This window comes from Ascaphus truei, chromosome 12 (genome assembly GCF_040206685.1).
Source record: "Ascaphus truei isolate aAscTru1 chromosome 12, aAscTru1.hap1, whole genome shotgun sequence".
Taxonomy (NCBI): Eukaryota; Metazoa; Chordata; class Amphibia; order Anura; family Ascaphidae; genus Ascaphus; species Ascaphus truei.
In genome coordinates, this window is record NC_134494.1 from 14418880 (window position 1) to 14474743 (window position 55864).

A 55864-nucleotide genomic window follows, 5' to 3' on the forward strand; every position below is an offset into this window, starting at 1 on the left:
CTGAGCCTTTATTAATTTGGAAAAATGTGGAAAGCTTTTCTTTAATTAATAGCTCTGTTTCTGGGCAGTGGAGGAGCGAGTCATTTAACTTCCATCTATATGGGTTATTCTTTACGAAGGGTAGGCTGAGAGTGAGTTCAATGGGGGCGTGGTCGGACCAGGTGATTGGGCCTATGTCTGAGTGGGAGGAGGCCCGGAAGATGTTGTTGGTGCCTAGAAAGTAGTCGATCCTCGAGTAGGACTGATGAGGGGTGGAGAAGAAAGTATAATCCCTCTGACCTCGGTGCTGAGCCCTCCATATGTCTATGAGGGAGAATGCTGCCATTATGTCCCTGAATTTTTTGGCTTTCTTTTGGCCTTGGATGTTGTGGTTAGTGGGTAAACGTTCTGGGGGAGGGCCACCAGGAGTTGCTAATTTATCCGTTGTGGGAGGCACATGCGTGTGGGAGGCTACCATATTAAAGTCCCCTCCTATGATTAGCGAGGAGAGAGTTTCTCTCCTGTGTGAATTCTTTGATGTTTAATAAGATCTGACTTACGGGAATAACATTTCCCACATTCAGAGCAAACAAATGGTCTCTCTCCTGTGTGAATTCTCTGATGTTGAACAAGCTGTGAGTTCTGGTAAAAATATTTCCCACATTCAGAGCAAATAAATGGTTTCTCTCCTTTGTGAGTTCTCTGATGATTACTTAGATTTTTCTTAGAAGAAAAACATTTCTCACATTCAGAGCAAACAAATGGTTTCTCTCCTATGTGAATCATCTGATGTCTAACAAGATCTGACTTAAAGGAAAAAGATTTCCCACATTCAGAGCAAGGAAACAACTTCACTCCTGTGTGAATTAACTGATGTCTAACCAGCTTTGATTTAATTGAAAAAGATTTCCCACATTCAGAGCAAGGAAACAACTTCACTCCCTTGTGAATTGTCTGATGTTTAACAAGAGCGGAGTTACTAGTAAAGCATTGATCACATTCAGAGCACTTATACAGCCTTTCTGTAGTGTGTGTTCTTTGGTGAATTATATAATCTAATTTATTATTAAAGTTTTTACCACATTCACTGCACTTATACTTCATTACAGACATTTTTTTTTCAATTTTCGGTGCATTAGTGTTTCCTTTGTCCCTTTTCTTAATATGAGTAGATGCATATTCATGTTCTTTCAGTGTATCAATGTGGGAGACTGTGGGATTTTCTTCTTCACGTGAGCCTGATTCCTCAGCAATAATTCTCACAGCTTTTCTCTTTCTCTTTCTTGGTTTATTTGGCTTCAAGTAATTTGCTAGTTTATCACTTTTAACAACACTGTGATCTTCATTCACATGATCTGGTGAGCAAAGAGGAGTGTGTCCTCCTGCAGGTGTACTTCTGCTCATGGATTTATCTGTTGGAAATAAATGCACTGTGAGGAAAAAAAGTTAATCAATAGATTAAACATCATTTAACATTTCTGGTTCAATATTTTAATTACTATAAAACGTGTTCCAAATTGCACATGGAATGTACTGTAAGCTACTTGGGGGTTAATTTGTTTTTATACAGCTATTTTATTTATTTATTTTATTTTTAAAATATTTTACCAGGAAGTAATACATTGAGAGTTACCTCTCGTTTTCAAGTATGTCCTGGGCACAGAGTTAAGACAAATAATACATGTTTACAAATACAGTTACATAATGAGCAGGGTATACATTATATACAAGACATTGCATGCACAGTTAAAGATAATTTGTATTATGGGCGTATGAAACAATTACAGACCACATTAAAATGTGTGACAGCCTTAGATTTTAAAGAACTTAGACTGGTGGTGGATGTAAGAGTCTCCAGTAGGTTGCTCCAGTTTTGGGGTGCACGGTAAGAGAAGGAGGAGCGGCTGGATACTTTGTTGAGCCTTGGGACCATGAACAGTCTTTTGGAGTCTGACCTCAGGTGATAGGTGCTGCATGTGGTAGGGGTGAAGAGCTTGTTCAGGTAGCTGGGTAGCTTGCCCATAAAGAATTTGAAGGCAAGACAGGAAAGGTGAACTTTGCGCCTAGACTTGAGTGATGACCAATCTAGTTCTTTGAGCATTTCGCAGGGATGTGTGTTATAGTTGCATTGGAGAACAAAACGACAAATTGAGTTGTAGAGGGTGTTAAGTTTGCTAAGGTGGGTTTGAGGTGCCGAGCCATATACTATGTCTCCATAGTCAATAATTGGCATTAGCATCTGCTGTGCGATACGTTTTCTGACCAGGAGACTTAGGGAGGATTTGTTCCTGTAAAGTACCCCTATTTTGGCATAGGTCTTGGTTGTCAGGGTATTAATGTGCATCCCGAATGTTAAGTGTGAGTCAAACCATATGCCCAGGTATTTAAACCTAGTAAAAGGAGTTAGGGTGGTGTTAGTGTTGGTTGTAATCTGGAGCTCAATCGCTGGAAGCTTTAAAAATTTAGTCTTGGTCCCAAACACCATTGTTACAGACTTGTCAGTGTTTAAAAACAGTTTGTTTTGGGAAATTCAGTTTTCGAGTATGAAAAAGTCAGACTGAAGTATGTGTTGAAGGTCAGAGAGGCTATGGCTGTGTGCATATAGGATTGTGTCATCTGCATACATGTGTATTGAGGCTTCCTGACAAGCTGTGAGAAGATCATTGATGAACAATGAGAAGAGTAGGGGCCCCAGAACAGAGCCTTGCGGGAAGCCACAGGTGATAGCCAGGGTGTTGGAGTTAGAGCCAGAGATGGACACATGTTGGGATCTACCTGATAGGTAGGACTGAAACCAGTTTAAAGCATGATTCCCTATTCCAGAGCTCTGGAGTTTGTTGAGCAGGATAGCATGATCAACAGTATCAAAAGCCTTTGCAAAATCTAGGAATACTGCACCAGTGAGTTGACCCCGTTCCATTCCACACTGGATTTCATTGCAAACTTTTAGCAGGGTAGTTACGGTAGAGTGTTTGGGGCAAAAGCCAGATTGGAATTGGCTAGGGAAATTTGTCTTGTTATAGTAATCGCTTAATTGGGAGTGGACACATTTTTCCATGACTTTGGATAGGATTGGGAGAAGGGAGATTTGTCTGTAGTTTGAGACAGTGTTTTTGTCCCCACTTTTGAAGATTGGGAGAAAGTCTCTTTAGCAGTATGCATTTAGCGTAGGGACCTGCTAAAGAGACTTACCTTGACGTGGTTAGCAGGCTTGGCATTATTTGATCAAAGGATGTATACCAAAAGTCTCCTTTTTTCTTATAGGTATTTACACCATACATATATATATATATATATATTCCCCATTGATTGCTATCCCTATGGGAGAAGCGCAGGGATTCACTTTCTGTTTTGCACATTTGTATGGCCATTTCCTTCACTAGCTGCATGCTCTTTACATGGAGAAGCGCAGTGATTATATTTGTTTTACATTATTTATTGGGCTGATTTTAATCCTTTGCAGCACGCTCCTAGAGGGCAACACTACTATGGTGTAATTGAATATATTTAGCCAATCACCTGCAACTGCTTATTGAGCAGTTTGTGGCAGGCCAGCCCCTCCTCTTCTAGGTATATAATCTCCTAGCAAGGTCCCCTTAATCCACTTCACTTACATGTGAGTATCTGTACTGGTATATACCAGTTTTTAATTGCACTAGGTTATACAAGCATATGCTTTGATATTTTAACCCCTTCTGGGCTTATTTCACATAACACTAGTATGCATTTAGCGTAGGGACCTGCTAAAGAGACTTACCTTGAAGTGGTTAGCAGGCTTGGCATTATTTGATCAAAGGATGTATACCAAAAGTCTCCTTTTTTCTTATAGGTATTTACACCATACATATATATATATATATATATATATATATATATATATATATATATATATATATATTCCCCATTGATTGCTATCCCTATGGGAGAAGCGCAGGGATTCACTTTCTGTTTTGCACATTTGTATGGCCATTTCCTTCACTAGCTGCATGCTCTTTACATGGAGAAGCGCAGTGATTATATTTGTTTTACATTATTTGTTGGGCTGATTTTAATCCTTTGCAGCACGCTCCTAGAGGGCAACACTACTATGGTGTAATTGAATATATTTAGCCAATCACCTGCAACTGCTTATTGAGCAGTTTGTGGCAGGCCAGCCCCTCCTCTTCTAGGTATATAATCTCCTAGCAAGGTCCCCTTATTCCACTTCACTTACATGTGAGTATCTGTACTGGTATATACCAGTTTTTAATTGCACTAGGTTATACAAGCATATGCTTTGATATTTTAACCCCTTCTGGGCTTATTTCACATAACACTAGTATGCATTTAGCGTAGGGACCTGCTAAAGAGACTTACCTTGACGTGGTTAGCAGGCTTGGCATTATTTGATCAAAGGATGTATACCAAAAGTCTCCTTTTTTCTTATAGGTATTTACACCATACATATATATATATATATATATATATTCCCCATTGATTGCTATCCCTATGGGAGAAGCGCAGGGATTCACTTTCTGTTTTGCACATTTGTATGGCCATTTCCTTCACTAGCTGCATGCTCTTTACATGGAGAAGCGCAGTGATTATATTTGGTTTACAGTACACTATTGCATGGTCACTGAAAATGTCAGGAAGGATGCCAGAGGATTGGATTCTGCTGTGATTTGAGGAGAGAATCCAGTCAAGCAGGGAATGGTTGTGCGATTTCAGGTTTGTTCGTGTGGGTTGGGAAATGAGTTGCGATAGGTTAAGCGACTTGATTTGCGTGTGGATTTTGTTGTTTTTAGGGTCAAGCCAATTGAAGTTGAAATCCCCAAGAACTAGCAGCTCACTCTTCTCATTCTGAGAGGAAATGGAGCCAAGAAACTGGGTGATATCAGTCAGAGATTGTAGAGGGGCTTTAGGGGGGGCGGTAGATGCCAGCAATCAGGACGGCTTAGAGAAGGGGAGGCAGATTCTGCCAACTAGGATTTCAAAAGAGGTTGGTCTTGGGGGGCAGTTTACCAGTGTAAATTGTAAGGTGTCTGCAATATAAAATAACACCCCTCCTTCTCTCTTTGACCTATCTCTCCTAAAAATGGAGTATCCCTGAATGGTAATATGTGCATCAGGGGTTTTAGGGGTTAGCCATGTTTCTGTAAGAATGATGGCTTTTGGTTTATGCATAAGGCACCATGCCCTTAGTTCATCCAGTTTGGGCAGCAGTCTCCGGATATTTATATGGGCGAGAGATAGCCCTTTTTGGAATTTGAAGGGGGTATTCTCAGGGGTATGGGACAGAGTTGAAATGGGAGGGCCTGGGTTAGGTTCAATATCACCTGCTAAAGAGAGTAATAGTATGAGTAGAAATGTGAGTAGTTGTTTGCAAGTTGTAACTTTATGATTTTTGTCAATTGAGTGAGCAGTGGTTGGTGTGCTGGTTTTCAGGGTTCTCCACCAACATTCAGTAGATAGTGCAAAGCTTTTGAGTAGTCCAGGGTGTATGGTGATGTTGGGCGTGGGCCAGTAGGGGGGAGTGTGTAGTGGATAGAGAATAACATTTCAATGAGGCCACGAGAAAGAACAAAGTGGAGGTAAAAAGCAGGTTCATTATGCCAGAGGTAGGTAATTCTGCATGGAGCTGTTGTGAGCCAAATGTGTGTGTGTAGACTAAACAGCAGGGATCATAGTGTTGTCAGAATAGCTCACCGTTTGTTGCCATTTTATGCAAGTCTATTGAAATTGGTTCTGACAACTGACATTTTCTCGTACTTCCTGGAACACAATGAGTTAAGTTAGCTGAGCTAAATAAAAGGTCTCACATGGATAACTGACCCTCAGATTGGCACCATGGAGCCCACAGCAAATACCCGGGCGCAGAATAAATGCCAAACAGAATGGATGTCCCGACTCCTTGTGGTGGGACTACAGAATCCCTGACAATGCATTTGTGTGTGTTGTAAATGCCACTAGAGTTACACCTTCCAGAAACCTACTGTGATGTGAAATCATATTTATATTGTTTTGTATTTCTATATTCTGATATGAATAGGTAATTAAGAGTATTTCAATCCCCCCTTTTCATTTAATTTCCTCCATGTGAAATAGTGGTAAAAGGCACCCGTGTCTGGTATGTGAAATGACTCCAGCTGGTGACATTGAGGGACAGATTAGAAAAACCCAGCCAGTTATTGGGATTCTCTAAACCAGTGTTTCTCAGCAGGGGTTTACACACCCTGGTGGTCGTGGGAGGATCAAGAGGATAAGGATCAGGGAGAAACAGTTGTTTGGTGGCTTGGCAGTTTTCTACAATGATTGACTGCACTACCAAGCAGTAGCCAATCACGTGGTGACGTCAGGAGCATATGCACCTTCACTTTACCTCAGATTCTCTTGGACATAACACCTGAGTCGAGCCAAAGGCGGCCCCCTAAGGGGGTCTCTACAATGTGCATTCTCTGCTCCTGTCCACTAAGCCAGTACGCACATCAAGAAAATAGACAAAACTTCAAAGTCCTGGAATTTGTCGGCCTCTTCCCCCCTGCATGTCTGCTGTAGGGGTCTGTCTGCTGTGGAGCCGACTTCACTCATGCCAAAGGTGATGCCAAAGGGTAGACAGAGGGTGTCAGCCATTTGCTGCTGTTCCAGCTGCTCTGTTATTGGTCTTGAATAAAATATTTTAGATGCATATTGAAGCATTTCCATCTTCACCCATTGTATTAACATAGTAACACAATGCTCACCTTAATTAATGGAATGGAATACTAGGTGAATAGGGGAAAGCAATACCAAACAAACACTAGAATAGTGACCACAAGGGGTTACTGTAGCCCCAAAAATTGCACTCAAAGTATATGATGGGATATAACATATGTGAAACAAATGTTAAAAGATCAGAGTGTAAATCCACCTCTTTATATTTATAATATATATTCATAGTGAGGTAGTAACAGAGAGGCCACCTGGAAACATGACATAGGTATTCAAATACAATAATAAACTTTAATTTATAACACTCGACAGAAGGCGTGACAATATATACAGTGGAATTAAAATCCCCAACGAAGAGACAGAGGCACATGTGGATAAACAGAAGGTATCATAATCTTCCTACTAGGGCAGTGATTCCGTACCTTTTTTGTTTATAGGAACCCTTGAAGAATTTTCGAAAAATCTCGTGGAACCCCTATCTGGCTGACACATATTTGGCTCAACAGGGGTAAATTACAACATTTCATACCTCAAAATCCATCTCTATTTCCCACCCTCTACCCATGTATTTCTCTCCGATATGTCTCACTCATAGTTACATAGTAGATGAGGTTGAAAAAAGACGTACGTCCATCAAGTTCAACCTATGCTAAATTTAGACAACACATACTTTATCCTATATCTATACTTCCTTATTGATCCAGAGGAAGGCAAACAAAAAAACCCAGTGTCATATCATACAATGATATCTCATAAGGGGAAAAATAAATTCCTTCCCGACTCCAAGAATTGGCAATCGGATTAATCCCTGGATCAACATCCTTTCCCATGTATACTTATTTGGTAGATCCCTGTATATGCATAACAGTATTTGATCAAAGGATCAGAAAAAGTATCCCCATAGTACCCGGCACTCAATGCTGGAAAAACATTACTCTGGACAATAGTAGTCCAATAGGCACAAATACCTATTTCAACAAATGTATAGGGGGTTAGTAACCCTTGTACCAATAAGTCCAGTGAAAATAAAAAAGTTTTATTTGTCTAAATACTCATTAAAAACACATTTATACATTCATACAAAAACTATTAAAATACTCTGGTCAGAGGTGGCTAGTTAAGGTCTGTGGTAGTTCAGTAAACTATCTGACGTTGATAGGAACTACAAGGATCTAATTAAATAGCAAAACAGTGTTTCCTGTTTGGCTGCATATCATAGAGATTGTAGTAGGGTAAATTCAGGTATGTTCATATAACCCTCATGTATACGTATCTTGCACAATGAGTATCCCCATATCAGTGTATATATTCTATCAAAATCAGTAGAAAGGTAGATAGAGTATAACAGAATAGCTAAGTATACAGCTAGTGCAGAGATATCTGTCTCTATTGTGACAGAAAAATCAGCGTGTATTCCAATAGTGAGGTATACTGTATCTGGCACGCATAAGTGTATACAATAAGCAGTAAAGTCAGAGGGTTATAAGGCTGCTGCGTGATCACAAAAAGCCTCAGCACATCTCGTGCAGAGTCTATGCAGAGACTCGTGCGTGAAATACAAGCCTGTCTTCTTCGTGCGGCTAACCACTGAGTCCCGCCACCTCTGAAGCGTAGCCATACGTGAAACGGCTGTCGGGAATAGACGTCATCAGAGGTGGCGGGACTCAGTGGTTAGCCGCACGGAGAAGACAGGCTTGTAAGGTGCCTTACTTTAATTTTCTCAAGCCGCTTATGAACTTCTTCCTCAGTTACCCAATTGTTCATTAATATGGAGGTTGTTGCTTCTGTAAGGAATCCACTCCTGGGTTTGGCTGAAACCCATTCCTTACAGAGCTATGCAGTTTCTAGACAACTCCCCATTGAATCTGCAATCAGTATCACCTGTGCTTGCAATCACTGCAGCTCTGTTTCTGTGCTCAGTCATTGGAGGAATTCCCTCAGACCCCTGTCCTTTGATTGGCTCCCTGCACTTCTTATAGTGGGCTCTCCCATTTCCTCATTTCTGAGCATAAACCATGATTCACTTGGATGTAACTGTGTTTGCCACAAACACTTCTGCCTCAGCCATTTCTTGTTCCTGTAGCCTGCTGCATATCCTCCTTGCAAAGGTCTGCTTCCTGATTCCTGTGGCCTGCTGCATATGCTCCTTGCAGAGGCCTGGTTCCTGTGGCCTTCTGCATATCCTCCTTGCAGAGGTCTGCTTCCTGGTTCCTGTGCTGAAGCGCTGGATCCCCAATGCTATCCTTCAGTGTTCCTAGGCTGGTCTGCATTCTCCCCTTGCAGAGGCCTTCATCATGGGCCAAGGTGCTAAAGCACATACCTTGATTTCTCCCTCCTCGTCTGGAGTGCAGACACTGTTAAAGACCGAACAAGTCTGCACACCTGGGAGGGAGCTAATGGTGCTCTAAGCATCTTGGTAATTAACCCAAAAGATTCAGTTGGGCAATATAAGTCATTAAATTGGAGACATTGTATCAGACGCTCGTTAGCCTGCTACTTTGTCCAGTCAAGCAATATCCAGGGTGTATTGTATTCCTTTCACAGAACTCAGGACTGCGATCCCCAGGGTGACGGAACAGATCCTCTTGGATAATCATTCTTAGATTAGCAATGGGTACACATCCGCCTGATGTATATAGGTGGTTCTCACATACAGCCATGGGGTTAATATCAGGACCACATATTTGCTTGTTTATTGGACATAAGATGCTGTCATCATAGACACTCTTTCAGACACTACCAGTCTGCTATTCTGTCCAGACTCGCGGTCCTGTGTTTAATCATTTAACCCCTTATTTGTGCTGAAATTGCACTTGCAATACGGCTGAATGAGCGCAGAAAAGCCCTAGATACTAACACGGGCGTGATGTGCTTTTACTAGAAACTCGACCGGACACACTACACTCGGTGTACCTAATGTTTAATCGCTACTTTTGCAGCAGAACGTTTTGATCCTCCCTAGAGTGCCTATAACGACATTACAGCAGACGTATACAGTCTGTCATTCTGTCCTGGAATAGGGCATACGAAGTAGCTTCACTCAAGTAGGCATATTGTGACGTCACAATATAAACACTCCCCTACCGAGACTATAGAGTCATTCTGTCTGAAAAAAAGGATCTTATGTCCTCACTGTGATGTGTAGGGTTCATGTGGGGAGGGCACTAACTTTTGAGCTAGTTACTCTGTCACACTGACACCCACCAGTTCCATCTATTGGGTGTAACACTATTTCTGTGCATAGCTCTCCCTCAGATACCACATACCCATCTTCAGCCCTTTGTGGACACATACAATCTTGGACCGATACTTACCTTCAAGTTCCGTCTCCAAGTGGTATACACCATATCATTGTGTGATCACGAGTCCCCACTTTTATATACGTAGTGGGGTTTCCTACCCTGGAATTTACCCTCCTCATTTATTTTAATTCGCCAATTTGTCATAGTTATGCCTCCCTACTAGGCATACCTAATCACTGACCTTATTTTATCTGATTTCTCATTAAAAATGTATTTTATATTTATCCACCATTGCAATTAGATCTGTCAATTTAGGCCTCTCTCTCGGTGTTATTCTATCTTAGCCATTCAGAGTGCTCTCAATATAGGGGTTTCTTTTTTCTTTGTTCAATTGCATTGTCACTTAACAATAACACACTATGTGCTGAGAGAAGGCTGGATCCATTCATTGTATCCTTGGAATTTTGGGGATTTTTTTCAGCATTATTTTCTGACCTATTCACTTTTATTGTATAATTTATTGATTTGCATTATATTGTGTCACTCACTGTTTATAGATGCAAGGGCGCCCTTATTTCTGTTTTTGTATGCTTTATACTAACGTAGGGTAGTTTGTATTTTAGTTGGCAGCCCCATTATATTTTTTTCATTTATATTTTATATTTAGAGTGATATTTGTAGTATTATAATTTATATCACTTATGTTGGAATAGCGCTACACTTAAATACACTTTTTTCAATAAGGAGAGCGGGAACTGAGATGCAGCAGGTAACGCGGGAACACACCACAGGGGGCGAGTTCCCCGATTCCTTACAGTGAGTGTGTCATGTGCGTATCTGTTCCAGTGTGTGTGTATGTATATGACCTGTGGTCTATGTATGTGTGTCTGTAAGGATCCGCGCTGCGGGTATACCCGCTTCCAGCGCCTCCTTACCTTGTCCCCGTGTCGCCCGGGCTCCCCGGCGGCGTGCCTCACTCCTCGCGGCTTCCCCAACGGCTGCTCCCGCACTTCCGGGTCGCGTGCGTAACCCCTACGGGCACGCGCGGACCCAGACGGCCATTTACTGGCGCCGGGCACCGGACTCCGCCTCCCCACTGGCAGCGCGCGTCACCCGCTTCCCTGCCCCTGCTCCATCAGGTCCGCCCTCTAGGCCCTTCTCTCCTATCAGCTCCTTCCCTGGGCCGCTCCTCCGCTCCTCCCCTTGCTCTGATAGGGGAGAAATGTCTGGGAGGCTGGGACCTATCAGGTCCTCCCTCGGGCCACTCCTCCATTCCTCCCCTTCCTCTGATAGGTCCCAGCCCCCTATTTAGTCCCCCTTCACCATTACCTCCTTGCTCTGCATAGCTTCTGTACCTTGGTGCTGTCTGCTATTGCCTGGCCCCTTTTGTCTTTCAGTTTCTGTTCCTGTCCCTGGATATTCTGCTGACCTCCCTGAATATTGACCTTTGGCTTTGGACTTGGTTTACGATGCTCTCTGGTACCCCTTGGACTTGGCTTTGGACTTTCTACCTTGCAGACTTCTACATCCCTTGGACACTCTACTACGTCGCTCTCTCCACTCCACAACCCAGACTTACGGAGACTCTACTACGCTGCACTCTCCAACCCACCACCATTGGCTTACGGACTTTACCTTCCAACGCTGGAGTGGGCAAGTACGGTAACCTTTCTATTTTTGTTACCAGAACCATCTACGCTACTTCCACACTCTGGCCGTGCCCCCGTTTACTGTTAGGTGTGTGGTATTACTCCTTTCCACCTCAGTCCCGGGGTCTTGTCTGCCTTGTGGGTAGGCCGAGCATTACATTATGCAGAGCCCATCAGACCCAGACCCCCCTGAGGTGGAGGATACCCTAACCACTATCTCTAAACATTTTACCTTCTTGGACAACCAGGTCACCGCCTTTAACCAACAGGTTGCTACCTTAACCGTCCATATTCCCCAGGTTAATGTCTCCAGTTCCGTTATCTCTCCCACTGTCTCCTGTGAAGGAACAGGGTCTTCAGAATTGCGTATCCCTACGCCCAGTAAATATGCGGGGGATCCGCTTGGATGCCGTGGGTTTTTAAATCAGTGCGAGATACAATTTGAACTGTCACCTTCTCGCTTCCCCACGGATCGTACCAAGGTAGCTTATGTTTTGTCCCTTCTCTCCGGGGACGCCCTGGCTTGGGCTTCACCAATCTGGGAGCTGAGACCTGAACTCACTTACAACTTCCCTAACTTTACAAGAGAATTTCGTTTAGTCTTTGACACCCCTGGACGTAGTGATATGGCTGCTTCCTCCTTGTTCCACATTTCGCAGGGTCGGAGATCTGTGGCACGTTATGCTCTGGAGTTCCGGACTATCGCAGCTGAGACTGATTGGAATGATGGGGCTCTCTCCGCGGCCTTCTGGCAGGGACTTTCGGAATCCTAAAAGTACGAGCTGGTGGCTCGTGAGAGGCCATCCTCACTGGAGGCCCTAATCGCTTTGTGCATCAGGGTGGATCAAAGACTTCTGGAGAAGCGGGCTGAACGTCAACGTCCTCGTACTTCTGTCTCCATGACTTCTAATTCCAGGACTCCTGCTCTTGTTCTGCCAGCATTGGATGCTCCGGAACCCATGCAACTGGGCAGTCATCAACTTCCTTTTATGGAGCGACTACGTCGGAGAAACGAGGGCCTGTGCTTCTATTGTGGATCTCCTGGGCACATCCTGCCGCGATGTCCCTTGAGGCCGGGAAACGCCAACGCCCAGTGAGGTATGAGGGAATCTCACTGGGAACCAACTCTTCTTTTCCCTCTCCCGTACAGGGTCTTCCCAAACGTATCTTACTGCCTGTCCTCCTTAAGTACGCCAGCATTCAAACACCCGCTCTGTCCTTCCTCGATTCTGGATCCGGGGGGAATTTCATAAACCAGGCGTTTGCTATCCAGCACAACATCCCACTCCGGAAGAAGGCCTTTCCGGTCGGATTGGAGGCTATCGATGGTCGACCCCTTCAGACAGCTTTTATTTCCTTGGAGACACTTCCCATTGAACTTTCTATGAATGATGGACATTCAGAATTCATTTCTTTTGATGTCATCCATTCCCCGTCGGTCCAAATCATCCTGGGCTTATCATGGCTGCAGCTACACAATCCCATCATCAATTGGACTGCCGAGTTCCCCGTTCAATGGAGATCCTCCCAGGTAGAAATGCCTTCTCCGTCCGCTGCGGTATTGGTCGTCTTGGAAATCTTTCCCCCTCAAGACGCCACCCTACTGGACGTCTATTCGGAGTTCCTGGATGTCTTCAGTAAGACCAAATCCAAAGAACTTCCCCCTCATCGCCCTTTCGACTGCCCGATTGACTTAATTCCGGGTGCCCCTTTTCCCAAAGCAGGTCATATCCATTATGTTTACCTGAGGCGGAGGCCATGTCCAAGTATATCACAGAAAACCTTCAAAAGGGCTTAATCCGGACATCTTCTTCTCCCGCCGGGGCAGGATTCTTTTTTGTAAAAAAAAAAGATGGAATGCTTCGCCCGTGCATCGATTTCCGTGGCCTAAACAAGATTACCATCAAGAATCGCTACCCTTTGCCTCTCATCCCAGAGCTCTTCGATAGGCTGCAAGGCGCGACGATCTTCTCTAAACTTGATCTACAGGGGGGGAAAATATAACCTGATTCGCATCCGCAGTGGAGACGAGTGGAAAACCGTGTTCAACACGCGCAGCAGACACTATGAGTACCTGGTGATGCTGTTTGGGTTGTGCAATGCCCCTGCAGTCTTCCAAGACTTTATGAAGGAGGTTTTTCGTGATCTATTGAATTCTTTTGTGATTATCCACTTGGATGATATCCTCATTTTTTCTAAAACCCTTGAGGAACACATTCTCCATACCAAAATGGTGCTCTCTCGTTTACGGGCCAACAAGCTCTATGCCATGATGGAGAAATGTGTCTTTCACCAATCCTCAACTACCTTCCTGGGATACATTGTCTCGGATCAAGGGTTCACCATAGATCCGGAGAAGCTCAATTCCGTACTCGAATGGCCACAACCTAACTCTTTAAAGGCGATTCAGCGTTTCCTCGGTTTGGCAAATTATTACAGGAAATTTATTGCTGGGTTTTCTACCTTGGTAGCGCCCATTACGGCCCTTACCAAAAAAGGGGCCGGTCCTTCCTCTTGGCCATTGGAAGCCACTCGGGCCTTTGAATCTCTTAAAAAAGCCTTTGTCTCAGCTCCCATTCTGCGACACCCCATCCCCACCCTCCCCATTACCTTGGAAGTTGACGCCTCCGACGTGGGAGCCGATGCGGTTCTCTCTCAAAGAACTACCCCCGAAGATAAACTCCACCCCTGTGGGGTTTTTTCTAAAAAAAATTCTTCGGCAGAAAGAAATTACGACGTGGGGAATAGGGAGTTGTTGACCATCAAGATGGCATTACAAGAGTGGAGACACCTTCTGGAAGGAACCAAGGAACCCATTCTGGTCCTGACGGACCACAAAAATATTTCTTATATTGAAGGTGCTCATCGTCTTGGTCCCCGTCAAGCTCGTTGGGCGTTGTTCTTCTCAAGGTTTAACTTCACCATCTCTTATATTCCTGGGACAAAGAATATCAAAGCGGATGCATTGTCCCATCAGTTTATCACAGAGAAGTCACAGGAAGTCCCGGAGAGTATTCTGTACCCCCAATTGTTTATCTCTGCCACCTCCTTTAACATTCTGGATAAGATTTTGGAGTCTCAAACACAAGTCCCCGAAGGGCTAGAAGTCCCTGATGGTCGTCTTTACGCAGCCCCACGTTTTCATCACAAGATTCTTGAATGGGGTCACTCCTCCAGATCTGCCGGCCATCCCGGGTTTAAGAAGACTACTGCTCTGATTTGGCGAACCTTCTGCTGGCCCAATATGTTAAAGGGCATTAGAGCTTTCACCTCCTCTTGCCCAGTCTGAGCACAAAATAAATCTGTCCGTCAAAAGCCTTCCGGTCTTCTACAACCTCTCCCGATCCCGGACCGTCCCTGGAGTCACATTACTATGGACTTCATCGTGGATCTTCCCCCGTCTAATGTGTCACGGTAGCTTATGACAAGATATAATGAACACCAAATATCTGGGTTGAACTGAACGAGGCTTAGATATAATAAAATATAATTTATTCCTTAAATAAGGTGAACACAGCAATATAGTACAATTAACAGACAAGAAGGTAACACTTACTTAGGGTTGGGGAATGGAGAAGTATCCTCTAGCAATTCTCCATCAATCCAGTAACATTCCAGGTGGAATCAGAAGCACACAAATAAAAACTGTAGGGTTGACACAGTTTATATACCTGTGCAGCCCTATTCTTAACATTAAACACAGCCTATTGGTGAACAATTATCTAACGTGGAGACACAAACTAACAGACTAACCCATGCCCTCAGGTAACAGAGTTTGTTGATTGATTAATACTTAATCCCTAGACATTGGGTAACAATCAAGGCAGTTAACTTTTGATTGCCGTGCTTAGGCTAATCAGCCGTCTGCCCTTCATGACCTATTAGCCTAGCAAATGGCGTCTGCATTTTCAGAACAGATCCAAAATATAATACATATACACTTTAATATCTACACATATTAATTAATCCATTCTGGTGGGCTCAGTGGGTCGACCTTTGCCAGTTTTTAATGCCTACAGTGACTCCCCATATTGGCCAAATATGAACTCTCTGCGACCTCCAGAACTGGAGATACAGAAATGCACTTTAAAACATTAAAATACATGCTTATAATGAAACATGGGAACAGGGGAACATACATTTTCAAGGTACAACAAGGTGCAAACCTCATCCCTGGACCGCAGTCCAGTTAACCCCTTGTCTCTCTGATGAGGTCAGGGGATGGCCATATGGGGTGCAACACCTTTAATACCGGGCTACCCCCTTTCTCCCTCTACACCTCCCCTTCTTAATGGGTGACCTGTGGCCCACTGGCCCTAACGGGGAATGGGGCACTGCTGGCACCCTTAACGAACTCAGTCTCAGAGGGATAGTCCTGACGTGAAAGTCCATCAGCATTGCTGTTTTCACTACCCTACAGTAGCGACAAAGTTTATTCGAGCAAATGCCGCTCGGCAGGATGCGTGGCGGCAGCGTGGAGAAGCGTTGGGAAGCGGCTCGTTCGCGTGACGTCGGTGATGTCACAGTCAAGCGAGCGCCCGGCTTCCCCGGCTTCCCCGGCTTCCCCGGCTTCCCCGACTCCCCTGAAGGTTTGAAGTGAGGTAAGCGGGGGAGCGGGGAAGCAGAGGGGCACAGCAGGCGCAGCTAGAGGGTCGGGAAGATGTTTAAATTGCGCGCGGATTGGAGGGGGGGGGAACGGAGGGGACACGGCTGGATGCGGCTGATGTGCTGACTTTCCTCAGCACCAGCCGGAGTAAATCCAGGTGAACCGGCGGCATTTGCTGCAATAAACTTTGTCGGTGCTGTATTTGTGCTGAAGGGTAAATTCAAACTCTTGCAAGGCCAAGCTCCAACTTAGCAACTTTGCATTCTCCCCTGATGCCCTCTGCAACCAACTCAGGGGGTTCTGGTCTGTGGGGACCGTGAAAGCCCTTCCATACACATAGGGCTGGAGTTTTTTTCAGTGCCCACACAATGGCCAAGCACTCTTTCTCAATGGTGGCATAGGCCACCTCTCTGGGGAGTAGTTTTCGGCTGAGGTATACAACAGGGTGCTCTCTACCGTCGTCCCCCACTTGGCTCAACACAGCCCCAATGCCATAGTCCGAGGCATCAGTCTGTATGAGGAAATGTTTGGTATAGTCTGGGGCAGCCAGTATGGGGGCCCCAGCAAGCGCAGCTTTCAGTGCCTGGAAAGCAGTTTCACAGGCATGAGTCCAGGTGATAAGCACAGGCAAATGTGGCAAAGGAGGGGAGAAAACGGAGCACTAGATCCACAAGGCTATGCCAAAAAATGCAAGGATGCGTTCCCACAGTGCAGGCTTATTTAATGGGTCAGATACAAAAAAGATACACACCAACGCATTTCGGACTATAACAAGTCCTTTCTCAAGGTGAATAAAATACTTACCCCCCTGGAGTGTTATTTATATGAATTACCTGCACCTCTGTGCCAATCGCGGCACTTCCGCATTGATCACGTGATCGGAGCGTCAAGCGTCATCGCGTGGTGGTGCGTCATCTCACGCATGGGGTATCTCACTTGGACATACACAGGACCTAGTCAGGGAACGAGTGAAGCATGAAGGCGTGTCCACAAGTGCCCTGAACTGTGTCACATGCCTTGTTCAATGTGAGAGTCTTAACGCGTGAATGGGTGTGACGTCATCACGTCACGCCAGATGAGGGATGACTGGGAGGTGTAATTGAAAAAAAAAAAACTTAAAAAAACTTTATTAGATACACACACTCCAAAGGGGGAACATCAAGGTAAACTTAATGAAAAATTAAAAAGACATAACAAGTGTTATAAAAAGACAAACATTTAAAAAAACAATAACTGTTTAACATTAATTAAATGAACAACCTTTGATATTGGGTATTGTTATCAAAATATCGTGGTAACGATGGGTGTGCATGGGGTTGAGTGATTACACTTAGTATATGTATTTATATATGGCAAGAAAACATACAAAATATATTCACTAATTTAGATTTGCTTTTTAAACAACCCCAATGCCCCTGAGGAAACTGACATAGGACTGAATGAGTGACAAATTGTTAATGAGAATTGTACAATCCTGATCTTAATTCGAATAAGGTTATGTACATATTGTGCATTAAGTAATAAGATCTAATATAAAACTAGTTGGACATCAATACTATACAAATTGATTTTGGTCACTCTGTAAGAGGGACAATCTGTGAGATAGTATTTAAAATATGTAATAATTATCAGGGTTGTGCAATGTCTCTATTATATGGCACAAATATATTGCATAAAGGAAAATTAACATATTTATATTTTATGCACAATCACTGAAAATCAATTCCATAATGTTTCAACATTATTCTCGGACAATCATATCTGAGCAACAACACTCGAAGGAACATACATATTAAGTATTGGAACAGGTTCTATGTGTCGAACAAGAGAGACCCTATATCCCAATCGGAATTTAAACCGTGAGGGATCCGTGTCTGTAAGGTGAAAATCCAATATAGTTCTCTCTTGTTCAGAACATTCAACCTATTGCCCCCTCTCATGGGGAATGGTACATGTTCTATACCTTGGCAGGTTAGATTGTTAACATTGCCCAAGCTACAATGTGTGAAATGATTGGACACTGGGGGACTGGTATCTTTTTTTGCAATAAGGCGCAGATGTTCTAATATACGAACTTTGAGACATCTTATAGTGCGGCCGACATATTGCTTGCCACAGCCACATCTGAGCAGGTACACCACGTGTGTGGTGTCACAGTTAATGAAATGTTTCAACCGAAATTTGTTTTTAGTTTTAAATGAACTGAATTCAGTAGTTTGATTCATAAATTTACAAATTTTACATTTTGAACACCTATGGTTACCCATGGGTAAACTTTTGACAGGTACTGACTCCGAAGAGAACATGCTTGCAGAGACATAGTTAGCTATTGTTTTTGCCCTCCGAAACACGAATCTAGGACCCTCCTCATAAATAGAATGTAGTATTGGATCTGCCTCCAGCACTGCCCAATGTTTCTTGACTATGTGTTTGATAGTCATTGCTTGATTACTGTGTTGAACAATAAAGTATGGTGATTGGGAATGTTTCATTTTTCTATTTTTACTCCTGTCCAGGAGATCCTCTCTACTCATCAAATTGACTTCTTCAAATGCTTTATTAAGATCTTTCTTATTGTATCCCCTAGCTTCAAAACGCCTCATCAGGTCAAGGGATTGTATGAGAAAATCTTCATTTTTTGTACAGATTCTTTTTAATCGTATTAGTTGGCCTTTTGGAATGCCCCTAATGAGTGATTTAGGATGGCAGCTGTCAGATAAGCACAGGCAGTTGCTTCTTAGTCAAATCAGTCAGGGGTTTGGCCACGGCGCTGTACTGTGGGACAAACTTCCTATAGTAACCTGCAGTGCCCAAAAATGCCATGACCTGTTTCTTGGTTTTTGGAACAGGCCACTGAACTATGGCTTCTACCTTGGCTGGCTCTGGTTTGAGGTGCCCTCCACCCACCCTAAGTACAGGACCTCTGCCATCCCTACCATACACTTAGTGGGTTTTAAGGTAAGCCCAGCCTCCCTGATCCTATCCAGCACCGCAGCTACATGTCCTAAGTGGGAGTCCCAGGAATTACTAAAGACAGCAATGTCATCTAAGTAAGCCCTGGCATAGCTCTGCATCCCTTCCAGTATCCTATTGACCAGGCGTTGGAAGGTAGCCGGGGCATTCTTCATCCCAAATGGCATCACCAAAAACTCATAGAGGCCACTTGGAGTGATGAATGCTGACTTCTCCCTAGCCTCCAGGGTCAGTGGGACTTGCCAATAGCCTTTGCTCAAATCCATAGTGGTCAGATACTTTGCCCCCGCGAGTTCATCTAGTAACTCATCCATGCGGGGCATGGGATAGGCATCTGACACCGTCCCAACGTTGAGCAAGCGGTAGTCCAAACAAAACTGGGTGGTCTTGTCCTTCTTAGGAACTAGGACTACCGGGCTTGCCCAAGGACTCTGGGACGGAGTAATAACCCCTAGGGTCAGCATCTCCTCTATCTCCCTCCCCATACTGGTCTTGACCTCTGCTGACACTCTATAAGCGTGCTTATGCAGAGGCTGCAGGTCCCCTGTGAGCACAGGGTGTTTTGTGAGATGTGTGGTCCCTGGTATGTCAGTGAAGAGGGCCCCATACTTAGCTAGCATGTCCCTGGCTTCTCCCTTCTGCCTAGCACTCAACTGTGCCCCTATCACCACCTGCTCCACAGTGTTTCCCTGCCTGCTAGAAATCATAAGAAGTCCTACAAGATCCATCGCTACTTTCTGGAAGGGTTCCCCTATTATCGGTAGGGGTTTCAGGGGTGCCTTCACACGGTCGCCCGCCTTACCCACTCACTGGCAGGCATCGCAAGAGCGGCAGAAATTGCCCACATCTCGAGATGCCCCCGGCCAGTAGTAACGCTGTAATAACCAGGCTCGCGTTCTGTTGAGCCCCTGATGTCCCGCTAACGGAATAGAGTGAGCTACCCGTAACAGTTGCTGTCGGTACCCCTGGGGCACTACTAGCTGTCGCTTACTGGTCAATACCTCCTCTATCCTTGGGTTCCCTTCTTCTCTATACAGGAGTCCCTTATACCAAAGGCAGTGCTCAGTGCCTTCCCCTGCCTGAGATTCGGACGCCCAAAGTCTCACGCCGGCCAGGGTAGGGTCTATCTTCACTGCCTCCCTAAACTGGGCTCCTAATTCTGGCCACCCCCCAGTCATGTCATTGTCCGGAGAATGGGGAAGGGTGAGGGGAAACAGAAAGTCAGTCTGTGGTTGCAACTGATCCTGGCTTACCTCCCCGGGCTCCTCTGCGCCCTCCGCTAATGTTGGTCCCAAAGGCTGGGGGACTGGCGCTGCCGCCATTGCCGCTGTCTGGCTCCGGGTAACCGCCGCCACTGCAGCGGGTTTGGGCACTCGGTCATAGGTGCAGGTCATCGGTCCCAGATCATTGCCAAAAAGAACATCGGCATCCAAACCGGGTAAAACCCCCACCTCCCGCACACCCTGGCTCTCCCCCCAATCCAAAAAGATTCTGGCCACTTGCAGGAAACGTGGCTCTCCGTCAGCCACAGTGATCTGTATCCCAGGGCCTGGGATCAACTCCTCTGGCTGGACCATATCAGGTCGGACCAGGGTCACTGCAGCTCCTGAATCCAGCAAGGCGACTGCTTGCCGGTCACCAACTGTGACCGGGGTGAGATGTCTGCTCCGGCCGTCCGTCTGCTGCAGGTCCGCGCTGAGATGTCCTCCGCTCCTGGCTGAAGGCACTGATGAAACCGGGACAGGTGCTGCATGGGACGTCTCGCTGGGAGTTGGTTCCATGACCGGTCCGGAGTCTTTGGTGGAAGCTACCCGCACGCGGGCTACCGGCTTTGCAGCTGTGGTGCGTTGCCCCTGATGGGGTCCGCCGGAATGCAGGGGTTCCGGGCAATCTGGTCTGATGTGACCAGGGTGCTTGCAGTTGTAGCACCGGCGCTCGTGCCGGAGCTCCCCCGCCTTCGGTGGCCTGCTGCCCGCAGGCGGCATCTGAGTCCATTAGGGGGTATTGGCAGACTTACTGACCGGTGCCGCCACCATCGCCGCCTTGGCTACTGTTTTGGCGGTCATCAGGGCTCGGCTGGCCACATAGTCATCTGCAAGCCTCGCGCCTCCTGGTAAGTCTTGGACTTCTTGTCGTACACCCAAGCCCTTACCGCCGGCGGGCACTGCTCCATGAGCTGCTCCTGAAAGATGAGGTCCAGCAGGCGTTGGTAAGTCCGAGCCTCATAGCCCTCCACCCAGCGTATCCCGTACAAAGCCATGCGGGTCACGTAGGTGACATAGGACTCCTGGGGCTGCCTCTCTTCCTGCCGGAATTTACCCCGGTAGGCTTCAGGGGTAAAACCGTACTGAAACAATAACAGTTCTTTCAGGTGGTCATAGTCATCAGCATACTCATCTGGAAGCGCCATCATTGTCTGCTTAGCCAAGCCGGACAGTAAGGGGTCCAAACGTGCAACCCTATGCTGGGGAAGCACTTTGTATTGCCGGCACTGCGTTTCAAAGTTCTTTAAGAAACTGTCAATCTGGTCAGTGCCTTCCACGAACTTGGTGAGACTGTGCTGGTCCAGCTTGAGTTCATCTGTGTTGGGTTGGACAGGGGGGCAATAAGCGGGTCTGTTCACTGCCATAGTAATAAACTGCAGCCGCTCCTCCGGTGTCCCTCTGTCTCCCCATGCAGTAATTAGTGCCAACATTTCAGGGGTGAACGGACTGGTAGCCGCAGCAACCAGTACCCCTCCTGTTGCACTGCTCCCGGGAGGTGCACTCGTTCCCTCCCCGAGATTCCGCCGCCCCGGCACTGGGTTCCTTCCCTGATCTCCGGGTGGCTGTATAAGGGCAAGCTGAGCCGTATCCTGAGGCTCTGCAAGCCGGGCTTCATAGTCATTGATTGCGTCAACCATGTCTGCGACCTCCTGGTTCTCATAGGGCAGTCCATATTCACGGCACTTGTCCTTCAGCTGAGCTCGAGTCCACATGTTGGATGAGCCTGCAGCCTCGCTCATGGTTCAGTCGCAGCAGTGAGGTGATGTTACAACTTGTGTTAACTGTTGCACTACTGTGTGTTCAATATCTTTAGTCCCAGGAACTTGCAATTACCATCAAGTTCCTACTATGTTACAGTATCCCGCAGTATACTGTAACACAGGTCCAGTTCAATCCCGCCGCTTGCCACCAGTTAATTATAGAGCTTGTCATGGTAGCTTATGACAAGATATAATGAACACCAAATAACTGGGTTGAACTGAACGAGGCTTAGATATAATAAAATATAATTTATTCCTTAAATAAGGTGAACACAGCAATATAGTACAATTAACAGACAAGAAGGTAACACTTACATAGGGTTGGGGAATGTAGAAGTATCCTCTAGCAATTCTCCATCAATCCAGTGACATTCCAGGTGGAATCAGAATCACACAACTAAAAACTGTAGGGTTGACACAGTTTATATACCTGTGCAGCCCTATTCTTAACATTGAACACAGCCTATTGGTGAACAATTATCTAACGTGGAGACACAGATTAACAGACTAACCCATGCCCTCAGGTAACAGAGTTTGTTGATTGAGTAACACTTAATCCCTAGACATTAGGTAACAATCAAGGCAGTTAACTTTTGATTGCCGTGCTTAGGCTAATCAGCCGTCTGCCCTTCATGACCTATTAGCCTAGCAAATGGCGTCTGCATTTTCAGAACAGATCCAAAATATAATACATATACACTTTAATATCTACACATATTAATTAATCCATTCTGGTGGGCTCAGTGTGTCGACCTTTGCCAGTTTTTAATGCCTACAGTGACTCCACATATTGGCCAAATATGAACTCTCTGCGACCTCCAGAACTGGAGATACAGAAATGCACTTTAAAACATTAAAATACATGCTTATAATGAAACATGGGAACAGGGGAACATACATTTTCAAGGTACAACAAGGTGCAAACCTCATCCCTGGACCACCGTCCAGTTAACCCCTTGTCTCTCTGGTGAGGTCAGGGGATGGCCATATGGGGTGCAACCCCTTTAATACCGGGCCACCCCCTTTCTCCCTCTACATAATGGTATGACTACTATTCTTGTAATTGTTGACATATTCTCCAAGCAAGCTCATTTTGTTCCCCTCAAGGGTCTACCCAATTCCAGTACTTTGGCGGATATTTTTGTAAAATACATTTTTCGTATTCATGGCGTCCCGTGGTCCATTGTCTCAGATCGGGGTACTCAATTTGTTTCTAAATTCTGGCGTGCGTTTTCCCACAGGTTGGGCATTACCCTTCTTTTTTCCTCAGGCTACCACCCCCAAACGAATGGGCAGACTGAACGCATGAACCAGTCCCTCGAACAGTATTTGAGTTGCTTTTCTTCCGATTCTGAGGATAATTGGGCAGAGTTACTTCCTTAGGCAGAATTTGCGATTAACTCTCTCAAAAATGAATCCACTCAAGAATCACCGTTTTTTGTAAACTAGGGATTTCATCCTACCAGTCTTCCCATGCATTCTTCCAGGTCCGGAGTTCCTGCAGCAGATGATAGGGTATCCACCTAACAGGGGTCATGGAGAAGGATTCAAACAGTTTTACAGGAGTCCGTACTAAGAGAGAAGAGACAAGCAGATAGGCTTCGTCGGGAGGCCCATAAGTTCGTACTTGGAGAGAAGGTAATGAGGTCGTGAATCTCACTATAACAGGGTCTCTCTCTCTCGTCAGTCACTTGCTCCGAATTCATCATGCATGCGCTAGCACACTAAGAAAGACTCTGACACCAGGTTCAGCTCCAATCTCAGTACATGCGTTATCGTGGGGGTAACACAGGAACTGCTGCCTTTATTGTTCAGCTCACACAGTTTATATATCATACAATGGGGGGGGAGAGGGGGGTTGGGCTTTAGCCGTATATATCTTGTTCCGGGACACGCTGTCTTTTCTTATTGGTACACATTGTTCTCGGAGGCGCATACACTCCCTCGTGCATAGGTGCGTGACCAGCTCGTGAGATCCTCGTGCTGACACGTCAGTTGATTGCACTCATATTCCATACCAGGATGTTCTCAGGGTGTGGTCCCGGATACAGGCGCCATCTTTACTTGGTTATATATCTGAATACATACTGAGTTACATAACACTTGAAATAATGGATAAACATATATTCACATAATCTTTCTACCTTCACAAAGGTATGGCTTTCTTCTAAAAATATCAAACTGAAGGCCCCAACCCCTAAACTATCTCCCAGTTTCTGGGTCCTTTCCCTATTCTGAGACAAATTAATCCTGTGGCCTATCAACTTCGCTTGCCTTCCTCTATGAAGATTTCACCCGTCTTCCATGTTTCACTCTTGAAACCGTTTATCCAAGCCAAACGATTCGCTCATTCGTCTCTTCGGCCTCCTCCCCCCATTTTACCAGGACAACAGGACTTCGAAATCCAGTCCATCATTGACTCTCGCATCTCCAGGGGCAAGCTCCAATTTTTGGTACACTGGAAGGGATACGGACCACAGGATCGTTCTTGGGTCTCGCATGCGGATCTTCACGCCTTTCCCTACTCAAACGGTTCTACCAAAAATTTCCCCTCAGACCTTGGATGGTTCGTCCGGAGTCCGAACCTCGAGGGGGGGGGGGTAATGTAAGTTTCCGCGCTGCGGGTATACCCGCTTCCAGCACCTCCTTACCTTGTCCCCGTGCCGCCCGGGCTCCCCGGCGGCATGCCTCACTCTTCGTGGCTTCCCCCACGGCTGCTCCCGCACTTCCGGGTCACCCCTATGGGCGCGCGCGGACCCAGGCGGCCATTTCCTGGTGCCGGTCACCTGACTCCGTCTCCCCATTGGCACCTGGACCTTCTCTCCTATCAGCTCCTTCCCCGGGCCGCTCCTCCGCTCCTCCCCTTGCTCTGATAGGTCCCAGCCTCCCAGACATTTCTCCCCTATCAGAGCAAAGGGAGGAGCGGAGGAGAGGCCCGAGGGAGGACCTGATAGGTCCCAGCCTCCCAGACATTTCTCCCCTATCAGAGCAAGGGGAGGAGCGGAGGAGCGGCCCAGGGAAGGAGCTGATAGGAGAGAAGGGCCTAGAGGGCGGACCTGATGGAGCAGGGGCAGGGAAGCGGGTGACGCGCGCGCTGCCAGTGGGGAGGCGGAGTCCGGTGCCCGGTGCCAGTAAATGGCCGTCTGGGTCCACGCGTGCCCGTAGGAGTGACGCACGCGACCCGGAAGTGTGGAAGCAGCCGTGGGGGAAGCCGCGAGGAGTGAGGCACGCCGCCGGGGAGCCCGGGCGACACGGGGACAAGGTAAGGAAGCGCTGGAAGCGGGTATACCCGCAGCGCGGATCCTTACAGACACACATACATAGACCACAGGTCATATACATACACACACACTGGAACAGATACGCACATGACACATCAGGTCCTCCCTCGGGCCGCTCCTCTGTTCCTCCCCTTCCTCTGATAGGTCTCAGCCCCCTATTTAGTCTCCCTTCACCATTACCTCCTTGCTCTGCATAGCTTCTGTACCTTAGTGCTGTCTGCTGTTGCCTGGCCCCTTTTGTCTTTCAGTTCCTGATCCTGTCCCTGGATATTCTGCTGACCTCCCTGGATATTGACCTTTGGCTTTGGACTTTGTTTACTCTGCTCTCTGGTACCTCTTGGACTTGGTTTTGGACTTTCTACCTTGCAGACTTCTACATCCCTTGGTCACGGCTTACGGACACTCTACTACGTTGCTCTCTCCAACCCACCACCATTGGCTTACGGACTTTACCTTCCAACGCTGGAGTGGGCAAATACGGTAACCTTTCTATTTTTTACCAGGACCATATACGCTACTTCCACACTCCGGCCGTGCCCCCGTTTACTGTTAGGTGTGTGGTATTACTCCTTTCCACCTCAGTCCCGGGGTCTTGTCTGGCTTGTGGGCAGGCCGAGCGTTACAGTGTTGTATGTGTATCTGTTCTCCACCGTGTATATTCTCCTGTGTGTGTTTGTGTCTTGCTATCTGTCCTTCGTGTATCTGGTCTTCTGTGGTGTGTGTGTATTGGTTCTGTGTGTATGTTTTTTCCTGTGTGTTTGTTCTCCTGTGGTGTGTGCTTCTGTCTTGTGTATCTGACCTGTGATGTATGTATGTGTGTCTTATGAGTATATGTTCTTTACTGTGTGTGTATCTGTTAGTGTGTGTGTGTGTGTGTGTATCTTTTCCAGTGGTGTGTGTCTGTGTGTATATTTTCTCCTGTGTTGTGTCTATTCTCCGGTCATGTGAATAGCTAGTCTCCCATGGTGTGTGTGTCTGTCAGTCCTGTGTGGGTGCATCTATCCTGTCTGTATATTTTCTCCTGTGGTGAATGTATCTTTCTGTATCTGTTGTCATGTGCCAAGTGTGTGTGTATCTGTACTGTGTGTGTCTGTCTTTACTATGTGTATCGGTCTTCCTGTGGTGCGTCTGTCTGTATTTTTTCTGTGACTGTCTTATTTATGTGTGTGTAGCGGTTTGTGTGTGTGTGTATGTGGCGCGATCTGTCCAGCGAGTGTGTTCTGTTTGCATTATTGTAAGGGCTTTGGCAACTGAGCATTATGAATAGGGAGCGTCAAGAGAAAAAAGGTTGGGATCCTCAGCTCTAAAATCTCCCGTCCTGAGTGACAGAGATGAACCTCTATTTGCCCGGCTCTGTAACTTGTTTCTTGTTCCCGACATAAACCTCACAACAAAAACAAAGTGTAACTTGAGCTCCTGTTTGCTGGATCCAAACATGACTGACATCTCTATTAGAATAACGGAAAGCCTCCTCTTACCCAGTGAGCTGAGGTTCTGCTGATTCTCCATCATCACGTCCTTGTAACGATCCTTGTGTCCTTCTAAATACTCCCACTCCTCCCAGGAGAAATACACAGCAACATCATCACACTTTATAGGTACCTGAAACACAGAGAATCCCCCACTCAGTATCCAGATATAATAATTGGTTCTAAAACAAGAAGCAAAGAAGTCCAGAGCAACATCCAATGTGACAAAAATACACAGTGAAATACCTATACAGGCATACCCCGCATTAACATACGCAATGGGACCGGAGCATGTATGTAAAGCGAAAATGTACTTAAAGTGAAGCACTCCCTTTTTTCCACTTATCGATGCATGTACTGTACTGCAATCGTCATATACGTGCATAACTGATGTAAATAACACATTTGTAACATGCTCTATAGTCTCCCCGCTTGCGCACAGCTACGGTACAGGTAGGGAGCCGGTGTTGCTGTTCAGGACGTGCTGACAGGCGCATGCGTGAACTGCCTTTTGCCTATTGGGCGACATGTACTTACTCGTGAGTGTACTTAAAGTGAGTGTACTTAAAGCGGGATATGCCTGTATATCTCTTGAAAAAAGGGTAATTTAATTAACCCTTTGGCCAAAGCGTATAAGCCTGCGAGCCACTTTCAAGGCATGACCATAATATCGCAGGTCCTAACACTAACTGGTTAAAATCCTTATTTACCTCTATAATTAGAGGAATGATGGTCCTGGCATTGAACCTGTCGCAACCAGCTGCATGAAAAGAAAACCTGCTTACTTGGACAGGGGGGAGGGGTGAGCTTTAAACCCTGGGTGAGAGGAGCCACTAACCTCCAAAACATCTGAGACCACCTGGACAAAGTTAACAAAACACACAGATACCCAGCAAGCTCTCAAACCCGCCCCCAAATTACCACTATAGATGTATGTGTGTGTGTGTGTGTGTGTGTGTGTGTGTGTGTGTGTGTGTGTGTGTGTGTGTGTGTGTGTGTGTGTGTGTGTGTGTGTGTGTGTGTGTGTGTGTGTGTGTGTGTGTGTGTGTGTCAAAAGGAGTGCTAATGGGCGAAGGCTAATTGTATAAAACAAGAAACAAAGAAGTCCAGAGCAACATCCAATGTGACAAAAATACACAGTGAAATAATAATAACATAATAATTGGTCCTGTAAGAATCTTTTCCGTATGGAAAGCCAGGTGAGCAAGGCAGAGAGGAAAAGACAGATACATAGAACAGTTTGCTCAAGAAAAGGCTGCATGAAGACAGAAAGGTGGTAATATCTAACGCTGCCCAGCAGCCCTCACCTCTCCAGTCAGCAGGTGAATGATGATGTTGGTGTGTTCCAGGATCTTCTCAGACATCATCTTCTTGTCCATGTTTCTCTCATGTATCAGTGAGTTAGTTGGGTTCTCCATGATGGGTTTCTGGGTCCTGCAGAATCTTTCTGGCACACAGGGACTGCTGCTGTCTGTGACATGCTCACCGTGCTTCTTCACAACAATATAATCCTACATATTGAGACAGTAATAAATATCCCTGTGTAGAGCAAGAGACAACAGTTGATACAGTATGTCTCATGTTCCTGCAAATTTGTTGATTAGCAGTAAGAGGGACACGTCTCTTTTTAACAAATCTATACTCTTAGGTACGAATCTATTCGGTGCCCTCCCCACCAATTCTGTCTATTGTATCACTGACATGTCTGCACCAAACTCACTGACTCCCCTGTGCCTACAGACTCAGCAGCCGTTATTTTAAGGCATCATGAAGCCGTTTTCGTGTGCGCTGCTATACTCCACGCGGCATGAACGCGGCCAATCGCCCCAGGCACACGTGTTTATCGTGGCTGCTTTGCTTGAATTTTATGGATTGTGTGCAATTATATGCAATGAAATGAATGAATTGTAATGGGTACAGTATTGTGGTACTGTGCTAGTGTGTCAATGTCAGGTGTTTAAAAGCCAGAACACTAAAATGCCATTTTATGCACTCGTGTCTTAAGGCGGTACGATTGGAAGTAATCCCGCACCATGACACGGGTATTCCGACGTATACACCGCGTGATTTGTTAAAATAACGGCCGCTGCATCTGTATATGAGCACAAAGATCATGGATTGAACAAACATCACATTAAATGTATATGTATTCATTACAGGACTTCTGACACTGTGGATATTACAGAATAATGTACAGTAGCGCAGACACAAAACATCAATTTTATCAAATATATAATAATATATGTAGTGGGCCCCGGATCTCCCTCTGCACAAACAGGTCTCTTCCTGGATCCAAGTACATGCAATCACTGGGTCACTCCCCTCTGCCAAACTACATCCTTCTCTGACCCTATCTGACTCTGTGCTCTCCTGCTGCCCAATCATGACCTTACGTGTTCCTGAGCTCTCCATGTATATGTAGTGGGCCCCGGATCTCCCTCTGCACAAACAGGTCTCTTCCTGGATCCAAGTACATGCAATCACTGGGTCACTCCCCTCTGCCAAATTACATCCTTCTCTGACCCTATCTGACTCTGTGCTCTCCTGCTGCCCAATCATGACCTTATGTGTTCCTGAGCTCTCCATATGACCAAACACATTGCCTGCCCTTGGGTTCTTGCTTTCTCTAGTTGCATGTGTCCCTGGATACTGCTTCTCCAGTAACTCAAATATTAATGCTCTGCAGGTCCCTGTTGTAGTGAGGGAGATAAGAGTGGTGTCATTATGACTTTCTCCAGCAGCCCTCACCTCTCAAGTCAGCAGGTAGATAATCCCCAGGGTGTGATCCAAGATCCTCTCAGTCATCTGCTTATTGTCCATGTTCATCATCAGTGAGTTAGTCAGATGCACCAAGAATGGGCTCTGGTTCCTGTGGAAGTGTTTCACCGCATGGTGACCTCTGCAGCTAGTGCTATATATTGTACTTCCGTCACAGTAATATCTTCCTACACATGGGGAGAGAGAGGGGGATGTATATGCGACCCTGCAGTGCCCCAAAAAAAAGTGTGTATGAATCTGTTCTTTTGTATGTGTGTGAATCAGCTTGTGTGTGTGCGCGCGCACATCTGTTCTCGTATGCGTGTGTGCATCTGTTCTTGTGTGTGTGTGAGTGTGTGCATCTGCATATGTTCTTATGTGTGTGCACATCTGTTCTCGTGTGTTTGTGTGTGCATCTGTTTGTATTTGTTCTCGTGTGTGCATCTGTCATCATATGTGTGAGTGTGCGCACCTTTTCTCGTGTGTGCATCTTTTCTCGTGTGTGTACTGTATGTGCACCTCAGTTATCGTGTATGTGTGCATCAGTTCTTGCTTGTGTGTATGTGTGAGTATCTGTACTTGTGTGTGCGCATCTGTTCTCATGTGTGTGTGTGTGTGTGTGTGTGCGTATCTGTTCTGGTGTGTGTGCACACAGGCTAATCTGTTCTGGTGTGTGTGAATCTGCTCGTGTGTGTGCGCATGTTCTACTGTGTGTGTATCTGTCATTGCGTGTGTGTATCTGTCCTTGTGTGTGTGTGTGTGTATGTGTGCATCTGCTCTTGTGTGTGTGTGTGCATCTGCTCTTGTGTATGTGTGCGCATCTGTTCTTGTGAGTGCATCTGTTCTCGTGCGTTTGTGCATCTGATCTTGTTTGTGTTTGTGTGTGCATGTGTGTGAATCTGCTCTCGTGTGTGTGTGTGAATCTGTTCTTGTGTGTGAGTCTATGTGTTCTCGCGTGTGGGTGTGCACTCATTTGTTCTCGTGTGTTTTTGTGTGCATCAGTTCTCATGTGTGTGTGTGTGTGTGTGTGTGAGAGCATCTTTTCTTTTGTGTATTATCGGGTGTGTGTGTGCACATATATTCATGTGTGTGTGTGTGTGTGTGTGCATCTGTTCTCATATGTGTGTGTCTGTGTTCTCGTGTGTCTGTGCATCTGTTCTCCAGTGTGTGTGTGCACACCTGTATTTTCGTGTCTGTGTGCATGTGTTCTCATGTGTGGGTCTGTGCACATTTTTTCTCGTGTGTGTTTGTGTGCATCAGTACTCGTGTGTGTACATCAGTTCTCATGTGTGTGTGTGAGAGAGCATCTTTTCTTTTGTGTATTATCGTGTGGGTGCATGCGTGAATCTGTTATCGTGCGAGTGATCGCATCTGTTCGTGTGTGAGCACATATGTTCTCGTGTGTGTTTATGTGCATCTCTTCTCGCGTATACAGTGAGGTCCGGAAATAATTGGACACTGACACAATTTTCATAATTTTGGCTCTGTACGCCACCACAATGGATTTGACATGAAACAACCGAGATGCAATAGAAGTGCTGACTTTCAGCTTTAATTCAAGGGGTTGAACAAAAATATCGTATGAAACGTTTAGGAATTGCAACCATTTTCATACAATCACCTTATTTCAGGGGCTCAAATGTAATTTAAGTTTTCTCTTCAGCAAGTGAAATGCATGCTCAATCGGGTTGAGATCAGGTGATTGACTCGGCCATTGCAGAATATTCCACTTCTTTGCCTTAAAAAACTCCTGGGTTGATTTCGCAGTATGTTTTGGGTCATTGTCCATCTGTAAAGTGAAGCGCCATTCAATCAACTTCGCTGAATTTGGCTGAATCTGAGCAGACAATATATCCCTATACACTTCAGAATTCATCCGGCTGCTTCTGTCTTCTGTCACATCATCAATAAACACTAGTGACCCAGTGCTACTGTAAGCCATGCATGCCCATGCCATCACACTGCCTCCACCGTGTTTTACAGATGATGTGGTATGCTTCGAATCATGAGCCGTTCCAAGCCTTCTCCATACTTTTTTCTTCCCATCATTCTGGTATAGGTTGTTCTTAGTTTCATCTGTCCAAAAAATGGGGTTCTAGAACTGGGCTGGCTTTTTTAGATAATGTTTGGCAAAGTCTAATCTGGCCTTTCTATTCTTGAGGCTTATGAATGGTTTGCAGCTTGTGGTGAACCCTCTGTATTTGCTCTCGTGAAGTCTTCTCTTTATGGTAGACACACACACATTCCCAGTTAGCTCAAACTCCTACACTCACCACATCATGAATATATATTTATGTCAAAATGAGTGCTACGGAGCGTGGCAAATACATACAACAAAAGACAAGGGTGCCCAATGCTGTCACGTGTGTGTGCATCTGTTCTCGCATGTGTGTGCTTCTATTCTCGTGTGTGTGTGTGTGTGTGCATCTGTTCTCGCGTGTGTGTGCATCTGTTCTCATGTGTGTGTGTGTGTGTGTGTGTGCATCTGTTCGCACGTGTGTGGGTGCATCTGTTCTCGCGTGTGTGTGTGTGCGCATCTGTTCTCACGTGTGTGTGCGCATCTATTTTCGCGTGTGTGTGTGCGCATCTGTTCTCGCGTGTGTGTGTACGCATCTGTTCTCGCGCGCGTGTGTGTGTGCATCTGTTCTCGCGCGCGCGTGTTTGTGCATCTGTTCTCGCGCGCGCAAGTGTGTGCATCTGTGTGCATCTCGCGCGCGCGTGTGTGTGCATCTGTTCTCGCGTGCGCATGTGCGCATATTTGTTCTCGCGCGTGTGTGCGCATCTATTCTCCCTCGTGTGTGCATCTGTTCTCGCGCGCGCGTGTGTGTGCATCTGTTCTCGCGCACGCGTGTGTGCATCTGTTCTCGCGCACGCGAGTGTGCATCTGTTCTCGCGCGCGTGTATGTGCATTTGTTCTCGCGCGCGCGTGTGTGCGCATCTGTTCTCCCTCGTGTGTGTGTGCATCTGTTCTCGCGTGTGTGTGTGCATCTGTTCTCGCGCGCGCGTGTGTGCATCTGTTGTCGCGCGCGTGCGCATCTGTTCTCGCGCGTGTGTGTGTGCGCATATCTGTTCTCGCGCGTGTGCGCGCATCTATTCTCCCTCGTGCGTGTGCGTGCATCTGTTCTCGCGCGCGCGTGTGTGTGCATCTGTTCTCGCGCGCGCGTGTGTGCATCTGTTCTCGCGCGCGCGTGTGTGCATCTGTTCTCGCGCGCGCGTGTGCGCATCTGTTCTCGCGCATGTGTGCGCATATCTGTTCTCGCGCGTGTGTGTGCGCATCTATTCTCCCTCGTGTGTGCATCTGTTCTCGCGCGCGCGTGTGTGTGCATCTGTTCTCGCGCACGCGTGTGTGCATCTGTTCTCACGCGCGCGAGTGTGCATCTGTTCTCGCGCGCGTGTATGTGCATCTGTTCTCGCGTGCGTGTGTGCGCATCTGTTCTCGCGCGTGTGTGTGCGCATATCTGTTCTCGCGCGTGTGTGTGCGCATCTGTTCTCCCTCGTGTGTGTGTGCATCTGTTCTCGCGTGTGTGTGTGCATCTGTTCTCGCGCGCGCGAGTGTGCATCTGTTCTCGCGCGCGCGTGTGTGCATCTGTTCTCGCGCGCGCGTGTGTGCATCTGTTCTCGCGCGCGCGTGTGTGCATCTGTTCTCGCGCGCGTGCGCATCTGTTCTCGCGCGTGTGTGTGCGCATATCTGTTCTCGCGCGTGTGCGCACATCTATTCTCCCTCGTGTGTGTGCGTGCATCTGTTCTCGCGCGCGCGTGTGTGTGCATCTGTTCTCGCGCGCGCGTGTGTGTGTGCATCTGTTCTCGCGCGCGAGTGTGTGCATCTGTTCTCGCGCGCGCGTGTGTGTGCATCTGTTCTCGCGCGCGCAAGTGTGTGCATCTGTGTGCATCTCGCGCGCGCGTATGTGTGCATCTGTTCTCGCGTGCGCATGTGCGCATCTGTTCTCGCGCATGTGTGTGTGCGCATATCTGTTCTCGCGCGTGTGCGCGCATCTATTCTCCCTCGTGCGTGTGCGTGCATCTGTTCTCGCGCGCGCGTGTGTGTGCATCGGTTCTCGCGCGCGCGTGTGTGTGCATCTGTTCTCGCGCGCGCGTGTGTGCATCTGTTCTCGCGCGCGCGTGTGCGCATCTGTTCTCGCGCATGTGTGCGCATATCTGTTCTCGCGCGTGTGTGTGCGCATCTATTCTCCCTCGTGTGTGCATCTGTTCTCGCGCGCGCGTGTGTGTGCATCTGTTCTCGCGCACGCGTGTGTGCATCTGTTCTCGCGCGCGTGTATGTGCATCTGTTCTCGTGCGCGCGTGTGTGTGCATCTGTTCTCGCGTGCGTGTGTGCGCATCTGTTCTCGCGCGTGTGTGTGCGCATATCTGTTCTCGCGTGTGTGTGTGCGCATCTGTTCTCCCTCGTGTGTGTGTGCATCTGTTCTCGCGTGTGTGTGTGCATCTGTTCTCGCGCGCGCGAGTGTGCATCTGTTCTCGCGCGCGCGTGTGTGCATCTGTTCTCGCGCGCGCGTGTGTGCATCTGTTCTCGCGCGCGCGTGTGTGCATCTGTTCTCGCGCGCGTGCGCATCTGTTCTCGCGCGTGTGTGTGCGCATATCTGTTCTCGCGCGTGTGCGCACATCTATTCTCCCTCGTGTGTGTGCGTGCATCTGTTCTCGCGCGCGCGTGTGTGTGCATCTGTTCTCGCGCGCGCGTGTGTGTGTGCATCTGTTCTCGCGCGCGAGTGTGTGCATCTGTTCTCGCGCGCGCGTGTGTGTGCATCTGTTCTCGCGCGCGCAAGTGTGTGCATCTGTGTGCATCTCGCGCGCGCGTATGTGTGCATCTGTTCTCGCGTGCGCATGTGCGCATCTGTTCTCGCGCGTGTGTGTGCGCATATCTGTTCTCGCGCGCGCGTGTGTGTGCATCTGTTCTCGCGCGCGCGTGTGTGTGTGCATCTGTTCTCGCGCACGCGAGTGTGCATCTGTTCTCGCGCGCGTGTATGTGCATCTGTTCTCGCGCGCGCGTGTGTGTGCATCTGTTCTCGCGTGTGCGTGTGTGCGCATCTCTTCTCGCGCGTGTGTGTGCGCATATCTGTTCTCGCGCGTGTGTGTGCGCATCTGTTCTCCCTCGCGTGTGTGTGCATCTGTTCTCGCGTGTGTGTGTGCATCTGTTCTCGCGCGCGCGAGTGTGCATCTGTTCTCGCGCGCGCGAGTGTGCATCTGTTCTCGCGCGCGCGTGTGTGCATCTGTTCTCGCGCGCGTGCGCATCTGTTCTCGCGCGTGTGTGCGCATATCTGTTCTCGCGCGTGTGCGCGCATCTATTCTCCCTCGTGTGTGTGCGTGCATCTGTTCTCGCGCGCGTGTGTGTGTGTGCATCTGTTCTCGCGCGCGCGTGTGTGTGCATCTGTTCTCGCGCGTGTGTGTGCGCATATCTGTTCTCGCGCGTGTGTGTGCGCATCAGTTCTCCCTCGTGTGTGTGTGCATCTGTTCTCGCGTGTGTGTGTGCATCTGTTCTCGCGCGCGCGAGTGTGCATCTGTTCTCGCGCGCGCGAGTGTGCATCTGTTCTCGCGCGCGCGTGTGTGCATCTGTTCTCGCGCGCGCGTGTGTGCATCTGTTCTCGCGCGCGCGTGTGTGCATCTGTTCTCGCGCGCGTGCGCATCTGTTCTCGCGCGTGTGCGCATATCTGTTCTCGCGCGTGTGCGCGCATCTATTCTCCCTCGTGTGTGTGCGTCTGTTCTCGCGCACGCGTGTGTGCATCTGTTCTCGTGCGCGTATGTGTGTGTGCATCTGTTCTCGCGCACGCGTGTGTGCATCTGTTCTCGCGCGCGCGAGTGTGCATCTGTTCTCGCGTGCGTGTATGTGCATCTGTTCTCGCGCGCGCGTGTGTGTGCATCTGTTCTCGAGCGCGCGTGTGTGCGTCTGCTCACGCGTGCGCGTGTGTGTGAGCATCTGTTCTCGCGCATGTGTGTGCGCATATCTGTTCTCGCGCGTGTGTGCGCGCATCTATTCTCCCTCGTGTGTGTGTGTGCATCTGTTCTCGCGTGCGCGTGTGTTCATCTGTTCTCATGCGCGCGTGTGTGCATCTGTTCTCGCGCGCGCGTGTGTGCATCTGTTCTCACGCGCGCGTGTGTGTGTGTGCATCTGTTCTCACGCGCGCGTGTGTGTGTGCATCTGTTCTCGCGCGCGCGTGTGCATCTGTTCGCGAGCACGTGTGTGCATCTGTTCTCGCGCGTGTGTGCATCTGTTCTCGCGCATGTGTGTGCGCATATCTGTTCTCGCGCGTGTATGTGCGCATATCTGTTCTCGCGCGTGTGTGCGCGCATCTATTCTCCCTCGTGTGTGTGTGTGCATCTGTTCTCGCGTGCGCGTGTGTTCATCTGTTCTCAAGCGCGCGTGTGTGCATCTGTTCTCGCGCGCGCGTGTGTGCATCTGTTCTCACGCGCGCGTGTGTGTGTGTGCATCTGTTCTCACGCGCGCGTGTGTGTGTGCATCTGTTCTCGCGCGCGCGTGTGCATCTGTTCGCGAGCGCGTGTGTGCATCTGTTCTCGCGCGTGTGTGCATCTGTTCTCGCACGCGTGTGTGCATCTGTTCTCGTGCGCGTGTGTGTGCATCTGTTCTCGCGCGCGCGTGTGTGCATCTGTTCTCGCGCGCGTGTGCATCTGTTCTCGCGTGCGCGCGTGTGTGTGCATCCGTTCTCGCGCGTGCGTGTGTGCATCCGTTCTCGCGCGCGCATGTGTGTGCATCCATTCTCACACGCGCGTGTGCATCCGTTCTCGCGCGCGCGTGTGTGCATCTGTTCTCGCGCGCGTGTGTGTGTTTGCATCTGTTCTCAAGCGCACGTGTGTGTGCATCTGTTCTCGCGTGTGTGTGTGCATCTGTTCTCGCGCGCATGTGCATCTTCACGTGCGCGCGTGTGTGCATCTGTTCTCGCGCACGCGTGTGTGCATCTGTTCTCGCGCACGCGAGTGTGCATCTGTTCTCGCGCGCGTGTATGTGCATCTGTTCTCGCGCGCGCGTGTGTGTGCATCTGTTCTCGCGTGCGTGTGTGCGCATCTCTTCTCGCGCGTGTGTGTGCGCATATCTGTTCTCGCGTGTGTGTGTGCGCATATCTGTTCTCGCGCGTGTGTGTGCGCATCTGTTCTCCCTCGTGTGTGTGTGCATCTGTTCTCGCGTGTGTGTGTGCATCTGTTCTCGCCCGCGCGAGTGTGCATCTGTTCTCGCGCGCGCGAGTGTGCATCTGTTCTCGCGCGCGCGAGTGTGCATCTGTTCTCGCGCGCGCGTGTGTGCATCTGTTCTCGCGCGCGCGTGTGTGCATCTGTTCTCGCGCGCGCGTGTGTGCATCTGTTCTCGCGCGCGCGTGTGTGCATCTGTTCTCGCGTGCGTGTGTGCGCATCTGTTCTCGCGCGTGTGTGCGCATATCTGTTCTCGCGCGTGTGCGCGCATCTATTCTCCCTCGTGTGTGTGCGTGCATCTGTTCTCGCGCGCGCGTGTGTGTGCATCTGTTCTCGCGCGTGCGTGTGTGTGTATCTGTTCTCGCGCGCGCGTGTGTGTGTATCTGTTCTCGCGCGCGCGTGTGTGTGCATTTGTTCTAGCGCACGCGTGTGTGCATCTGTTCTCAAGCGCGCGTGTGTGCATCTGTTCTCGCGTGCGTGTGTGCGCATCTGTTCTCGCGCGTGTGTGCGCATATCTGTTCTCGCGCGTGTGTGTGCGCATCTGTTCTCCCTCGTGTGTGTGTGCATCTGTTCTCGCGTGTGTGTGTGCACCTGTTCTCGCGTGCGTGAGTGTGCATCTGTTCTCGCGCGCGCGAGTGTGCATCTGTTCTCGCGCGCGCGTGTGTGCATCTGTTGTCGCGCGCGCGTGTGTGCATCTGTTCTCGTGCGCGTGCGTGTGCGCATCTGTTCTCGCGCGTGTGTGTGCGCATATCTGTTCTCGCGTGTGTGCGCGCATCTATTCTCCCTCGTGTGTGCGTGCTTCTGTTCTCGCGCGCGCGTGTGTGTGTGCATCTGTTCTCGCGCGCGCGTGTGTGTGCATCTGTTCTCGCGCGTGTGTGTGCGCATATCTGTTCTCGCGCGTGTGTGTGCGCATCTGTTCTCCCTCGTGTGTGTGTGCATCTGTTCTCGCGTGTGTGTGTGCATCTGTTCTCGCGCGCGCGAGTGTGCATCTGTTCTCGCGCGCGCGTGTGCATCTGTTCTCGCGCGCGCGTGTGTGCATCTGTTCTCGCGCGCGCGTGTGTGCATCTGTTCTCGCGCGCGTGTGTGTGCATCTGTTTTCGCGCGCGTGCGCATCTGTTCTCGCGCGTGTGCGCATATCTGTTCTCGCGCGTGTGCGCGCATCTATTCTCCCTCGTGTGTGTGCGTCTGTTCTCGCGCACGCGTGTGTGCATCTGTTCTTGCGCGCGTATGTGTGTGTGCATCTGTTCTCGCGCACGCGTGTGTGCATCTGTTCTCGCGCGCGCGAGTGTGCATCTGTTCTCGCGTGTGTGTGTACATCTGTTCTCGCGCGCGCGTGTGTGTGCATCTGTTCTCGCGCGTGTGTGTGCGCATATCTGTTCTCGCGCGTGTGTGTGCGCATCTGTTCTCCCTCGTGTGTGTGTGCATCTGTTCTCGCGTGTGTGTGTGCATCTGTTCTCGCGCGCGCGAGAGTGCATCTGTTCTCGCGCGCGCGCGTGTGTGCATCTGTTCTCGCGCGCGCGTGTGTGCATCTGTTCTCGCGCGCGCGTGTGTGCATCTGTTCTCGCGCGCGTGTGTGTGCATCTGTTCTCGCGCGCGTATCTGTTCTCGCGCGTGTGCGCATATCTGTTCTCGCGCGTGTGCGCGCATCTATTCTCCCTCGTGTGTGTGCGTCTGTTCTCGCGCACGCGTGTGTGCATCTGTTCTTGCGCGCGTATGTGTGTGTGCATCTGTTCTCGCGCACGCGTGTGTGCATCTGTTCTCGCGCGCGCGAGTGTGCATCTGTTCTCGCGTGCGTGTATGTGCATCTGTTCTCGCGCGCGCGTGTGTGCATCTGTTCTCGAGCGCGCGTGTGTGCGTCTGCTCACGCGCATGTGTGTGCGCATATCTGTTCTCGCGCGTGTATGTGCGCATATCTGTTCTCGCGCGTGTGTGCGCGCATCTATTCTCCCTCGTGTGTGTGTGTGCATCTGTTCTCGCGTGCGCGTGTGTGCATCTGTTCTCAAGCGCGCGTGTGTGCATCTGTTCTCGCGCGCGCGTGTGTGCATCTGTTCTCACGCGCGCGTGTGTGTGCATCTGTTCTCACGCGCGCGTGTGTGTGTGCATCTGTTCTCGCGCGCGCGTGTGCATCTGTTCGCGAGCGCGTGTGTGCATCTGTTCTCGCGCGTGTGTGCATCTGTTCTCGCACGCGTGTGTGCATCTGTTCTCGTGCGCGTGTGTGTGCATCTGTTCTCGCGCGCGTGTGCATCTATTCTCGCGTGCGTGCGCGCGTGTGTGCATCCGTTCTCGCGTGTGCGTGTGTGCATCCGTTCTCGCGCGCGCATGTGTGTGCATCCGTTCTCACGCGCGCGCGTGTGTGCATCCGTTCTCGCGCGCGCGTGTGTGCATCTGTTCTCGCGCGCGTGTGTGTGTTTGCATCTGTTCTCAAGCGCACGTGTGTGTGCATCTGTTCTCGCGTGTGTGTGTGCATCTGTTCTCGCGCGCATGTGCATCTTCACGTGCGCGCGTGTGTGCATCTGTTCTCGCGCGCGCGTGTGTGCATCTGTTCTCGCGCGCGCGTGTGTGCATCTGTTCTCGCGCGCGCGTGTGTGCATCTGTTCTCGCGCGCGCGTGTGTGTGCATCTGTTCTCGCGTGCGTGTGTGCGCATCTGTTCTCGCGCGTGTGTGTGCGCATATCTGTTCTCGCGCGTGTGTGCGCATCTGTTCTCCCTCGTGTGTGTGTGCATCTGTTCTCGTGCGCGTGTGTGCATCTGTTCTCGTGCGCGTGTGTGTGCATCTGTTCTCGCGTGCGCGCGTGTGTGTGCATCCGTTCTCGCGCGTGCGTGTGTGCATCCGTTCTCGCGCGCGCATGTGTGTGCATCCGTTCTCACGCGCGCGTGTGCATCCGTTCTCGCGCGCGCGTGTGTGCATCCGTTCTCGCGCGCGCGCGCGCGTGTGTGCATCTGTTCTCGCGCGCGTGTGTGTGTGTGCATCTGTTCTCAAGCGCGCGTGTGTGTGTGCATCTGTTCTCGCGTGTGTGTGTGCATCTGTTCTCGCGCGCGTGTGCATCATCACGTGCGCGCGTGTGTGCATCTGTTCTCGCGCGCGCGTGTGTGCATCTGTTCTCGCGCGCGGGCGTGTGTGCATCCGTTCTCGCGCGCGCGTGTGTGCATCCGTTCTCACGCGCGCGTGTGTGCATCCGTTCTCGCGCGTGCGTGTGTGCATCTGTTCTCGCGCGCCCGTGTGTGTGTGTGCATCTGTTCTCGCGCGTGTCTGCGCATCTGTTCTCGCGCGTGTGTACGTGCGCGTGCGCGCATCTGTTCTCGCGCGTGTGTGTGTGCGCGCATCTGTTTTCCCTCGTGTGTATGTGTGTGTGTGCATCTGTTCTCGTGTGCGTGTGTGTGTGCGCATCTGTTCTCCCTCGTGTGTGTGTGCACATCTGTTCTCGCGTGTGTGTGTGCGCATCTGTTCTCGCGTGTGTGTGTGCGCATCTGTTCTCGCGTGTGTGTGCATCTGTTCTTGCATGTGTGTGTGCATCTGTTCTCGCATGAGTGTGTGTGCATCTGTTCTCGCGTGTGTGTGTGTGCATCTGTTCTTGCGTGTGTGTGCATCTGTTCTCACGTGTGTGTGTGCATCTGTTCTCGCGTGTGTGTGTGTGCATCTGTTCTCGCGCGCGCGTGTGTGCATCTGTTCTCGCACGTTAGTGTGTGTGTGCATCTGTTCACGTGTGTGTGCGCATCTGTTCTCGCGCGTGTGTGTGTGCATCTGTTCTCGCGTGTGTGTGTGCATCTGTTCTCGCGCGTTAGTGTGTGTGCATCTGTTCACGTGTGTGTGCGCATCTGTTCTCGCGCGTGTGTGTGCGTGCATCTGTTCTCGCGTGTGTGTGTGTGTGTGTGCATCTGTTCTCGCGCGTGTGTGTGTGCATCTGTTCTCTCGCGTCTGTGTGTGCATCTGTTCGCGCGTGCGTGTGTGTGTGCATCTGTTCGTGTGTGTGTGTGTGTGCGCGCGCATCTGTTCTCGCGTGTGTGCATCTGTGTAATGGATCCGCACCTTAGTTTGCTGTTTGCCTTGCCTTACAGACCTATGCAGCCCTGGAACACTGCTCCTGATCTTTGCTGCAGCTCCACCCTGTGTTCACTCATTAAAGCAGTGCTGCCACACACCCCTTCTGCTATTGGTTCACTGACCTTTAAAGACACCTTTCCCCCCCCCCCCCACAATGCTTCCCTGCCGAGCATAACCCTTCCTGGTTGTCACAAGTGGTCTGCCACAAGCCCTAAGGCTTGGCTCTGTTGTGTTCTAATCTCTCTAGCTCTATTTCCTAGTTAACGCAGAGTTCTGTTCCTGTTTCCTGTGCTGAAGCGGAGTACTCTTCATGTTAACTTCAGATCCCTGTTTCCTGAGGCTGGCTGCTAGTCGCATGCATCGGCCTGTTCCTGTCTCCTGTGCTGAAGCGGAGGTCTCTCCAGTGTTGACTTCAGCTCCCTGTTCCCTGAGGCCTGCTATCCTTCCACAGCAAAGCCTATCTACCGGTACCTGGGGCTCTCTGCTCATTCTCCATAGCAGTGGCCGTATCCTGGTTCCTGTGCTGAAGCGGAGGTCTCTCCAGTGTTGACTTCAGCTCCCGGTTTCCTGAGGCTTGCTGTCCTTTCTCTGCAGAGCCTATCTATTTGGTTCCTGGGGCCTGCTGCACATTCTACATAGCAGAGGCCGTGTCCTGGTTCCTGTGCTGAAGCGGAGTACCTCCCGTGTATCCTTCTGCTTCCTGTGGTCTGCTGTTCTACCCTTAGCAGAGGCCAATCTACGAGTCCTGAGGTCTGTAGCTCTCTCTCTCATTGCACAGGCCGCTCTGGACTCTTGCGCTGAAGCACTGGTTTACCAGTGCTGCCTGGCGGCGTGCCCACTCCGGTCTGCCTATGCTTTCCTGAGACCAGTACTATGGGCCATGGTCATCGCACGCGCAGAACCCACGCCCGCGCTCACGCTCCTAAGCGGAGGCGGGGAACTCCTGCTTGAATAACGTTTACCTTGATCTCTCCAGTCCTGACCATGGCTTGTCCACTGACGATGCTGCCTTCTCCAGTCCCGACCCTGCTACGTACGACTATGAACTGCGCAATCCGGATCAGCCTGCGTGGTCTAAGGTCGGTGCTTATACAACCCCACCTCAGCCACGCGGTCCGACCCAGGTTTGTGGCGAGCACAACCGTGACAGTATGCTCGGCCCCACAAACTCGGACCGCCCTGTGGTGAGGGTTGGCAAGTTTCTGTCTGAAATCCTGCCCGGGCCTGCAGACCAGTCCCAGTACAGTATCTATGCGAAATACTACCTCGGATGGAAGATCCGTTTATGTTAGAAGGTTTAACCCCTTTGCAACACCGATGCCGTAATGATCTTATTATGAAGGCTTTCTGCCTCCACGAATTAAAAGAGTTACTGGCCAGTTGTGTTCGCTCCCCTGGTTCCCCTTTAACCTGGGAGAATGTGAACCCTATGGAACTGGTCGACGCCCAGGAGATACTCCGTGCCTTTGCCTTATCACTGGACATTCTCGTAGTACTAGAGGACCCTCTTCATGTTGGCTCACACAGAAAACACACTCTGTGTTCTTTCCCTGACTTTGGACATTTGTATAAAGGAACAGGACCCTCTCCTCGCCAGCTACGCTGCCGTGTGGCAGTCCCCCTGTACTGCCAGTCCTGTCACTAAACCTGGGGACGTATCTCCCTCTCCAGGAAATGACCAAACTGTCCCACTATCACTGCCCCCTAACGCAGAAGCTGCCACGGTCCCTAGCCCTGATTGTACCCCCGATTACTCTGACCCCAATGATATGTCTACGTTAACCCCTGCCGATCAGCCCTGTGAGTTTCCCCTGGAGTCTGCGTATGTTTCTCTAGCCAACACTAAGGCTCTAGTATCTGAGAACAAATCCCTTTTTCCCTCTATTTCTAGCACAGAATCCCTAACTTCTGTACTTGAGCTTAGTCCTGTCTAAACCCCTGCTAGTCAGGCCTATGAGTTTCCCACTGTAAATCCCTGTATTTCCCAGGTCTGTGTGTCTCTCTCACAGTGTAAGCTCTCTTTACTCTCTCTTTCTAACTCTGAATCTCTCATTCCAGCCCTTGAGGTTTTTCCTGCTTTAACCCCTGCTAGGTAGTCCTGTGCGCTCTCCCCGTCAGAGAGAGAATCCCTTCTACTTCCACGTACTAAGCTTGAATTTCTAAGTTCTGTTCCCAGGGTCACTCCTGTATTAACCCTGTGGGGCAGCTCTCTGAGTCCCCTTTGGTAATTCCCTGTTCTCCGCCAGCCATGGTCACGTCCCTAGCTCCAGAGGAGAAATCCCTTGTCTCACCTATTACAGAGGAAAAGCTCTCTATGTTCTACTCTCAGGTACTATCTGCATTAACCCCTGTAAATTCTTGCTGCCTCCAAGTTAATGCCTTCGTACTAGCCTCAGAGAATGAGTCCCCAAGTCCGACAGCAGAGGTTGCATTGAAGGATTCCCCTAACCTTGCGGAGTCCTTAGAAATTCTTTGCTCTAAATCCCCTGCTTCAGCTCAAGTTTCCGCTGCCTTGCTTCCTGAAACTTCGGCGAAAGTTCTGGTTCCAGTTAAGTGTATTCAGGGACCAGGTTTTTCCCTAAGCTTGGTCGCAGAGTTCCACCTCCCGGGTATTTCGCTGAACCAGCCTGTCACCCAGAGAGCGGTGATCCCTGCTTCAGCGCATAGTTGTGGAATCTGCAGTCATTTCTGGTTTCCCAGACACTCCTTACCACATACCCACTTCAGAGACCAGTACAGTTATGATTACCCCCCTTGTACTGTCTGTGTTCTCCTCTTCTCAAAGCTTAGGGTTAAAAGTGTACAGTGGTCATTATGCCCCTCCTGAGGTTCATGTTGTGTTCTCAGGAATGTTTGCTGACACACTGCCTTCACTCAAAAGTGAGGCTTTTTCATATGTGCTAGCTAGAAGCCTGCACACAGTTTTCCCTCTCTCTGAAATTTGCCTTGTCGGTCCCGATACGGAGAGGTAAAAACCTCCCTTCGGATTCAGAATCTCCTCCTATAGAGGCCGTCCTTGCTTTTGGTTCCCCTGATTTCTCTGCCCATGCAAACACTCCAGGGATCAGCATATCGGTTGTTACTCCCTTAGTACAGTCTGAGACCACCCTGCTTATATTACTAGTCCTGGTGTTTAAATCGGCACTATTTAGTTTTCCTGCCCTTGCTAAACCTCGGTCCCTCAGCACTGCGTCTAAATATGCCCCAGCAACCGTTGAGTTACTCGGGGTAAAAATTAAAGCTCCTGTCTTAAAGGGTACTTTCTCACACATGTCCAGCAAACCTAGAACCTCAGTGATTGATTCTAAGTCACTTATCACTATACCCGATTTTCTCACTAGTCAAACCCAGACACCCTCACCACTGGCTAAGAGTCCTGTTATCAGAATTTTTGCACTAGTAAACACGCCTATTCATGTTTTTGTCATGACAAGCACCCCTGTTAGGGCCCTTGCAGTTTTGGATAAGACTCCTTTTGCTCCTAAGGTTTCTGCTATTAAGAGTTTCCATGGTTCCAACTTGCCGCTTGTTGTCTCTTTAACTCCCATCATTACTCCCCCATTATCCGTCACTGACTCTCAAGCACCAGCTCCTGACGCTAGTTCTCCTATCAGTACCCCTGCTTTGCTACATGTTTCTGTTATGGATTCAGAGCCTCCAGCTCCAGAGTCGATTCCTCTACTCGCTGCTGCTTTTGTAGTCTCTCAGGTCCCTGTCACTGAAGTACAGACTTTAGCTTCTGATGTTAGCTCCCCTCCTGCCGCTACCCTTGCTCTGCCTGATTCTCAAGTTCCTGATATTAAAGCCCCAAAGCCTATTCCTACTCCCCAGACAATACTATCTCCCACTGAGGGTTCCCCAGTATTTGGGAGCTCCACTGCTGATTGCTTCTCTGCCTCTGCTAAACCATGGTTTATCCCCTTGGAACCTTCTGTTGCCCCTGTTATTTCCTCTGTGTTGGAAATACTCTGTACGTATCCCAAGATTTCGGTCTCTACGCCTGGTTTACTGCTTGCCTTGTCACCTTCCATACCAATACCTGGAAATGGTCCCACCCACCCTATACCCTCGCTGACCACTACCTGGGAGACTTCTGGAGGAGAAGACCATTTCAAATTTCTACATGCAGAGGTCAGCCTAGACTTTGTCTGTCCCGAAGGTCGCCCTGGTATTTTCGATCAACCATCGATGCTGCTTATAATGAACTCTGGTCCCATTACTAATGACTGGGCTCCCAGTGGGGGTTCTTCTGCCATTTCTGCTCTGGAAACCCCTGGTTCTTCACAGCCCTGGATTTCCAAGCCATTTCGCGTGGCGAGCCATGTACCAATGTTGTCTCTACCACCACTCTCATATCCCAGAACAGTACTCACCAAGGAACTGCTCGTTTACGGATCCCCTTTCCGACTAAAAAACTTTAGGAACTCAATGTCCCCGAGGCCCATGGATGGCCCTGTCTGGCCGCATTTCTCACTGGGGGGTGGGGATACGCAAAGGAGTGCCCACGAGTCTCTGGACCATGACTCTACTCCCAATCCCAGACAGTTCAGGAACAATTCCAGGTCCCCCAACTCTATGAGTGGTCTTACTCGCCCGGAGGTCTCACGTGAAGGGGGGGAGGGGGGGGTTCTGTAACGGATCCGCACCTTAGTTTGCTGTTTGCTTTGCCTTACAGACCTATGCAGCCCTGGAACACTGCTCCTGATCTTTGCTGCAGCTCCACCCTGTGTTCATTCATTAAAGCAGTGCTGCCACACACCCCTTCTGCTATTGGTTCACTGACCTTTAAAGACACCTTTCCCACAATGCTTTCCTGCCGAGCATAACCCTTCCTGGTTGTCACAAGTGTTCTGCCACAAGCCCTAAGGCTTGGCTCTGTTGTGTTCTAATCTCTCTAGCTCTATTTCCTTGTTCACGCAGAGGTCTGTTCCTGTTTCCTGTGCTGAAGCGGAGTATTCTTCATGTTAACTTCAGATCCCTGTTTCCTGAGGTCGGCTGCTAGTCGCACGCAGCGGCCTGTTCCTGTCTCCTGTGCTGAAGCGGAGGTCTCTCCAGTGTTGACTTCAGCTCCCTGTTCCCTGAGGCCTGCTATCCTTCCACAGCAAGAGCCTATCTACCGGTACATGGGGCTTGCTGCTCATTCTCCATAGCAGTGGCCGTGTCCTTGTTCCTGTGCTGAAGCGGAGGTCTCTCCAGTGTTGACTTCAGCTCCAGGTTTCCTGAGGCTTGCTGTCCTTTCTCTGCAGAGCCTATCTATTTGGTTCCTGGGGCCTGCTGCACATTCTACATAGCAGAGGCCGTGTCCTGGTTCCTGTGCTGAAGCGGAGTACCTCCCATGTATCCTTCTGCTTCCTGTTCCTGTGGTCTGCTGTCCTACCCTTAGCATAGGCCAATCTACGAGCCCTGAGGTCTGTAGCTCTCTCTCTCCTTGCACAGGCCGCTCTGGACTCTTGCGCTGATGCACTGGTTTATCAGTGCTGCTTGGCGGTGTGCCCACTCCAGTCTGCCTATCCTTTCCTGAGACCAGTACCATGGGCCATGGGCGCCGCACGCGCAGAACCCACATCCGCGCTCCTAAGCTGAGGCAGGGAACTTCTGATTACCTGTTGCCGAACTCCTGCTTGAATAACGTTTACCCTGATCTCTCCAGTCCTGACCATGGCTTGTCCACTGATGATGCTGCCTTCTCCAGTCCCGACCCTGCTACGTACGACTACGAACTGCGCAATCCGGATCAGCCTGCGCGGTCTAAGGTCGGTGCTTATACAACCCCACCTCAGCCACGCGGTCCGACCCAGGTTTGTGGCAAGCACAACCGTGACAATCTGTTCTCGTTTGTGTGCATCTGTTCTCGTGTGTGTGTGTATGTATGTGCCCATCTGTTCTCCTGTGTGTGCACATCTGTACTCATTTGTGTGTGCGTGTGCGTATGACGGTAGGGGGTAGCCGGCCTTCATTAATAAAGGTGGAGCCTGGCTGGCTGCCCCCGAAACTGTATGGCAAGGGCTGAGAGGGTGAGCTCTTGGGTCTAATATTGTACCTTAGCGTGTTGCCCTGTAATTCTGTTCCCCTTATACTGTCCCCCATAGGGTTATAAGCTAGGAACTGTGTGTGTGGGGTTAACTATGTAAGCCCAGTGTGCCAGTTAAGGCATTCTATGTTGTATTCCCTTTGACTCATGGGCCTGTAGCTGCCTGTGCAAGCTTATAAGTGGGTTGTCTTATATGGGTGGCCCCTTATGAGAAATAGCTGCAGGGCAGACTTCTGGAACATGAAGAAAAAGGGGGATATTTGGGGGCAGACTGGGTTAACCTGTATTGCCTGCCAGCTAGGTATTAGGGATGGGTCTAGAAGGCTTGTACGCTAATGCAGGTTCTAGAATCCCAGCACGCAAATCCCAGTTTTAGAGTGTCTGCTCTAGGGATCAGATGTTACTGTTACTGTATTGGGTGTAGGGGGCTTTGTCCTAGAACTGGTTTTAGAGCCAAGTTCAAAGACCCCACATTTTAGGTCCAAATAGTAGAGTGCAAGCTCTAGGGATCAAATTTTAGTTTTGCTGTTTTAAAACTACATTGCATTTTGTGTTTGTCCTGTGAGGAAAAAAAGTTTGGTGACAAAAGGCAGCCAGAGGTAGATTAGCCTAGCAAAAGAAATGCAGGTTGTTGCACATGGTGAGGGGGAAGGGCGGGGACAGGAGATCTGGAGAAGAAAGCCTTTGTTCCAGCTAGACATTGCGGAAGGTATGGGGCAAGCCAGGAAAACAGTTGCTGAATGTCAAACTCATAGGCACGATTACCATTGGCAAGTTTTGAATGTTCCCCTCCTATCATTGAATGCACAACCACAATTCATGCTCTAATTGGCTGCCAGTGTATTAGATAGGCATGAATCCCTATATAAGGAAGAACAGTGTAGCAGATCATTCTCTTTTCTGTTGGAGATTTGAAGAAGACAAGCAGCTGATGGCGGGCTTCTAAAATGTTCTTCTGAGTGAAAGGGCTATTTACACAGGGACGCATTGAGAGGCCCTGCCAGCAGGCTGGAACCAACTGGAGCTGACCGGGTAACGCCTTTTGTTGCAGCAGGAGCCCTGCAACTAGGAAAGGGCTAGATCTCAACCCCAGTAAGGTTGTATATTCTCTGTATTTTGTATTTGTGTGTGTTTCCGAGATCTTAGCCAAATAAACCTCATTTTATTTCACTGCCTTGTTTTGCCTTGTGACCGATCCTTTAAATATAAATGTGTTAAAAGACCTGGTTTACAGTGACAGTGCGCGCATCTGTTCTCGTGTGTGCGTATCTTTGTCTTGCAAGGGTACCCCTACCGTGAGAAAACAATGTCCCTAGAAGAGGGGTTTAGGGAAGGTTTCAACATCCCATTGCAGGGGGTAATAAGGAAAAGCCATGTGAATAACAACTCAAAATCAGCTGCAGTTAGACAGGGTAAAACTGGGCAAAGAGCTAAAGCTGAGGCGCAAGACGGGCCCATTCTCCAGCTGATCATTTCCCTCTTGGGCATTGTCTCTAAAAAAAGAACCAGGAAAATTCACTCATACAGCACCTGTCCTGTCCACAAGGGTGATTGGTAATTAATGATGCCATAGACCAGGAAGTATGTAGGGTCCAATACCAGTCATTTGACAGCGCCATAGGCATCATAAAACCATATGGTGAGGGCGCTCTTATGGCGACATAGAATCAGCTTCTCGGCTGCTACCCTTGGCCCCCAGCAGTTTCAGATTCACAGGTTGCAAATTAGAATGGGGATATTACAATGTCTCCCTATGGGTTGCATCATATCAAGTGCTTAATTTGAGGCATTCCGCACATTTTTGCATTGGTTCATAGTCAGTAAGACAGGAACTAGCACGATCGCGCATTATCGAGACAATTTCCTACTAGTGGGTGCCCCCAATTGTCCCCTGTGTGAAGGGCTACTCAAAAATACAGAAGGGCTCATGCATGATCAAGGGGGTTCCGATAGCAAAGGAAAAAACTGAAGGCCCAACAGGAATATTATCGTGCCTAGGCATTGAGATGGACACGTTGATGAGAGAATCGCGCTTACCCACAGACAAAGTCAGGAAGCTGAGAGCTAGCCTGGGCCAGTTCAGGGAGGTAGGAAAGTGAGGTAATAGAATACTAATAAAAGCCAATTGGCCAAAAAACAATAAAGTTTTATTTAAATTTGCATGATGATGAAAATTACTTAAAATAACCCATTAAAAAGTGGGTGGGTAGTCAAGTCTATATGGTGTTAAATATATAACCACAATAGGAATGTATTCCTAATTAACTCCTGATCGGTTAGAGCCTAATAAGATAGTTAGGGCCTTGAACCCCAATAGTAAATGGCTGCACCTGTATGCGTCCGTATATGGTGTGTGGTATGTCATATAAATCCCTGTAGCACACTGCGCAATAGCGCTAAGATGGAAAGTCTCTCCAAAGTCCATACAAACACTTGGATGGCAATAATACCAAGATGTACCTTTACCAAGTCCACATATGTGATCACCACAGTGTATAAACCCCCCCTCCGCGTTTCATGGCACTCAGTCACTTCGTCAGGGGCATCAACGCTGTTATGACACACAGATATAAATGCATAATATAATGAATATATATAAAACTTGGATATACTAGCAAAATTCTAAGGCTACGCTTATAGTGCCGGCGACGGTTGTTGGAAAATCAAATAGAGATGATTTCCAGCGATCGCGACCTACCCGTCGCTCCGCGCTTACTATAAGCGCACAATGCATTTGTTTTGCTGCGACATTGCGTCGCTGTCACCGACACTATAAGCGCAGCCTAAGAGTGATGGGAAACGCCAAGAACTGAGATGTTACCTTATGTGGTTGGGCTTATGATAAATTCCCCCGAAGGGCTGAAAGTGCCAACTTATGTGGCCGGGCAGTACCCCTGCACAAGTCTTAAGAAGCTAGGCTCCAACTTATGCACTTGGGCCCAGTGTCACGGGAACTTGTGATAGGATATAATATACACCAAATAACTGGGTTGAACTGAACACGGCTTAGATATAATAAAGAGAATTTATTCCTTAGATAGGTGAACACAGCAGATAGTACAAATAACAGACAAGAAGATAACACTTAGGGGGTTCGTATGAAGAAGCAATCAGGAAACTCGATTAGCAATTCAACAGCAATCAGGCATCAATCAGTTGGTAAAAATGATGACAAAGGATATAGGCTGACACCACTTTATATATAATTTCACTCCTATACCTATAATTGAGTGCAGGCTATTGGAGAACAATTACCTGCACCCAATCTCTAACGTGGGAACATTGATAACCCATGCCCCCAGCTAGTTGGCACATGCGTACTGGGGGCCTCATTACTGTAGCCCCACACCAAAGTCAGGGCACTGGCCTGTCTACCAGATGGGGGATCTGGTCAGGAAACTCTATGTTTGTAGGTGTGAGTTATGGCACTTACAAACTACTCAAGACCTGCATTTCTCCGCCCTAATGTATACAGCAAGAGTGGCTGAACCTTTGACCAGGGGGTCTGTTGTAGACATTAGGTCGCTCCTCTGAGCATTTACATTCCACAGATTGCAGGAATTTTCGCGGGCTTTTATCCCCGCTTTGAAACCCAATACAGTTTTCAATATTAAGACATATTAAAATAATCCGTTCTGTTGGGCCGAGAAGGTTGAAATGGCCCAGTCCCTCATGCCAGGAGTGACTCTTCGTGGTGGCCAAGTTTCAGCCCGCTGCGACCTTCCAGACCAGAGATACACAAAAGTAGTTTAAAACTTTTTGTACTTTAACACAGGATTCTCTGCTTTCAAAATGAATCTCTGCTTTTCACTCTTTTCCCATTGACATCAACGGGCTCCGCTACCATAGGCTTCCAATGGACAACTCCGCCGTTGAAGTCAATGGGTTCCGCCGCTATAGTCTTTCAATGGGGCAACTCCGCCATTGAAGTCTATAGGGCTTCTCCGCCATAGCCTTTCAATCGAGTAACGCCGCCATTGAAGTCTATGGGGAAAATGACCAATCTTTACAGTTGCCCACACTCCGTCTGGTTGGTCGGAGAGGGTTGGGAATGGTCATGCAGTCATGCCGGAACTGTGACTACATGCGACCCAAATGTCAGACCTCTGGTCCTCCCAGAACCGGAGATATGGGCTTCCACCTTTCATGGTTTCGGACTTAGCCGTTTTCTCGCGCTGCTCTTCCCTCCGCCATTGGAGTCAATGGCGCGACCCTTTCTGGGGGTCCTGGATTCTTGGACCTGGTGGTGGTCGAGTGGGGGGTTGCCTAAGAGCTAGGGGCAAAAAGAATTTTATTTCTGGGTGCCCTAGAACTTAGGATTCCCACGCCAATTGTCGTTGACCTTGACCTAATAGTGATGAAAGCTCTTTTTCAGACATTGTATCTGCTACTGCGGTTTGGATGGCTGCCAACCCATTCCTGGAGGTCGGCGTCGAGGAATCCCCATTGAAGTCAATGGCTCCATTGACTTACAATGGGAAACCGCCGCTCCTCTTCTCGGACACCACCTGCTTGTCTTCGATGGAAACGAGCCAAAAACGCCAGATCCGCCATTGGGATGAATGGGGCTGCAATGGCGACCTAGGGGACACTGCAAAATGGAGCCTGAAAAGGCGGGAACATGGAACAAAGGGCTATAATCACTTTCTAACTATTAATCCATCTCCTTCCGGATGGATCCTAGTGTGTGTGGTGCAGACACTGACATGGTGGTAACACATTATAACAGGGGAATACACATTTGGATGCTGCAGCAAGGTAAAAACCACACTCCTGGACCGCAGTCCAGTTAACCCCTTGCCTCCCTGGTGAGGTCAGGGGGTGGCCATATGGGGTGCAACCCCTTTAATACCGGGCCAATTCCCCTCTCCCTCTACACCTCCCCTTCTTAAGGGGTGACCTGTGGCCCACTGGCCCTCACGGGGAGTGAGTCACTGATGCCACCATTAATGAACTCAGTCTCAGAGGGATAGTCCTGACGAGAAAGTCCATCAGCATTGCTGTTTTCACTACCCTTGTTGGATAGTGAATTTGAATCGAATTCTTGCAGGGCCAAGCTCCACCTTAGTAGCTTGGCATTCACCCCTGATGCCCTCTGTAGCCAACTCAGGGGGTTGTGGTCGGTGATGACCGTGAAAGCCCGCCCATACACATAAGGTTGGAGCTTTCTGAGTGCCCACACAATGGCCAAGCATTCTTTCTCAATGGTGGCATATGCCACCTCCCTGGGGAGCAGTTTGCGGCTGAGGTACACCACGGGGTGCTCTCTGCTGCCTTCCCCCACCTGGCTCAACACAGCCCCAATGCCAAAGTCCGAGGCATCAGTCTGTATGAGAAAATGTTTGGTGTAATCCGGGGCTGCCAGTATGGGGGCCCCAGCAAGAGCAGTTTTCAATGCCTGAAACACACTTTCACAGGCAGGAGTCCAGGTAATAAGCACAGGCAGTTGCTTCCTAGTCAGGTCAGTCAGGGGTTTGGCCATGGTGCTGTACTGTGGGACAAACTTCCTATAGTACCCTGCGGTGCCCAAAAATGCCATGACCTGTTTCTTGGTTTTTGGAACAGGCCACTGGACTATGGCTTCTACCTTGGCTGGCGCTGGTTTGAGGTGCCCTCCACCCACCCTGTGCCCTAAGTACAGGACCTCTGCCATCCCTACCATACACTTGGTAGGCTTCAAGGTAAGCCCAGCTTCTCTAATCCTAGCTAACACCGCAGCTACATGTCCTAAGTGGGATTCCCAGGAGTTACTAAAGACAGCAATGTCATCTAGGTAAGCCCTGGCATAGATCTGCATCCCCTCCAGTAAACGATTGACCAGGCGTTGGAAGGTAGCCGGGGCATTTTTCATTCCACATGGCATCACCAAGAATTCATAAAGGCCAATTTGGGTGATAAATGCTGACTTCTCCCTAGCCTCCAGGGTCAATGGGATTTGCCAATAGCCTTTGCTCAAATCCATGGTGGTCAGATACTTTGCCCCCGCGAGTTCATCCAGTAACTCATCCATGCGGGGCATTGGATAGGTATCTGAAACCGTCCCAGCGTTGAGCAAGCGGTAGTCCAAACAAAACCGGGTGGTCTTGTCCTTCTTAGGCACTAGGACTACCGGACTTGCCCAAGGGCTCTGGGACGGAGTAATTACTCCTAGGGTCAGCATCTCCTCTATCTCCCTCTCCATACGGGTCTTGACCTCTGCTGACACTCTATAAGTGTGCTTATGCAGAGGTCGCAGGTCCCCTGTGTCCACTGGGTATTATGTGAGGTGTGTTTTCCCTGGCATGTCAGTAAAGAGAGCCCTATACTTTGCTTGCATGTCTCTGGCTTCTCCCTTCTGCCTAGCACTTAACTGCCCCCCTATCTCCACCTGTTCCACAGTGTTTCCCTGCCTAGCCTCCCCTAGGAGATCAAGCAGAGCATTGCTCGCTGGATCCTCCAGCAGTGGGCTACAAATTGCCATCACTGTTCCCAAACTCTGTGCACTGTACTCTTTCAACATGTTAATGTGTATTGTATGTCTTTATTTATATAGCGCCATTAATGTACATAGCGCTTCACAGTAGTAATACATGTGGTAATCAAATAAATAACAGATAATATAAATAACAGATCATGGGAATAAGTGCTTTAGACATAAAAGTAACATTAAGGAAGAGGATTCCCTGCCCCGAGGAGCTTACAGTCTAATTGGTAGGTAGGGAGAACTTACAGAGACAGTAGGAGGGAGTTCTGGTAAGTGCATCTGCAGGGGGCCAAGCTTATATATCATGTGTTCAGAATATCCACAGTGCTATTCATATGCTTCTTTAAGCAAGTGTGTCTTAAGGTGGGTCTTAAAAGAGAGGGTGCAAGTCGGGTACTGAGGGGAAGGGCATTCCAGAGGTGTGGGGCAGTCAGTGAAAAAGGTTTAAGGCAGGAGAGGGCTTTAGATACAAAGGGGGTAGAAAGAAGACATCCTTGAGAAGACCGCAAGAGTCTGGATGGTGCATAATGAGAAATTAGGGCAGAGATGTAAGGAGGGGCAGAAGAGTGTAAAGCTTTAAAAGTGAGGACAAGAATGGAGTGTGAGACGCGGGATTTGATCGGAAGCCAGCCGTTTAGGATAGATTGTAGGGGAAACAGGTGAGAGGCAGGAAGGCCGGACAGCAGGAGGTTACAGTAATCAAGACGGGAGAGAATGAGGGCCTGAGTCAGAGTTTTAGCAGTCGAGCAACAGAGGAAAGGGCGTATCTTTGTTATATTGCGGAGGAAAAAGCGACAAGTTTTAGAAATGTTTTGAATGTGAGGGGCGAATGTGAGAGAGGAGTCGAGTGTGACCCCTAGGCAGCGTGCTTGGGCTACTGGGTGAATGATTGTAGTTCCAACAGTAATGTGGAAGGAGGTAGTAGGGCCAGGTTTGGGAGGAAGTATGAGGAGCTCTGTTTTAGCCATGTTGAGTTTAAGGCGTCGGAGGGCCATCCAGGATGATATAGCAGAGACATTCAGAAACTTTGGTTTGTACAGCAGGTGTAAGGTCAGGTGTTGAAAAGTATATTTGTGTGTCGTCGGCATAGAGGTGATATTTAAACCCAAAAGATGTTATTAGGTCACCTAGAGAGAGTGTGTACAGAGAAAAGAGAAGATGTCCTAGGACAGAGCCCTGTGGTACCCCCACAGAGAGATCAATAGAGGAGGAGGAGGTGTTAGCAGAAGAGACACTAAAAGTACGATGGGAGAGGTAGGATGAGATCCAGGATAGAGCTTTGTTCCGAATACCTAGAGTATGAAGAATGTGGAGGAGAAGAGGGTGGTCCACTGTGTCAAATGCTGCAGAGAGGTCGAGTAATATGAGCAGAGTGTAATGACCTCTGTCTTTGGCAGCATGGAGGTCGTCAGTTATTTTAGTGAGGTCTGTTTCCGTGGAGTGAGCAGTGCGGAAGCCAGATTGTAGAGGGTCTAGGAGAGAATAGGTGTTGAGAAAATGGAGCAAGCGAGCGAATAGAAGACGTTCAAGGAGTTTAGAGGCAAAAGGCAGGAGGGAGACAGGTCGATAGTTAGGAAGACAGGTAGGGTCAAGCTTGCTGTTTTTGAGTAATGGTATGACTGTTGCATGTTTGAAGGAGGATGGAAAGGTTCCAGAGCAGAGGGAGGAGTTAAAAATGTGTGTGAGCGTAGGGATTATAGTAGGAGCTAGAGGTTTTAGGAGATGGGAGGGAATGGGGTCAAGAGGGCAAGTGGTAGAGGGAGAAGAGGCGATCAACAGCGACACATCCTCCTCTGAGACAGTGGAAAAAGAGTCAAGGAAGGCAGGAGGAGATTTAGGAAGAGGTGTAGGATGGGAGGAAGAAACAGAAGGGATGTTCTGCCGTATGAATTCCACCTTTTCCTTAAAATAGTCAGCAAAGTCCTGAGCGGAGATGGAGGAAGGAGAGGCAGCTGAGGGTGGTTTGAGTAGAGTATCAAAGACAGAGAACAGTCGGTGTGGGTTAGACTTGTGCATGTTGATTAGTGCAGAAAAGTAGGCTTGTTTAGCTTGCGAGAGGGCAGAGTTGAAACAGGATAGCATAAATTTGTAGTGAAGGAAGTCTGCGAGAGTGTGAGACTTCCTCCAGAGGCGTTCAGAGGAACGAGTGGAGGAACGCAGCATGTGATTGACGTCGGGTCAATCAGCCCGTTTTCGCGGGCTTTTTCATTTTTAATGTTTGGGGTTGGACCTCACCTCCCTATTCCAAGACGAAGCGCTGTTCCATAGCGCGAAACGCGTTGAGGGGGAGGTTGAGGTGTAACCTGGGTTCTATGTGTGTTTCGTTGGATTAAAAAAATTTCTATTGCAAACCGGAAGTCGCATGGATTTGTGCCGCTCGCAGTAGCGCCGGACTCTCTTTCACTCCAGCTCATATTCTATCTACGGACGCACGCGGGAGAAATGGGGGATAGAAGAAAGCAGGACCCAGATCGAGGAGCACATAGAGGTAAGGGATTTCCCTCCCAGC

The 55864-nt window shown here is 48.9% G+C and overlaps 1 protein-coding gene across 1 annotated transcript; it reads right to left on the reverse strand.

The window, feature by feature from the left end:
• Positions 1 to 477: 477 nt before the first annotated feature.
• Positions 478 to 29500, reverse strand: LOC142463843 (uncharacterized). Its single transcript, XM_075566654.1, has 4 exons — positions 29264 to 29500; positions 28222 to 28425; positions 26924 to 27047; positions 478 to 1391 (listed from the first exon to the last, which is right to left on the reverse strand). Exons 1-4 carry the CDS (start codon positions 29498 to 29500, stop codon positions 478 to 480), a joined length of 1479 nt encoding a protein of 492 aa, XP_075422769.1.
• Between the last annotated feature and the right edge of the window lie 26364 nt (positions 29501 to 55864).

Excerpts from the sequence above, each read along its gene's own strand:
- LOC142463843 (XM_075566654.1), bottom strand. The coding sequence starts at position 29,500 with ATGGAGAGCTCAGGAACACATAAGGTCATGATTGGGCAGCAGGAGAGC. Across the intron at positions 28,426-29,263 it reads AGAGCACAGAGTCAGATAGG|GATTATATTGTTGTGAAGAA; the intron begins GTCAGAGAAGGA and ends CTCAATATGTAG. Across the intron at positions 27,048-28,221 it reads TTCACCTGCTGACTGGAGAG|GTACCTATAAAGTGTGATGA; the intron begins GTGAGGGCTGCT and ends TCTGTGTTTCAG.